The sequence below is a fragment of the Acomys russatus genome, chromosome 15, assembly GCF_903995435.1.
Source record: "Acomys russatus chromosome 15, mAcoRus1.1, whole genome shotgun sequence".
Classification (NCBI taxonomy): domain Eukaryota; kingdom Metazoa; phylum Chordata; class Mammalia; order Rodentia; family Muridae; genus Acomys; species Acomys russatus.
Genome location: NC_067151.1, coordinates 36,512,084 through 36,584,172, shown reverse-complemented (window position 1 = coordinate 36,584,172; position 72,089 = coordinate 36,512,084). Strand labels below are relative to the sequence as shown.

The 72,089-nt window shown below is 37.9% G+C and overlaps 1 protein-coding gene across 1 annotated transcript; it reads right to left on the bottom strand.

Annotated features, from left to right (window-relative positions):
• Positions 1–28,676: 28,676 nt before the first annotated feature.
• Sucnr1 (succinate receptor 1) lies at positions 28,677–32,849 on the bottom strand. The gene is made up of 2 exons (XM_051156905.1): positions 32,787–32,849; positions 28,677–29,644 (listed from the first exon to the last, which is right to left on the bottom strand). The coding sequence occupies exons 1-2, from the start codon at positions 32,847–32,849 to the stop codon at positions 28,709–28,711; spliced, it is 999 nt and encodes a 332-aa protein (XP_051012862.1). The 3' UTR covers positions 28,677–28,708.
• Positions 32,850–72,089: the final 39,240 nt, after the last annotated feature.

Sequence of the window (72,089 nt, the reverse complement as noted above, 5' to 3'; positions counted from 1 at the left end):
AGGCTGGAAACAGAGGCCAGTGTTTCGACACATTATCTGCTGAACTGACTGGGCTCTGTGCTTTTGAGTTGTCCTGTGAGTATAGAAACAAGTTTCAAAACCAACAGAACTTGTATGTGTCCAGTATCCTAGAGAAAGTGTGTACTCATCCTGTTAGTGCTGTCAGCTCCTGACTAGCAGATGACTCTGTAATTCATGCTCCCATGACATTGTTTTCATCTAGCCTGCAGGAAGAAATACAATCCTGGCCACCCGGAACCTGCAAGCACCTCAGCCCTAAGCCATTGACAGCACCTTTCTCCCCACTACAGGAAAGAAGCTAGCGTCTATATTAGAAATCAGAACCATTTCGTTCCATGAGCAAACAGGCTCCTGGCTGTAGAAATGTTTGGAGACTCCGCCAATGGAGCAGGATACAAAGTCCAAAGCATGGGTTTGCAGAGTGGGGCCTGTTATAGGGAACTGGGCACGAGGCCAACACAGTTCAAGTGAGGGCTTTGAATGTCACCCTTTCCATGAATTGGTACTGGTGACTCATCATTGTGATGATTAAATTTACCCATTAACTTGACTGGGTTTGGAGACACACCTATGGGTGTGGTGGGGTGGGGTGGGAGGGATCTCAGCACCCACCTGTCTTCACCTTCTGGTGCACCCTGACCAAACACCTCACATTTCCAATTCCAACTCCCTGGCACTGTGAGCTAACACAAACCCCTTCCTCCTTTAGATTTCTTTTTGTCAGGTATTTTTGTCACAGCCACAGGAGAGTTAACTCGTACAATAGTGTTAGAAGCCTGTGATTAAAATATCGGGACTCTTTTAGTTACATGGTTTTTAAAATTACCACCTACTAATCATTTAAATCACTCTAAAATATCCCATTACACCATCATAATCCAGTATCGCCAGGCAATAGGACATGCTCACACCAACCTCAGTGTGCAGAGATACCATGGTTTTAAAGTTAACCCCTACATGAGGCAAAGTGCTATTATGTTTCACACAGATCTCGCTGGGAATCATGAGAAGGAGACATAGCAGGGGTTCGTAAAGAGTGGTTCTCAGAGGATTGGCGGCACAAGTCTGCACAAGTCTGAATTCAGCAAGACCCATTGAGTCAATAAGAAACGTTGGACGTGTCTGGGAAAGCTGTGTGCTAACAGGGCTTTTAGAGCAGTCTAACACAGGCGGTGTTTGAGCAATAAAGGTCTTTAGATAGACATCTTGTGCCATTGCTTGGATGTGCTCCTAATCCTTATGTGCTGAGAAGTAACCCAAAACATAGGTACAGGGGGATCTTTCCAGGAGTGAGTGGGACATGAAAGTGCTGGCCTTCAAATGCATTAATGCCGCTAGTGTTGGAGTGGACTAGTTATCATTAGAGGAGGGTCTTGGTCAAAGGGGGCTCAGCAGCCCCCTTCCTGAGGCTGCTACACATGCTTTCTTGCCTTTTCACTTCCTTCTTTATGGCAATGCAAAAAACGGTCCTCATCAGATGTACACATGCCAGCCTTTGGCTTGCAGACCCTAGAACTGTAAAGTAAAACAAAACAAAACAATAGATTATACAAATGTATACACAATTTCAGGTCTTACATCCTGTGAACTAACCAGTCATGGCCCAGAGCAGCATGGGCTGTCTTCTGGTATGAGAACATCTGGATGCTTCTGTGAGCTTTGTGAAAAGAAGGCCAATGAGAGATAGCTATCCTGAGATGTCCTGAAACCAGGTCGTGTTGAGAAATCAATGTCCCAGGAGCAGAGTATGCAGGCATCTCCTGAATAGGTGGCCGAGGTGGGAGAACAGGGCAGGTAGATATAGACTCCACTGAGTCTTGGGGCATAGCAAGCATGAGAAAAACTGGTGAGGACCTCAGGCAACATGGTGGTCTAGCCATGTAGTGCAGCAAGTCCCTAACTTATAGACCAGCAAAGTGAGTGCTGAGCACCCCACGTGTCTCCTGTGAGGGAAAAGGGGCAGGGTAAGAACTGCATTTACAAAAGATCAAAGCTTAGGCCAGAATGTTTATGAGGAACTGTATTGAGAAGATGTTGTTAATTCACCACTAAAGCCCAGTCACTGGCTAGCTGACTTACCATTCTTGCCAAGTGGGACGGTTTGCTGGTGTGACAACCTCTGCACACTTCTCTGAGCAATCTTATTGACAAAATAGCACAAGAGGAAATATTTCAACTAACTGAACAAAGCCATCTAACAGGGCTCATAATTTTATTATTGAGAAAATCTTTTGGAACGAAAGGTCATTGTTTTAAATGTTCTTTATCACATAGCCTGCTGAGGATTTAAGGAAATACTTTTGCAGTCAGAGACATTGCAATGACTGGCAAAGAGCACTAGAGGGCAGTAAGAGCAAATAGTTTGCCTTTAGATTGCAGACACTTTCTTCTGTCTTCCTCAAGATTTGTATCCAGAGAGTTTTTCTCCTTTGCACATGAAATAACAAACAAAAACATTTAAAAATTAACGCGCATATTATCATTTTGTTTACTTCCATCAACAATACTTACATGACTCATAAAGAATGTGATTCTGGAACATTGCAAAATCAAATAAGCTCGACTTTATTGTCATTTAGTTCATGGAAGTGTGTTTCAAAATCCATTCACAAGTGTGGGCTTGCACAGGGAGAGACTGTGCGCATGCGAGTGATCACCCTGAGGAGTTTGAATAAATAAATAAAATTAGCTGTGATCATGACAGTGAACAAGGAGAATTCTTTTGGGCACATTTATAAGACGCTTTTATTTTGTTTCGATCATGGTCTTGAAAACCCACTGTGCTGTCATTTAGTTCCTACATTGAATAAAATTCCTCAAATTCTTTTTTTAAAAAAAGTATTTAAATGTAGGAGTGCTCTGTCTGCATGTGCACCTACATGCCAGGAGAGGGCATCAGATCCCTTTATTGTTACTAGCCACAGTGTCATTCCAGGGAACTGAACTCAGGACGTTTGAAAGAGCAGCCTGTGTTCTTAACTGCTGAGCCATCTCACCAGTTCAAAATTCCTCAAGTCCTAAAAAATAAAAGTTAAAATAATTAATGTTTATATCTCTCAGAAGACTCCATTTTGATGATTAAGATATTTTTTGTTCCCTTGTGAAAGTTTTGGCAATTTTTGAACAAGACACCTGCTTATAATTTTGAGTAAAGCCACACACACCCCACAGCTTGACCTGACTGCAGTTCTGCAGCAGGGCTATGCCTCTGCTCCAAATCACCGCTTATGGCCCCCATTTGCCTCTTTCTAGTCAGATTTCATCTTGGTTAGAGTCCCACGGATAAAGAGCACATGAGGGCCCAGGAAGTGACAGTGCATATGCATGAGGCCCTCTGATGGATCCCAGCAACCCTAAAATAAGATAAAAAAGTAAAATAAAGTAAAAAACAGAGCACTTATGTTTTGTAACCACACTTATTGCAAACATCCATGGAGTCCCAGGCCAGGCTTTGTCCTCTGCTCTACTAGACTTGATTCCCTAACAAGAGTCAGAGGAGGAGACTCAAGCTGCTCCTCCCCTCGAGGCCTTCTGGACTTGAGGGAAGTGCAACACCACACTTCTCCTTTCAGATGGCTCTTATCTCCCCTCCATCTCCTACTTAGCTCTCTTATATCCTCAAGCTGGTTGGGAGCATCAGTTTTGGACCTTCCTGTCTCTATTGTTTTATTTGCACGCCTTTAATCCCAGCACTCGGGAGGCAGAGGTAGGCAGATCGCTGTGAGTTCGAGGCCGACCTGGTCTACAAAGTGAGTCCAGGATGGCCAAGGCTACACAGAGAAACCCTGCCTCGAAAAACCAAAAAAAAAAAAAAAAAAAAAAAAAAAAAAAAACCCAAAGAACTGTGTTACTTTGTATGGAAAAAACCTTGTTTTATAATAGAAATGGGGACACATATAGCTCCATACAATGGCCAGCCACATTATTTATAATAACAAAAATATTACTCAAAGTTGCAGACTTGGAAAGTGGAGTGTTTATTCGAGAAGCATATTAAGTGACCCCAGTTCTATGAAAATATCAACCTCATCAACAAGAAAGATGAGTTTTATTCGGGGAGTATATTGAATACTTCCCTGGTGCAGAAACTGATAATAAGTTTTGCTAGTGGACAAGTTACTTGGATGATCCTACAACCTTGACAGAGCTCCAAGGTGGAAATAAGGGACTTAGGACAATATTAAAATGTAAGAGAAAGGATAAGCAGGCTACCAAGATGAGACTTGATAGACTGTGACCATATGGTGGAGGAGGTCCTCTTCTGTCTCAGACCTAGGGGAGCGGAATAGGGTGAACGAGGGAGGGAGGGAGGAATGGGAGGATTCAAGTGAGTGGATAACAATTAGATGTAATCTGAATAAATTAATTTTTTTAATGTAAGATTCATGGCTGAAGACAAGGCTCAGCTGTTAGAGTACTTACTCCTCTTAGAGATGACCTGGGTTCAGTGTCTAGCACCGACGTGGATGCTACCAGACATCTGTAACTCTGGTTTCAGACAAGTACCTGGATCATTTTTGGTGCACATACATTCATGGAGTATATATAGACATGCACATATATTAAGTGTAAATATTTTTAAAAGTGATTTAAATAATATGAGTTGCAGTGAAGTAGTTACAAATGCCATGGAGTCACTCAGAAACACAGAGTTGGCACTGGGGCAGTACATCTGAACTATGTAGATGTGACTTGGCTTTTGCAAGTTAAGAAGACATTGGGTGAAATGTGAACAAATAACTTCAAAAACAGAAAAAGAAAAAAGAACTTCAAACACAGGCAAAATCAATTTAGAGTGTACTGAACTAACGGAGGTACCAGGATAAGAGCTTGAACTAAGCAAAGGTCTTCTGAGGAGGAAAACTAAAGCATAAAAAGAGGACATAAATCAAAGAAAACAGTGGCCAGTTAGAAGGAAAAAAAAAAAAAAAAAGAATCTGAGAGACAGTTAAAGCAAAAATTAATTCCAAAATGCCTATCATGTGAAAATGATATTATTATAAATTACATTTTTGTTCATGTTAGTCCATTTTCATTAAACTATCATATAGTAAAACTGCACTTATAGAATTGAACATTTATTTTATATAATATTGTTCATGTTAGATGCAGGAACTTGTCTGCTATTTGCCAAATTACATTGCTTAAAATTCTGGGAATTTCCTGAGGTAAGTCTATTTTTTAAAAAAAACTCTGAACAGAATAATGGCATTAAATTCTAAGTGACTGCCTGTAAAGTAATTTAAATTATCCCATCAAGGATTTATTCCATACTATGTGAATTGCAGATGAGTATCCAAATGACATCTTTTGGAAAATGCTTGGAAGTTTCCAGTAAATTCACCTAATCAATTTCCTCAGAAGTATTACTTCTAGTTCTACATGCATACCAAGAAAAATGAGAATATGTGCCTCTAAAAGCAAAACATTTATGGTAGCTTTATTCATAAAAAAAAAACAACAACTTGTGACCCATGTGACCATCAGAGGGGCTGGACCCTGTGGCAGCCATTTAGCCACAAAAGTGTATTATATGGTACCTTCAGTATGAAGTTTAGGAACAAGAGGCAGACTGAATCTAGGTCACTCCTTGTAATCCCAGGATATAGCAGGTGAAGGCAAGAGGATAGCAGGTCAAGGCAATTCCATGTTAGGCTACATAGTGAGTTCCAAGCTAACTAAACTGGGCTATGAAACACTTTCTTAAACAGTTCTCTGTAGGCTCAGTTTTCTTAACAAATATATTTTATTACGAACTTATTAACCGAGAGTACCTCACTTATAACATGACTAACCTAAACAATAGGAAAAGAAGATTAAAGAATACAATAACGAAACCATAAGAATATCAGTTCCAAGGAATGATTCTCCTGGCGTAATCAGCAGGATTTCTTCTGCTGGAACCTGAAGTAACCAGAACCCGGAACCTCAACAGGAGCCCGGAACCCCAAAGCCTTCCCTCGAGCAGTTCTTTTTAGGAGTGTCTCAAAGTGGAGTGATGAACAGCCAAAACTATCCCAAGTCTCCAGAAGCCCCACCTCCAGTTTTGGGCTCATTTAAATATCTCCTCCCAGAGTCTGTTCATGGATCTTTTCAGCTGGCAACAATCAAGCTCCCGCTCGAAGTGGTTGGTCTTCTAGTGGATTAACCTCACATTTTCTTTCACAAGAGTGTTCCTCATCCCACACTTGGGATCATAAAATACAAGTTTATCTCTCCTTCAGTTCTCACCTCAAAAAACAATAGCCATGTAGCACTCATAGCTACCGTCTTAATTTTTCCATGGTATTGTGGTGACAACAACTTATCATATATGTGAACACACATGTGAACTCCCTTTAAATAGACAGAACATGGTCAGGTTGAAATGTCATAGTCATGTCAACTATAAGCAGGTAGGTGATAACCCTGAGAAGGTGGTCCAGAATTTGTCAGTGTTTTTAGCATGTTAAGGGAATGTCCCTTGATTAAAGGGCACGATGGCTGAAAAATTTTCTAGGCAGTGCTAATCTGGAAAATGATTTTTTTCTGGAAATTGTCATATTGTATGTAAGTGTCCTCTGTGTGCAGTGTCTTCTGACTGTTTCTGACATGTTTCCTCCCTAGACAGCTGACACTAACCCTCAGCATAGAGGGAAGGTTTTTCCAGTGATACCAGCTGTGGCCACAGTCTGTGCCTTAGGCATCAGGCCTGCAAACTATACATCATACATAACAGCTGATTTCTTTGGAGCTTTGGATAGATTCCTCAGACTTCTAAAGAAAGTGTTCTGGACTCTGGATCTCTCACTTCTGTTGTTCTGCTCTCATCTGCACCTCTCAACTCCTTTCCCAAGACTCTATTAAAAACAGTTCTTTTTCCTCTAGATTCACGGCTGTTTAATCTAGCCGCTGTTAAGAAAATACTGGTGAACGCCTAAAAATAGCAATCATTTATCTGCCACACTGGCACAGTGAGGCCACACCAACTTATCACCCTAAGGGGTTTTACTTCCACGCTTGTCCTAGAGCATCATGGATCTGAGGCTAACTTAGGCACAGTGAAGAGTTTGTCTTTTCCTGCAAGCCATTGTAGCAACAATGTTTAGCAACAAGTATAGATACCACATGCTCACAGGTATGAACTATGGTGCTGTCCTAGCCAGGTAACAACAGTGAAGATGCATGAAAAAGTGTTGTCGCCGCTCACTGTTAAAAAAGCCATCCATTTCCCCTACAGAAATAGAAGCAATCATCGATGGTCTCCCAACCAAAAAAGCCCAGAGCCAGATGGTTTCAGTGCAGAATTCTACCAGACCTTCAAGGGCGAGCTAATACCGATACTCTTCAAGCTACTCCAAAAGATAGAAATGGATGGAAAATTACCAAATTCATTCTATGAGGCCATAGTCTCAAATAATACCTAAACCTCACAAAGACTCAACAAAGAAAGAGAATTTCAGACCAATTTCTCTTATGAACATAGATGCAAAAATACTAAATAAAATACTTGCAAAACGAATACAGGAACACATCAAAGATATCATTCATCATGACCAAGTAGGCTTCATTCCAGGCATGCAGGGATGGTTTAATATATGGAAATCCATCAATATAATCCACCATATAAACAAACTGAAAATAAAAAACCACATGATCATCTCCTTGGATGCAGAGAAACATTTGATAAAATTCAACACCCATTCATGTTTAAAGTTTTAGAGAGATCGGGGATACAAGGCACTTTCCTCAACATAATAAAGGCTATATACAGCAAGCCAATAGCCAAAAGCAAAGGAAATGGTGAGATACTCAAGGAAATTCCTCTATAATCGGGAACAAGGCAAGGCTGCCCACTCTCTCTATATCTCTTCAATATAGTACTCGAAGTTCTAGCCAGAGCAATAAGACAACAAAAGGAGGTCAAGGGTATCCAAATGGGAAAGGAGGAAGTCAAATTATCCCTATTTGCAGATGATATGATAGTGTACATAAGTGACCCTCAAAACTCCACCAGAGAACTCCTAAAGCTGATAAACACCTTCAGCAAATTGGCTGGATACAAAATTAACTCAAAAAAGTCTGTAGCCTTCCTATACACAAATGACAAGCTTGCAGAGGAAGAAATTAGGAAAACTACACCCTTCACATTAGCCACAAGCAATATAAAATATCTAGGAGTTACCCTAACTAAGCAAGTGAAGGACTTGTATGAAAAAAATTTCAAAACTCTGAAGAAAGAGATTGAAGATGACCTGAGAAGATGGCATGATCTTCCTTGCTCATGGATCAGGAGAATTAACATAGTAAAAATGGCCATCCTACCAAAAGCAATCTACAGATTCAATGCAATCCCTATCAAAATACCTACACAATTTTTTAAAGACATTGAAAGTTCAATTCTGAACTTCATATGGAAAAACAAAAAACCCAGAATAGCTAAAACAATCTTGTACAATAAAAGGTGCTCCGGAGGAATCTCCATACCTGATCTCAAACTGTACTATAAAGCAATAGTAATTAAAACAGCATGGTACTGGCACAGCAACAGGCTGGTTGATCAGTGGAATCGAATCGAAGACCCAGATATGAATCCACACATGTATGGTCACTTGATTTTTCACAAAGAAGCCAAATCCATTCAATGGAAAAAGGATAGCATCTTCAACAAATGGTGCTGGTCTAACTGGAGGTCTATGTGTAAAAAAATGAAACTGGACCCATATTTGTCACCTTGCACAAAACTCAAATCCAAGTGGATTAAAGACCTCAACATAAAACCAGAGACACTAAGCCACTTAGAGGAAATAGTGGGGAAGAGCCTGGAACATATTGGCACAGGAGACAACTTCCTGAACAGAACACCAACGGCCCAGGCCTTAATGTCAACCATTAATAAATGGGATCTCATGAGGCTGAGAAGCTTCTGTAAGGCAGGAGACACTGTCAAGAGAACAAAGCGACAGCCTACAGACTGGGAAAAAATCTTCACCAACCCTACATCTGACAAAGGTGTAATATCCAAAATATATAAAGAACTCAAGAAATTAAACACCACCAAACCGAATAACCCAAATGAGAAATGGGGCTTGGAACTAAACAGAGAATTCTCAACAGAAGAGTATCAAATGGCTGAGAAACACTTAAAGAAATGCTCAACCTCCTTAGTCATCAGGGAAATGCAAATCAAAACAACTCTGAGATTCCATCTTACACCCATCAGAATGGCTAAGATCAAAAACTCAAGCGACACCACATGCTGGCGAGGATGTGGAGAGAGGAACACTCCTTCATTGGTGGTGGGAATGCAAACTAGTACAGCCACTTTGGAAATCTATCTGGTACTATCTCAGAAAACTGGGAATAGGGCTTCCTCAAGACCCAGCTATTCCACTCCTTGGAATATACCCAGAAGATGCTCCAGCACACAACAAGAAAATTTGCTCAACCATGTTCATAGCAGCCTTATTCATAATAGCCAGAACATGGAAACAGCCTAAGTGTCCCTCAGTAGAAGAGTGGATAAAGAAACTGTGGTACATATACACTATGGAATACTACTCAGCTATTAAAAACAAGGAATTCCTGAAATTTGTGGATAAATGGATTGAGGTAGAAATGATTATAATGAGTGAGTTAACCCAGAAGCAGAAAGACTCACTTTTATCTGCATACTAGCCCAAGGGGCATGTCCCACGAAAGCCTTCACTTACCAGGAAACTGGGACAGAGGGGAAGGCATCCTATTGGGACTCTAAATGAGAGACGCATGGGAGAATAGCAAAATAAAAGGATACAGAGGGTCCTAGAAATCTACAAGTAGAACAATATGATAGGCAGATTTGCGCCCAGGGGTCCGCTCAAACTAAGGCACCAGTCAAGGACAATACAGGAGGTAAACTTTAAACCCCTTCCCAGATCTAGCCAATGATCAGAATATTCTCCACAGTTGAGTGGAGAGTGTGATATGACTTTCTCACATACTATGGTGCCTCACATTTGACCATGTCCCCTGGAGGGGGAGACCTGGTGACACTCAGAGGAAGGACAGCAGGTAGCCAAGAAGAGACTTGATACCCTATGAGAATATATAGGGGGAGGTAATCCCCCTCAGGAACAGTCATAGGGGAGGGGAATAATGGGAAAAAGGGCGGGGAGGAATGGGAGGATACAAGGGATGGGATAAACATTGAGATGTAACAAGAATAAATTAATTAAAAAAAAAGAAAAAAAAAAGCCATCCATGTTCTGGCTATTATGAATAAGGCTGCTATGAACATGGTTGAGCAAATTTTCTTGTTGTGTGCTGGAGCATCTTCTGGGTATATTCCAAGGAGTGGAATAGCTGGGTCTTGAGGAAGCCCTATTCCCATTTTTCTGAGATAGCACCAGATAGATTTCCAAAATGGTTGTACTAGTTTGCATTCCCACCAGCAATGAAGGAGTGTTCCTCTCTCCCCACATCCTCGCCAGCAAGTGGTGTCACTTGAATTTTTAATCTTAGCCATTCTGATGGGTGTAAGATGGAATCTCAGTGTTGTTTTGATTTGCATTTCCCTGATGAACAGCCTAAGTGTCCATCAATAGAACAATGAATAAAGAAACAGTGGTACATATACACTATGAAATATTTCTCAGCTATTAAAAACAAGGAATTCCCGAAATTTGTGGATAAATGGATTGAGCTAGAAATGATCATAATGAGTGAGTTAACCCAGAAGCAGAAAGACTCAAATGGTATATATTCATTCATATCTGCATACTAGCCCAAGGAGCATGTCCCACGAAAGCCTTCACTTACCAGGAAACTGGGACAGAGGGGAGGACATCCTACTGGACTTTAAATGAGAGAAGCAAGGGAGAATAGCAAAGTAGAAGTATCCAGAGGGTCCTAGAAACCTATAAGTAGAACATTATGATAGGCAGGTTTGGGCCCAGGGGTCCTGCTCAAACTAAGGCACCAGCCAAGGACAATACAGGCGGTAAACTTTAAATCCCTACCCAGATCTAGCCAATGGTCAGAACATTCTCCACAGTTGAGTGGAGAGTGGAATATGACTTTCTCACATACTCTGATGCCTCACATTTGACCATGTCCCCTGGAGCGGGAGACCTGGTGGCACTTAGAGGAAGGACAGCAGGTAGCCAAGAAGAGACTTGATACCCTATGAGCATATACAGGGGGAGGTAATCCCCCTCAGGAACAGTCATAGGGGAGGGGAATAAGGGGAAAAGGGGAGGGAGGGAAGAATGGGAGGATAGAAGGGATGGGATAACCATTGAGATGTAACAAGAATAAATTAATAAAAAAATAAAAAATATTTAAAAAATGGAGGAGGGCTCAATGACACAGTGCTTTTTTATTTCATTTGAGTTTGTCTTTCTTAGCATACAAATATTTCTTTCAATGATGATTGCAGTTTTGTATTTCCTTGTTGGGAGAGATCAGAACAGGGCAGACTTAGAGAAGGGAGGAAACTGAGAAATGGATTGCTAGATTGGAGACCATAGAACTGAGATCAGAAAAAATTGTTCCAAATGAGAAAAGTCCACATGGTCTTGAGAAATTAGAATGGCAACCCACAGAGACACAAAATATCGAGTTAAAAATCCAGATTCTATTTACTGATGAATAGTCATAATTTCAATAGGCCTCTGCTCTGAATTCTGAAAAAGATAATTCTGAGATTATACGTTAGTTATGTAGTGTTACTGTCTTGGAAGTGTCTTTACAAACGGTCTGATGGTGCTACAGCATGGATATCCATTTGAATACAAGAGTTTTTTTGGACATTATGACATAGAAAATGATACACATATAACATATAACCTACAAGTCAAGCCATAATGGAGACTATGAAAGAGGTGTTCATAAGACAAAAAGGAGATAAGAAATATTCCAGGGATAAAATAAATGGTTCTTTATTGACTTTGAATTAAAAAAAAATCAATGAAACATGTAGCACAGCTGTTAAAAGGCACTGGTATTAGAAAGGGTTGCTGAATTTGATAAGCTTATAGAACTCCCAAGTCCAAAATGGAATACAGGAAGGAAGTTGTGTTTTTACAGCATGGCATGGTACTTTGTATTCAGATGTTAACGGCTTGCTCCCACCCGCCAGATTATAGAAAATATATAAAAACAATAGGGGAAAAGGTAGATTACTGAATTTGTTCTTAATGAAGTGATATCATTATATTTAAATAAGGGTGTTTTTGATACGTTGGTATAAATATTTGTATATTAACACACACACACACGTTTCTACTCTACTATGAGGTATTGCACTCATACAACTCATTTACAAATACAAGGTTTACTTCCAGTACTTTGTTTTTTTTTCAAGACAGGGTTTTTTTCTCTGTAGCCTTGGCTGTCCTAGACTCACTTTGTAGAACAGACTGGCCTTGAACTCACAACGTTCTGCCTGCCTCTGCCTCCTGAGTGCTGGGATTAAAGGTGTGCGCCACCGCGCTCTGCTACTTCTAGTACTTTTAAAGCTGATATTAGAAACTGTTTTGGGTAGTTTCAAAATACAAGTAATGATGAGTTAATTAGATACTAGTTTAGTTTATTACAGAAATAAACATCCTAGATTAAATAGATAGTTAATAGCAAGAACAAGCAATGTTTGTTCAGATTTAAGATATATATTATATATACATATATGTATAAATATGAATATTCACTATGTAAAAATAAATAGATAGATATGGTCTTCAAAAATCTCAGAGACCAAAGAATATGTCATTTAAATATGCTCTGTATTATTTTATGGGCTCTTTGACAAGAAGACAGGTCAACTCCTGGTAGCACTTAGCCATATCAAACAAGATATGAGCATCAGGAAACCTCTATGTGGAGTTGCTTCTATGTGGCAAGTAAGGCACCGGACAAAGAAAATGCCTCTGTTCAACCACAAACAGAATGCTGACTAAAAATGGACAAGACTTGGATGCAGGTTGAGTCAACTGCCTAGCTCTGCCAAGACAGGCTAAGTCCTTCATAGTTTCTGCCTCACAAATATGTCTTGGATACACTGGGCCAAAAAGCTGAAGATGATGCTCCCACGTTATAAAGAGATTTTGGGTGACTGTTCAGGCAAAGAGCTGTCTCTATCATATTTATTTTTATTTTGGAAGCTGCTTACTTGTATTTCCTGCTTACTCAGGTAATAAATATATTTCTTCTCAAGTCTCTGATGGGGTTGAAAATAAGAATTATAGTTTTACAATTAAACTTAATTGTTTAGAAGTTAAAATATTTTAAGGTCTAGAAAGATTATTTTAGGTTAACACATGCAATATATGATAGAGTATAATTTAGGTACAAAACTGTACACTCACCAAGATCAGATAGATAGCATTTTCTTCAAGGTTGTCAAATACATATAGACTAGACATTATATATTCAAGTCTTACGTATTAGTTTTTATAATTATTTCATAATTTTTCTTGCTGTATATAGATTTTTAAATGGCCTTTTTAACTAGACAGATAGCCTTGTCTCTTGCTTCATATTCAGATGTTAGTTGCTTGCCTTCCCCCTGGCCCTCCGAGATTCTCACTGTTCTAAGAGCAGTCCCTTGCATATACCTTGCCTCCAAAATTATCCCTGATTGGTTAAATAAAGATGCCTACGCACGTGGGCAGGGAAGAAATGAGCTAGGCATGGCCAAGGTGTGTGGGCTTGGAGGCAGAAGATGATCACAAGAGGAGGAGAAGAAAAGATGGAGAGTGGGAGAGAAGGAGAGAGAGAGAGAGAGAGAGAGAGGGCGCCACCAAGGGATAGGTAAAGAAGATTCATGTGGGCCAGGAGGAGTGAACTCTGAGGTTGGGGATGGAAAGAAGTGGCTCAGATGGAAAACATGTGTATGTATGTATATTATTTTTAATGGGAAGTAGCCCAGATAAGAATGATCAGCACCAGTGACGTGGGATCTGGAGCTGGGAGGTAACAATGTTGTTTCTGCTTCACGAAAAATCTGTCATACACTGGGACAAAGGGAGAGGTATAAGAGAAGTGATAACCACCAAACTCCATCACAGTAAATAACAGAATGTAATTAACGCCCTTAGATAGGTATGTGCTGTCTGTTCTGGTCAACTGTGCTCATGGAAACAGCCACAGCCACCTATGCATAGGTGCTGAGAAATTGAACGAAAACATTAGAGCACCCTTAACTAAGGTTCAGTCAAGAAGTTTTCTTATGAAAGCAAACTCTAGAGAAAAAGGGTAATGCAGAGCTCTCTACCAAAGGTGTGAGGCTTTCAATATTTGCCTTGTCTTTGCTGTATTTTTTTTTTTTAGAAACTAAGTATACTTGATTTAAGCATGTACCTGCTGTACACTTTAGTTAGTGTTCGTACAGGTATGACTTCTAGGTCATAGGACAAAGAGTTAAGGTCAGATGCTCCAGAGTCTTGGTCCAGGCTTGCCCTTCGGTTTTAGGCTCAGCCCAGAGCTGAGGCTGGGACAATCTCATCTTTGAGCCTAAGAGTAGAATTATGCCTAATTCTTTATTAATCCTGTCCTAGAGACATGGTTGTGCACAGGCCTTGCCCTGACACTAGGGTGATATTTAGTCTGGGACTAGGGCAAAGGCTAAATGAGCTGAAACTGGGGCTTGGCCTCGAGAGCTGGGCTCAGGCTGAATCTCAGCCTGTGAGTTTCCATAGCTGTTTCAAGGGGCTGCTTCACAATGGAGCCTTGAACTTCATCAAATCGAGATAACCTAGCGAAACCATTCTGTACTTAACTGTTGCTTGTGTGTGTGTGTGTGTGTGTGTGTGTGTGTGTGTGCGCGTGTGTGTATTCAGATGTGTTTGAGTATGTATGCCTGTGTGTGCATGCATGTGTGTGAGCATCAGTGTGTGTGTGTGTGTGTGTGTGTGTGTGTGTGTGTGTGTGTCTCAAGATACATTTGAAATTTTTAGGCAATTTCTTCTTCTCATTTAAAACTTATGCAATGGTCTGTGCCAGTCTGTTGTTCTTGAAAGAATGCAAATGGATTTTTAACATTGAAGTGAGACATTTGCAAGGAAGGAAAATCTGTTGCTAAACACCCATAAAATTCAGATATTATTTGTATTTCAATTTTAATAACATTACCTGTGATATCACTTCATCTTTAGTAGAACAGATGATAAAAACATTATATATTTACATTTTATATTCCTTATCATATTATTTTTGATTATTTGTCCCTTATATACTAGAATACTTTAATTTTTCATTAATTTTGTGTTTTTTATGGAGACAAAGATCTCACTCTGTAAGCATGGCTTGCTTAGAAATCACATTGCATATACTCATATCAGGTTGGCTTTAAACTCATGTCTATCCTCCTGCCTCCGGCTTCTTCTGTTGGTATTGCAGGCATGGGTTACCCGCTAAACTTCAGATGAAACATTTTTGATCACTGGAACTCTAGCATGCATATAGAAATAACATGTACAGTGGCCCTGTGTAAACATGTCTAGGAAGTCCAGGGGCATGAGAAAATCATCAGCCATGGCCTTGAAGAGTTAATCACTGTAAAATTCTAGAAAGACATTGTTAAAAATATATTATTGCTCAGGTAACTTCAAAAGCTTTATTTTATTTTAAAGTATGTGTGCTTATGTATGTGTGTATGTACACGCACTCAAGTGTGAATATGTGTGCAGGTGCCAAAGGAGGACAGAGTCCTAAGATGCCATGGAGCGCGAGTTACAGACGATTGTGAGCTGCCTGACAGGGATGCTGGGCACCAAAATCATGTTTTCTGCAAGGGCATCACATGTTCTTAATCACTGAGCCATATCTCTAGCTCTTCATGGAACTTTTTGCTTAAATGCTAATAGGAAACTTTACTGAAGCTATTCCTTAGTGCTGTATTTAGCCGGGGTGGCAGTTATAATAGCATTCTATGCTGCTGGTCTCTGGGACTGTGCATTCTGCAAGAAGTTACAGAAACTTGACCTCTGAAATTTCTCATGAAAGAACTGAGGATTCTATTTTCTGCTCTCTTTACCGTCACTATACACAACTTGTGGATAATAAGCCATAAAATTATCTGGACTAGGGTGTGTGTATAACAAGCAAAGTACTAAAGAATAATCCAGGGAGAAATGGCTGAAGAAATTTAAGCAATGCGAGCATTACGAAGAAACAGTAGAAAATAATTGTGTGGTCAGGGTTAGACTGACACACACAGAGAACTGTCTGAAAGTAAATTGGCATTTTGATAATGAAACCAGAAACTAAATACTTTCTACAATCTCCTACCATCTCTGCTTTCCATTTCGACTTCTATAGTGTAGATAACTCTTTCTAAAAGCTATGTCATGTTGTAGAATCCCCAGGAGAGAGATGCAGCAGGGTAGAGAGTGAGCCTTCCAACCAGATATGTTAATACCTCTGGGGCTGCAGGCATCACCTCCTACATCTTCCTTCATTAACTGTGCAGACCTAGATGGAACCCTTGAGCTCAAAGGGGCCTTTACCTGCTAATACTTAAAATGACGACAGTAATACTGAACTTTGAAGGTTTCTTAGAAGTATGCAATGATTCTACTCTGTTAGAACCACTGAAATTTGCTGTAGTAAGCACCTTTGCTTACTAGCTGATACTGTCCTTGGATGATATTAAATGTTACAAATGGACCCTGGATGGAGCAATGACAGTTTGAAAAGAAGTGAGGAAATTGTGTGTGTGTGTGTGTGTGTGTGTGTGTGTGTGTGTGTGTGTGTGTGTGTGTTGCTTATGGTATATGCACTTGTAGATGCACACATGAACATGTGGCTGTGCATGTAGAAACAAGGAGTAGAGACTGAATGTCTTCCCCTGTCACGCTCTGCCTTTTATTTTTCGAGGCACTGGACCTGAAGCTTATGGATTTGGTGAGACTGGCTGGCCAGGGAACTTCAGGGATCTGCCTGTCTATGCACCCCTCTCCCCAAGCCATGCTGGAGTTTTAGGAGCACACCTTTGTGTTCAGTTTTTACTGTGTTTTTACATAGGTCCTAGGGATCCAAAATCAGGTCCTCATGCGTGTTCTGCAGGCCTATTGCCAAATAATGTCAGTTATAGAATCTCCGAACAGAAAATAACCTATATCAGAAAGTTAGCTAAGTAAGCATAGGTCCACAAGTGTATGTGTGTTTTCTCCGACCCATCTGAGAAAACTTCTACCTCATAGCAATACGAATTCAATCTAATTTCTTCTTATTGGGTAGGTCTTTAAAATAATCAAAACTAGCACCACCCACTATAGCAAATTGTCTGTAATAATCTGTGAAGCTTACAGGGAACAGAAATGTACTGGTCACTGTTTGGAGGCCGAAAACTTACAAATGAAGAGAGTGGCAGATTTTAGGTCGGCTACAGGGTGCCTCCTGTTTCACGGATAGCCATTTTCTCAATGCCCTAACATGATAAAAGAAAGTTTTACAATGAAGCTTAGTTGTTTAGGGGTTAAGATGCTTTTAGGTGTAGATAGATGTTTTAAGTTGATGATGACAAGATGTGATGGAGATGGATTTACGTTCAGAATTTTACACGCACCAAGATAGGAAAGATGTTTTCTTCAAGGCTATCACATAGAAATAGCCAAAACACTAAGAATGTAACATTTATATAATTACTGATTGTGTCATAGTTCTTCTTACTATAAGTAGTTTATTGTATATATGTGTAATAATATAAATGTATATGTAAAAAATAAAAAATGTTTAATTAATACAAAAGTATAATCCCAAACAAAAGAAAAGAGAAAGCTCTCTGGTTACTCTTCTATAAAGGTAATAATTCCTTTCATGAGGATTCCACCTTCAAGACTGTAGCTCCTTCAAGACTTTCATATCCTAATACACTCGCTAGGTGATTTGTTAATAACTAAGATTTATTTTTGTAGCATACAAACTTTAGAATGCCGTAGTCTAAAGCAATAGTGTATGTTCTAGATTTCTTCCTGTTTGTCTAGCAAACCCTATGGCCAAAGGCATCTTCTGGGAGGAGAGGATTTACTTGGATTTTACTCATTGAAGGAAGTGAGGGCAAGAACTTAAGCAGAAACTCCATGGAGAAACCATAAAAGAACACTGTTTCCTGGCTCACTTGTGGACCCATGCTTACTTAGCTAACTTTCTGATATAGCTCTGGACCATCTGCTCAGTGAATGGTACTACCCATAGTAAGCTGGGCTACCCCACAACTATAAACCATCAAGACAACGCACCAAAGACAACCCACCAGGCAAACCTGATCTGGGAAATTCCTCAGTTGAGACTCTTCTTAGGTGACTCCAGGGTGTGTCAGGTTGACCTTTAAAACAGTGTGTGGTTAAAAGTGTCCGTTGTTTGGAATTAGCATGAACAGATGCTCAGATTCTGTGTTTAAATTAGACAGTTTATTAAGATAGCTAAGACACGTTACTCTTCACCTGGATATGGCAACTGTAATGTCTAATTCACATATTCCTTTGGCACTAACTTTGAAAATCTATTTACACTACCAGTCCCAGCAATAGTGACTACATGACAACTGACTATTGTTTGTATCCCCTTTGCTCAACTTTTTCAGTATAAATACATGTTTTTATGAACCATTATTTCAAGATATGCTCTCATTTTAGATTTTATGAGGATTTCCAATATTTTGGGGGGCATATGAAAGCAAATATAATTAATAAATGGATTTTACAGAAATCTCTTTTTATTTTATTCATAGTTGTCTCAGTAAGGATTACTATCACTATGATAAAACACCATGAACAAAAGCCAGTTGGGAAGCAAAGGGTTTGTTAAATTGTTTTACATTTTCACATCACTGTTCATTACTGAAGGAAGTCAGGGCAGGAACTCAAACAGGCAGGAACCTGGAGACAGGAGCTAATGCAGAAGCAATGGAGGAGTGCTATTGATTTGCTTGCTCCATGCTTTCTTGTAGAACTTGGGACCACCACCTGAGGGATAGCACCACCTGTGGCTGGGTCCTATCCCATCAATGACTAATCAAGAAAATCTCTACAGGCTTGCCCACAGTCTGATATTTGGAGGCATTTTTCCCAATGGAAGCTTCCTCTTCTCAGATGACTTTTGCCTGTATCAAGTTGACATAAAACTTTCCAGTACAATAGTGCTAATTACATTAACTTTGTCATATAGCATCTTCTTTAATTAACTCTGAGGCAAAATGCAGAATAATGTGACTGTGTTCAAACATGCCCCATGAGTTTGCCAGTTCCTTCAGACAGCACGTTCCTTTCTCATCACAGCATTTGTCTAGCACACATGGCAGACTTAATCAAGTAGCACAGTTGAGTGCTGGTAGTTTGAGCACTAACACTCTAATGCTCTCAGCCTTCCTAATGCTAGGATCCTTTAATACAATTCTTCATGTGGTGGTGATGCCGAAACATAAAATTGTTTTACTTTTGCTTCATAACTATAATTTTGCTATTGATATGACCATTATGTAAATATCTGTGTTTTACAGTGGTCTTAGGTGATCCTTGTGAAAAAGTCATTTGATTCCCAAAAGCGTCATGACCCACAAGTTGAGAACCACTGCTATAAGGTATTTTCATGGCTATGTTTAATACATAAATGACACCAAAGACTATGAAATGGTAAGATGCACTGCAAAGCTTCTGCCAAGTTCCTGGATGAGTGAGTGATTCTAAACCAGAGTTTATACATTCTACTAGACTTCTACTTCCAAAGAAATTCTTATCCTTCAGATACATTTTTGTACCAAATGGTACGATTTTTGTGATGTAGTTTAAAGGATTATAGGTGAGATTACAGAAGAAAATGAAGTCTCAGGATTATAAAAGTGGTTCAGTAGTTAAGAGCACGGGGTGCTCTTCTAGAGGGCCCATGTTCAATTCCTAGCACCCACATGGCAACTAACAACAGACAATGAATCCAGTTCTAAGGGATCTGATGCCCTCTTCTGGCCTCCATGAGCACTGCATGCACATGAAACAGACCTGCAGGCAAATCACTGATCAAGTTGTCTATGAACTAACAGATTTTGGGCCTCTATCAAAGCAATATTGGAGGTTTACTTTATTATTATTTAATATAGCATATTGAACCTAGATTCGTGTGACTGCTAAAACTATTGTTTTACTATTAGTATTATCTTACTATTATTTTGCCCTTATATTATTAACAAAACTTAGAACTTTTTAGGCTATTGGAAAACTAATACAGATTTATGTCAGGTGCAAATCCTGAAGGTTAGACAAAATCCAGCAATCTTCAAGAACCTGTGACGCTGAGTCCCACCTAACAAAGGAGTCGAATTCTTATCATTGTCAGAAAGGACAACTCTGTGTGCTGTCTGTGGTGCCTTTAGCATACTAAAGCACAGGCAGGTCTCCTCCATATTACATGTACCTGTTACACATTTCAGAGTTCATACTGGCATCCTGGCTTTTCTCACGCTGCCCTAAACGTCTCCAGCTCATGAGCTTCTTTCTCCTCAGCTCCACACTTCTTATACCCTTGATATTTCAGCTATGCTCCCCCCTTTGTCTTCCTCTTAGTCTTCTTTCTACGCCCTCCTTTGGCCCTTACTGTTGGTCCTCTCTTTGCCTTTCTAACTCTCTCACTCTCTCTCCTATCATGGTTGAGTCTAGTCTTATGGCTATGTTCAATCTAGCACTTTCTCTTTCTGCTCTGCACTCTTCCACGTGGTTCTTGTTGTACTCTGTTTCACATCTACAACAAAAACCTCCTGCTTAACCATATCTTGGAGCAGTCATGTTGCCAGTTTATATATCTGATGCCTAAACCGTCAGTTATACACTTTCCATGGTCCTTTATCACGTATACTCCATAAAATTCTAAGTAAATATTTGCTTAATTTTCTGGTGTGCACTTGTGATTAAACATTTCGATGCCATCTTGGTAAATGAAGATTGCTCAGAAATGAGACGATCTCTTGGCATAGTTTTTGAGTTGTGAAAGCCAGATGAAATTTCAAATGTCAAAAAAAAAAAAAAAAAAAAAAAAAAAAAAAAAAAAAGCTTGTTTTGAGAAACTGTTGAGTAAAACATGCTACCAAAAGAAGCGAATGTTCTCCGATGAGGTCATTTCAGTTCAAAAGCCAACTTGCAATCCCTTCCTTCTCAAACTCAACATCATCCAATCGCTGTCACATTTAAAAACCCTTTCATTATGCCCTCAAGATAAATCACTTCGTGTTTCTGTTTGGTGATATGGAACTACAAGTAGCATTTCGCTGTTCATTTTACATAGCTAAAATGTAATATGCTAGCCACCAGCTTTAATGCTTTTTATAGCTTAATTTTTATGAGACTTTAATATGGAACTACAGTATTTATATGGTTTCTTTTTTTAATTTTATTTTAATAATTTATTCATGTTACATCTTATTGGTTATCCCATCCCTTGTATCCTCCCGTTCCTCCCTCCCTCCCATTTTCCCCTTACTCCCCTCACCTATGACTGTGACTGAGGGGGACTTCCTCCCCCTGTATATGCTCATAGGGTATCAAGTCTCTTCTTGGTAGCCTGCTATCCTTCCTCTGAGTGCCACCAGGCCTCCCATTTATATGGTTTCTATGCTTCCAACTACCCCCTTCAACTCCTCCAGCATTCCCTCTCTAGCTCAAGTTCACTATTTTTTAAAATATTATTGTCACACACATTACATATGCCCACACATACATGTATATATTGGTGTGTGTGTGTAACCTACAGAGTCCATTTAGTGTTGATTTTAACTGTATATATTTAGGCCTGACCTCTTGGTAGGAATTGTGTCATCTATCATGGTCCTCATTCCTGGAGAAGACCGATTCTCCCTATCTCAAAAGCCATTGCTTGCCTGAAGCGCTTCATCTAGTAGCAGACATTCTAAAGTTTCCTTATCTGTATTGGCATGTTGACTGGTGTGGTGGGGTCATTACTCAAGTCTTGTTTAGTCAACCATATTGCTGAGAAAAGTCACAGCACATGCAAAAGTCATTGTGTGAGAAAGAGCCAAAGAAACTGAAGAGTGTGCTGGAGGCTGCTGTCACTGGGTAAGGACAACAAAGAAAGGTGTGACAGTCAGAAGCAAGGGCAAGATGATGTACAATAAAATAATTAACCATTCATTAAGTTTTATTGTCTTTCTTGCTTGAATATTCAAAAACAAACAAAACAAACAAACTTTCTAAAATGTGTTGGGGCTTGGTCTGGTGCTATGTATTCTAATGCTAATTACTCCCCCAAGATCTGGTTGCTTCCCAGATGGGCACATTCTCACACACAACTAGTCTTCTTCTTTTTTTTAAAATATATTTTATTAATTTATTCATATTACATCTCAATTACAACTGGCCTTCTTGTGTAAACCTTACTTCGCCAATTTAAAGTGATAGGTTAATAAAAAAAAATGCTGAAGCTTGAGATTTAGCAGAAGAAAGGGAGGTGGAGTTTGGGGTTCACAGGCTGTTTTCAAGGGACCACGAGGCAAGAGAGGAGAAGGAGGAGGAAGCGAGCAGGATCAGAAGGGGGTGAGGTTGGCGGGGGGGGGGTTGGGAGAAGGACCAGCACCGTGGGTTCTAATGGGAAAGGAGCGCTCAGCCAGTGTGAGTGGTGGATATGGACAACATTAGCAAGTTTTTATGGAATTATGGATGAGAGGTAGTCCAAATAGAAATTAGAATAGATGCCATGGTACAGGGGCTTGGGAGGTAACAGATAGCTTAGAAGGCATTATCTGCCATGCCCAAGGTAAAGGCTATTAAAAAAATACAACAGGTGTCTGGTCTTTATTGATTAATAGTGTGTTAGACAACACCACTGTAAAAATTATAGCCTAACAACAAGCATTTATTAGTCTACACTTTTAAATTAGCCACAACAAAAAGTTCTGATCTAAAAATTCTGGAAGGCTCCAACCATATGTCCTGCAGAGCAATCTGCTCAGCCTCAGCTGTGACGACTTTCATCTCCCAGAGACACCACTGATGATATCTGAAACTCCACAGGTGGAAGCGTTCCTTTATCATATTTGTTCCATCTTTTTCTAGCACAGACTGTATACCCCAGCTCCACTCTGGCCGTGACAGATCCTAGTAGCATTTTCATTATCACCAAATTCACAGTGAGCCAAAATTACGTCTCCTTTTCTATGTGATTGTACTCACCTTGGTATTTTTCCTCCATTTAGACTTCAGTATGCATGTCTGTTTATGTGTGTAACACCCTGAGATAGTCACAAGAAAGTGTTGGTTATTTGTAGACAAATACACTACAGAATATTTGGCACACACTAGGTATCTCAAAAGATATTTATTAAAACGTAGGTCCATTACAGGACTGGCAAGTTGTTATAACATTCTACCCATCTATAAAGACATGACTCTTATGCTTTCTTTGAATGAATTTAGAATCCATATCAGGAGTTTATTTTATCTTATCAATCCCCAGTTTAGAGACCTTATTGAACAAGTGTGACACAGGAACAAAATGACAATGTGACGAATACAGGGAGACTGTCAGCTCCACTAGTTGGTGAACACGAGAGAGCTAAAAAAATGCCAATGAGTTTCCTCATTTTTTTGTTGTGCCTTCTCAGAAACTCGAAAACTCTGCCCAAGTGTTAATACAAGGCCACAAAAGCATGTGAAAACATGTGCCTCACTTGGTCTCTTACATATGCTTTGTTTTTTCTTTGCTTCAGATCCATCTGTATGCATTCACTTGGAATTACTGAATCCAAGAGTTCTGACTAATTCCCTAACCTCTGGACACATCATCCATTTCATTTTGCACCTCAGGGTCTCACAGGCACCACCACCATTAACAGTGGGTGTTATATACATTATCTGTGTTTCAAAATAAACTGATATTTTTAGGTTAAGTGTGGGAAAATATTAGTTTTTGCCTTCACTACTTGAAGGTTTGGTATTATGTGTGCTGGCAGTTTACAAAGTTATTCTGCTTGCATTTCAGTGCTTTGCACTATCTGAAATAAATAACTCCTGTGGATTCAGGCTATATTTATCTTTCTTCAAATAATTCAGATGTTCTCAGGCCAGAAGAACAGTCCACGTGACTATCATTATGTCTTTCCTCTGCACTGCCTGCATTCTCTGTGTAAGACTGTTTCCCTGGAATGAAATACAACTGAATTTGCCTGCGTGACTGTGTTTTGACAGTGATGACATTCTGTTTACTCTTCAGAGAAATTTTTCTACATGCAAACCACATTCTACTTTCCCCAATAGTGGACACAGTAAGTGGTAAGTGTAGCAATAATTCCGTAAGTATCTGTTGGCCTTACACAACTTACACAACTCTCTGACAAAATGTTTATCATCCAGGTTGTCACATCACTTGAACACCACAGGAAGCTTGCACAGCATGTGGGAGGCAGCCACAGCTTCAGCGATGGCTTATCAAGCCTAAGGACCAGTTCCCTCATCCTTCCCCGCTCTAACCATCATTTCACAGCTGGCCACAGTGAACCGGAGTGAAGGCTTTTATACACATACCTTTGTACATTTAGCTTCAATGCAAATTTCTATGGAAACTTACAATATTAACATTCTGCATTAGCTTCAAACTCTAATCTCAAAAATTAAACCTTAAATGAAAAAAATCTATATTTTTCAGGAACAAAACAACTGGAAAAAAACAAACAAACAAACAAACAAAAAAACCTCTCCTTAAATCAGTCCTTTCGTATTCAGCTATGACCGTGAGTTTTTAAAATAAAAATGTCACGGACAGTTCGTATTCAAATAAAATGCTAGAACAGGATTACAGAGTACTTTGGAGTCAAACAGATCTAAGATTCAAACTTAACTCTGACCCTGTTTCTGACAACATCTTTATGAAATCTCTTAAGGCTGTTTCATCAAGAGCACATTGGGGAGAGGAATGTGACAGGCATTCTGTAACCAAGCTAGAAGCTATGCACAGAATATCCCTTGCCTTATTTCTCCATGAGGATGCTGCAAATGCATCACTGTAGCAATATGCTTTACTTATTGGCCCATGTAGGGTGGCGAATGTGACATGAAAGGTGATGTGAAATAATTTACCAAATTTAGAAACCAAGTAAAACCACTATTTTTTTTTCCTAGCTAGATTTAATAGCCCAGCAAATTTTGTAAATTAAACATAGAGTTACTGTCAATAGAAAGGAAACAAAAAACAAGTCTTCTAATTATTTGTATTATTAGTGTAGGGAAGAATATGGCTGTGACTTGTGGATTTTGCTGGAAACCCCTATAGAACAGAGCCTTATGAGCCACACAGTAGGGCTGCATTTCTAAAGACCTAAGCTTTACCCAGTTGGTAATTATTTAGGGGAAAAGGCTTCCATTTAGATGGAGTACATATTCACAAGCTTATTGGATCTTGAGAAAAATGTCATTCCTGGCCTCTATCCTCTATGACAAAGTTCAAAACTATTAAAAAAAATTCATATCCTGCCTGTGCAAATGAACTGACTGTGATAAGGCCCTATGCTTGACCCATCCTCACATGGTCTGGTGAGTCTTCTTCCTTAAAACCATGGCAGCAGATTTCATGGAGGTTAATTATATGATAATCTCCAAAGTCAACACCATCACATATAATCTAAAATTGACACATGGATATGGTTCTCTCCTTGCCATTATGGTAGAGTGACTATTTATCAGGTCATCATCTCTGAAGTTCAGCCATATGACCCCGAGCAGCCACTAAACTCGACAATTGGGTTGCTGTAGGTATTACCCCACTGACTTTCATGAGGGTTTGTCAAGTTAAAATATACAAAATGACAGACCCCGGCACACTTTAAAAATTCTGCCTGAGTACACTGCCATCATTTGGGTTACGTATTTAGCAGGGAATTTGGTGCTTGAATTCTGACCAATAATCTTTCTATCCCTTTAAGGCTCTGAAAAAGACGTTTCTAATAGAAATCTACAATAAACAAAAAGAATAGAACACCTGGCTTGTTACTAATAAACACGGATTAGAAAGTGGACTTGACCCTAAGGGCAAAGCAAGGTGTCTATACTACTTTGCACCTGTGAGTCTAGTCCGAGCCATTGCAACCGGGAAACCCCAGCATCGATTGCTCCCAGATCTCTACATTGGAATAGGACAAAGGGAAGACTGTCACAGGACAGAAAGAAGGTCTGAAGAAAAACTCATTTGCTTTTATGCCTGTACACATGTTTCCTGGTTGTTCATGTACTTAACAGTACTTAAACAGCTCAGACTCCTCACTGAGTGACTGAATGAATATATCTCCTGATGACGCTGTTTGACAGGAGACAGGCTGAAAAGGGAACATGCTGCACTCCTTCCCAGTGTGAGTGTACATGATTGGACTTAAGCTGGACTCCTCCTTCCTGTGTTTTGTCTGTACTCCTGTCTCAGCTGGTTTTCTTATCTTCCTATGACAATGAGTAGGGTAATATTTTAAATGTTTCTCATAAAAGAACAAGAATCTGAGAAACAAAGGAATTTGAGATATCTACGGATTTCAGAAAATAATACCTCCTATTTCTTGAAAAAAAATCCCTCGGTGAGATGATTAGGGTAGATAAGTAGGTTTGATATCAATAATAAGGAAAAGTAATTTAGGAGAGCAAAATTACTTTTTCTGAGTAGGCCTGTGCTGAGGAAATGGGAAGTTACCAGGAGGCAAGATGCTTGTCTGCAGTAGTGGGTGTGTGCGTGAGTGTGTATGCGTGAGTGTGTCTATGTGTGTGTATGTGTGTGTGTGCACACGTGCGTGTCTGTATGTGTGCATATGTGTGTGTGCATGCACATGTGTGTACATGTGTGTATCTTTGTCTGTGTGTGCATGTGTGTGTGTATATGTGTGTGTGTCTAATTCATGACCTCATGCAAGCTTCATGACCTCATGCAAGCTAAACACACATTCTTTTAAGTCGGGTGGGGGGGGGGTAAAAACAGCTGTTTGTTTTTACTGAAAGTAATTGCAGAAACTTATTTACAAACTTCCATAAGGGAAAATGCAGACAACTTGCTAGACACATAATCTAGAAATGAAAGATGGGCAAGATAAAGTATGACCACGAGTTTTTTTTTTTTTTTCATAACTGTTACTGGGAATTCAAGCTTGTATGCAATATAGAGTTACATTACCTTGTAAAGCTTATTTTCTTCTGGGGGAAATGATTCTGCTAATGGTTTACTGAGTAAAATTTATTATATATATATATATTATTTTTTTAATCAAAAAAGTGTGTGCAAAATCTGACATGTTTCAAAAGTGAGGGCACAAGCAAAGGGGAGAATGAACCTAAGTAGAGACAAAATACTTAGACATAAAAGGACCCGACATTTCTGATCTTTTCAAGATAATTCTTAGTCTTTTAGCAAGAGGGGCAGGGCCATCTTCAGGAAAACTACACAAAGAACATGGAATTAATAGTCCCTTGACAGTTGTTTGTTAGTTTATGGTATTAGAATTATTTTAAAGATTGATTTATTTTATATGTGTTTGCCTGCTTGTTTGTATGTGCACCATGTGCGCCCAGGTGCTGAAGGAGTCCAGACTGGGGCATCTGATTCCCTGGTTCCGGAGTGACAGGGAGTTTATGGAGTTACAGGGAGCTACTCAGTATGAGGTGAGAGTTGGACCTAAACCACTGTAAGAGCATCAGGTACTCTTAACTGTTAATCTCCAGCCCCAATAATGTGTTTTAAAGCTCACTGTTTGGAGGAGATGGAAATGGAGGGGACTGTTACTATATTTTCATGAACTGTGCATCAGATTAGGATGACAAATTTCCAGGCAGCACAAGCAGCATAGAAATGGTGAACTCATTTGAGTGTGCTTTATTTTGTTATTAGTTTCTAACACATTTCAGGTTCTGGACTATCTGGAACCCACTGTTGATATATATATCATATATATATATATATATATATATATATATATATATATATATAATTGTTGAGTAAAATTATTGTGGAATTTAATTACAGCCAAACTTCCTGACAGTCAAATTAGAATATACCATTTCCTTTGCTTAATATTGACTATCCTACTAATCCTACTAAATTAAATGAAGATTCTATTTGCTATACCTCATTTAATGGAAAGGGGCTGATCCATAACAATTCATGATCAGTACAGCATAATCATATTTCTTTATTTAGACATTGCTGCTACTTAATTTTTTTCAAGAACATTACTTTTAAGAATAACAGTTAATGGTATACATTGAGTTCTATTCATTTTTCACATAACATTTTAATGTTGCAAGAATAAACATGAAAGATTATATTTCAGAAAGATGTTTTTCAACCTGGCCAAAGATGAAATGCATGCATCACAATGAACTCACTAGCTTTTATTTCTTTTACACTGATAGTAGAGGTCTTAAAATTTCCAAGGTTTTGGATATTACATGTCCAAACATTGACAGCATTAGTTCACTTTAGTTCAATTCTTAGAAAAAGATTTCAATGCTTTCTCATGTTTCCTCCCATTCTCTGGGTACAACTTGAAATGAGGACACATAGTTGCTCTTCTGCCTCATGTGAAGCTATTTAAACAGAATAGCTGGGTATCAAGACCCAGCTTGTACTCAAGCACTGGGGCATGGCGTGGGGCAGGGCCCCTAAAGCCTGGAGATAGTGGTCTACTTGGTGAAAACTCAGTTGCCCAGCAGTGTTTGCCAAGCGCCCCCTATTGCCTGAGTAAAGACCTGCATCTAGCAGCTCACGTCCTGAAGGACGTTAGGGACTTGAAGTAGTGTCTGAACTTACTACTCAGCATCTCTCTGAAGTGGTCTCCCATGAGGAAGTAGAAGATTGGGTTAATGGCACTGTTCAGAAAGGCCAGAGGCCTGGTCAGGATGTACAAGGATTCAATTGCACATCCGTGTGACCAGTTGCCGATGCGTGAGGCAATCCTCACATTGCGCATGACGTGATAGGGTGTGAAGAGTACAGAGAAGATCGCCACCGCCAGGACCACCAGGAGCAGAGGCTTGTCCAGTGGCAGGGCAGTCCCCTGCTGCCTGCTCCTCCTCTTTAGGAAGACTACCATCTTGTAGTAGAAGCAGCACATCACAGAGAGAGGAATGAGGAAGCCTAGCAAAGTCAGGAATAGACTGTAAATGAGACTTTTGCTAGCCTCTCCAGAACTTGCGTAGTCGGCACAGATGGTATCCTCTTCTGTGTCAGTTTTTATGAAAATGAGCATAGGTAGAATTTCTAAGGTCACAAAGACCCAGACAGCCAAAGAGATTAAAATGGCGAACTCCTTCTTTTGCAGAATGTGTTTTCGGAAAGGGAACTTCATGAGCAGGTACCGATCGATGCTGATGAAAGTGAGGAAGAGGATGCTGGTGTAGAGGTTAGCGTGAAGCACGTATCGGTTGCTTATGCAGAGAACATTTCCATAGGGCCATTTCTGCGTCGCGTACGAACTTATCAGCATGGGAAGGGTGCACAGGAAAGCAAGGTCGGAGATGGAAAGGTTAAAGAGATAGATGTTGCTACTGTTCCAGTTCTTCAGGCAGAACAGGTAGCCAAACACCACTGTGACATTCCCAAACATTCCAAAAATGAACTCGATTCCATAAAATGTGGTAAGATAGTACTTTTTCAAGTTATCCTGTATGTTTGTCAAATTTCCACAAGGTGATTTATCCTGTGCCCAAAGCAGAAAGGAAATACAAGATCAACTATTACATTGTGAATAAGGACAAATGGTAGAACAGTCACTGAAAACCTAAAAGTTGCCTGTGGAGAGTTGGTAAAGAATGCACATATTAGTCATGTATGGTAGTGCATGCCTTTAATACCAGGGCTGGGGAAGCAGAGGCAAGCAGATCTCTGTGTGTTCCAGTACAAGGTGGTCTACATAGAGAGTTTCAGACAAGCCAGGGACGTATACATATATATGTATATGTGTATATATATATATGTATATGTGTGTATGAGTCCCAAAAATGTACATGTTTCATATATATTATTACATTTTATGCAAACACACATTACATATGCGGGTAATATAGTATTTCAGCAAGACATCATTGAATATTTACTTGTCACTCTGTTGTGACAGCAAGATTAAAGCAGTGTGACTAATGTGAGCTCATGAATGGTTTCCTGAGAAGAATCAGGAAAAAAAAAATATACAGGATGCTATAGCACATCTATGTGAATAACAGTGAGTAATAATCAAAATCTTAGAAGTGAACTAAAATTTTGTTCTTTGAACTCCATACCTGCAGCTGCTCATATAAACAATGTTCATATACACAACACACACACTAAACAAATAAACAAATAAATAAAGGGATGCAAGATTGTTTGGGGATGGTGTATGTGTGGCTAGCTGTCTAGGAAATAAGGAGAGAATCATATCTCTACCTGAACAACAGTTGTTTTCAGACACAGGAATAACATGCCCAGAGCTCAGTGTGGAGACAAAAAGAGGGCTTCATACAGAGCAAGCAGGCAAGAGAACGTGTAAAGTAAGCAATGGCAAGACTCTAATTCACCTTTGTATCTTCGAGGCCAGCTGTAGATCCCTACAAGTTCTGCTGAGTTACACTCTCTTGAATGCTGTTCTAGGAAAGGGAGTAGGGTTGTTGAGTGCAGCTATCTTTTTGAATACCTTTTATTTGGTTATATATAGTCAATGAATTTTTTTTATTATATTAAATGTGCAGCATATAACTCCACTTTAAAAATAATGTCTTAAAGCTTAGAACAAGATGCTGAAACCCTTTCTAGTAATTATGATCATCACCACATATTGAAAGCTACGAGTGTAGCCAGATACTGTGTTCATCATTTTCTAAGGGCATGATTCATTTAAATACTAATAAAAGTAGGAAGTAGGGGCAAGTAGTAGAATCATTGACAAAGGATTTGACCGAAGTGTAGAGACTTCAGTATCTTGCTGTTTTACTCCATTGTAGATGCTATAGCAATATACCCTATAGTGGGTATGTAGGAAATAATAAAACAATTTTTGTTCCTTACAGTTAGGGATGTCCAAGACCAAAGTGCTCACAGATTCTGTGTTTGGTGAGGACTTATGGTCTTCTCTCAGCAACAACATAAGGACATGGCAGCTACCTTCACTTCCTTTTACAAGGGCACTGTCTGATTCGTGAGGCCAACTTGCACAGACGTTCTGCAATTCCATAAAACCAGTCCCACCATAAGACTTGTGAGGTCATAATACTTAGCCCTCATGGATGTCATATACCGCACTGATCTAGTTTCATTTCTACTGCTGTGAAAATGCCCTGATGAAAAGTAACTTAGGGAGAGTTTTCCGTAGTTCACAGGCCCAGGTTGTAGTTCATCAGGTCATTAAAGACACAATAGTGGGAGCTTGAGATAGCTCTCCACATCACGTCTACAGGCAAGAGCAGGGGGAAATGAGTGTATTCGTGCTCACTTGCTTGCTTGTATTCAGCTTGATTTTCACAACTCAGGAATGTGCCTAGGAAACACCGACCACCAGAGGCCGGATTTCCAACATCACTTAATTAAGACAGTCTCCCACAAATACGCCCACAGACCGGCTTAATGTAGACAGTCTCTCATTGATACTCTACTCCCAGGTGATTCTGGGTCAAGTCACATTGACCTTTAAAAGTATCCATCACACCAAGTCAGAAAAAACTGTAGTAAGACCCTCTGAATACCAATCTAGACTCTAAGTGCTGTGATAATTGATAGCATTCTCTGGCAATAAGGCTACATTGTGGTTAGACAGAATATTTCAAGGACTGGAGCAACCTGAAAATTGCTTGAATTTTTTTTAAAATATTAGATTTTTAATTAGTTCTAATAGAGAAAACAAGATTGAAAACAAAAATATTCTAAAAATTTCCTCATGAGAAAAGGTTCATAGTATTAGTGACAGTCAAATAATTATTTCACTATAAGTAAAAATACCCTGACCTATTTTCATGTGAAGCATTTAGAAGAGATTTCTATGAGAATGGTATGTAGAAAATAAATGTCATGTATATTCAGGTTTTATTGAAATTGATTGCTGGTATTTAGACAGTGTTTTATTTATGAAAACACAGCATAAACATGTAGATGCCTTCAGTATTTTATTGTTACATTTCTGAGATGTGCGTGCATGTGTATGTGTATAAGTGCATTTGTGTTCACACATGTGTGTGTGAGGTGGCTGGAGGTCAGCAGATTTCCTCACTCTCTGCTTGATTCTTTGAGGCAGGCTTTCTCAACTGGGAGCTCACTCATTGGCTACAATAATTGTTCAGAAAGCACCAAGAATCCTCATGTCTCTGCCTCTCCAGCCTTGGGATTTCTTAGGCCCACCCTTCTTTTTAACTTGGACACAGGGCATCCACCATAGGCCTTCAAGCTACATGTTAAACACTTGACTGTCTGAGTCAGCTCCCACAAGCACATCTGGAGAACTGAGCCTTATGTTTTCACCGTCAATTCTGTTGTGGAGAATAGTAGAATATATTACATTTCTCAACTTCATATTTCTTTCTCTTTTCAGTCTTCTTTGTGGATACTCCATCCTACTCACCCCAAATAATCAGACTTTGCCTCTTAGCTCAGCAAGATGGAGATGTTTCATTGGCTCATTCCAGAGCCACCCAATCTCAGGTCCATCTTTTTTCTGACTTCTTTAGACAGAGGACTTGCTGAAGTCATATCCCCATTGTTATAGTTTTCATTTCTGTATCCACTTGTATCTCATCTACCAACATTTAAACATACTTGTCTATCAATCTTAAAATTTAGTCCCAGATTTAAATACTTCTGCTGGCATCCCAAGTTGCCTTCCTCTTCAGGCGTGGTTTCTGGAGAAATGTCTCACTATGTGCTTTGACATCTGGACCCATTTTTTCTCTGCCCCACCCTAATCTGTTTTGGGGCTCTAAAATCTTCTAACATCCACCATACCCCACAATTCAGGGCTTAGTTTTCACCAGTTGATTTAGTAGCCTACAGAAAAATTGTTAGCAATACACTCTACATTTGCCTTTTGTGCCAAGGCAAAATCCTGGCTTTCTTTTCCTCTGGTCTCTGCTCTCTGAATCTTTTATGGCTCAAGAGTGAGATTATACTTTTCTGGTTCAATTCTGATGTCCCCTCTGTGTATTCATTCTGGGTGATCCAATCTGTGTTCAAAGTTTAATGACTATTTTTCTACAAACAACTCCCACATTTGTAACCCATGCCAGATCTGTCTTATAAATTCCATTATTACTGTGGATTGGTTTCTTACAGGCATCTCTCACTTAAAATATCCTAACTTGTTCGCAAATCTAGAAGCACCATTTATCCCCACACTTACCTTAGAAATCCTTACAGCCAGCTACAATTTAACCTCCATCAAAACCAAACTATCAAGCCTTGCTGGTGTTAATTTCTGTGCGTTTCTCAAATCTGTCACCATTGCTCACTATGTATATTTACAAATGTCTGCAGAAGAGAACAGTTATATGCATCATCATATGCTACTGCTGTGTCTTCATGCGTTCTGTGTTCTTTTTGTGTATTTGCTCATTTCACTTTTTCCACAAATAGACAATCTTGAAATATCTACAGCTCAAAATCAACTCATGTTGCTACCCTATGTTAAAATCCTCCTGAGGGCTAAAGTTCAATTGTTCAATGCCCCACCCCCACCCGCCAGCATCCACACCCCACTCCAGCCTCCCTGCTTTGCTCTACCTCATCATCTCTCCTGTCCTCTGACTGCAAAGACCAGTCACATCACGCTAGCCCCATCGGCATCTCTTCACTTCTGCTTTACTGCTTATGAATGCTAGCCTTCACCACATATTTTGTGTACTATCTATATTTCTTTCAGCTCCCAGTTCAAAGATGGTTTCTCCAAGTTGGTCTACTGTCTCCCAAATTTAAATAATCTCTGTGTCCTCAGTGTATGCTTTCCTCATGCATTAAATTTAGTCTTACCAATTTTTACAAATGTGTTTTGTTCAGTGTTATCTTCTACATCTTCACAGTGGCTTACAGACAGTATGTGGTCTAGTGTTGTCTGCTGATTAGAGAGTGTTGGACACCTGGCTGTTTATAAGGTAATTTCATAAGGTTTTTGTGCAAGGCTAAAGAAATAGTAAATCCACAAAACGAGATCTACTAATCTATTTTACCATAAAATCTTACCCTGTGCATCATAGAATTTATTAAATCAGTCTCTGTGGTAGTAAGACCTGTTGTTATAAATACGTTTGCATAAATCAAACTTTAATGTGTAATTTCTAGAATTGGTTTAAGGATTTAAAACATTTTATTGGAGTTAAATATGAAATCACTAAACATATAAACATTCAAAAAGATATATACCAAAGTATTAATGGTTCTAGCCTTAGCAGTATGAATCCAGATGACTTTTATTGTATCATTTTTCCTTTGCTTATCTGTCTGTTCTGTCTGTCTGTCTGTCTGTGCTTATTTAACTTTTAAAAATAAGCCAAAGGATACACATAATTAATAACACAAAACTTTTAAATTCCCAGAAATTTTTAAAAAATGGGCCTAGTGCATCAGTCCAGCCAGATAAGTACAGTTTTCGTTCCTCATCGAAGAAGTTCCTTTATTTTCATTTTTCCTAGATGAAAACATTAACATAGATCCACATCTGGTCAAACATAGGGAATAAGTGAATATGGGATGCCCATCCCCGTTAGTACTTCTACATCCTCTAAGCTAATGTCCGGAGAACACTGTGAAATGGAAGCAGAATGAGTTAAGAAGAAGAGAAAGAGGTGCCTACTGTGATCAGAGTGTCTGTAGATAGGGCACCGAAGTTGCAACCATAAAATCTCAACAAAATGGCTGCCTAAACCATACCCACATAATCACAACACCTGTTGAGGTGCCAGTGTGAATGGGAGACATTTCAGAATGGCCCCCCTCTAGATGAAGAGTTAGAGGCTGTCAAAAGAGGGGAAAATTAGTTTTCTTTAGGGACAATGCCCCTGATAGGTTATCAAATCCTAAGTTATCACTTCTAACCATGTGTATGCACAAGCAACACTAAATGGACTTAATGGTGGGTTACATATTCAGACACATGCACATCTATCTCTGTATGTACATATGTATGTATGTATGTATGTATGTATTTAATTTTGTGTCTCTCTCTTTCTCTGTGTGTTCATGCCTGAAGCTAAAAATTATAGAAGAATTGGAGGAATGGAAGAACACCAGAGAAGTTGGAAGGAAGAAAGGCAAAGGAGAAAATGATGTAAATATAATAATTAATTGTGAAATTAAAAAAAAAGTTTAAAAAAGGAGGAGCTTGGACTTTTACAAGTTGACATGCCTGGCTCATTAGACAGTGGACTTTTCTCACTGTTCGGCTGGATCTGCTGTAGCTTTAAATGAGCCTGGAAGCCTTTCCTCCTTGACTTTAGAACACTGCAATCTTTCCCCCCTTTCTCCACTTGCCAGCTATTATGTAATTTAGCCTCTTTGTCTAGGCTTTAGTTCTGGAGTCCTTCAAGACGCAGTTTGTGATCTTGATGTCATTTGGGAAACACTGAAGCGTTGGTACACAAATTAAATGAAAATGAAGACAATAGAAAGTTGTCTTGAGATAAACTCATTTGTTTCATTCTGAATTTCCTCTTCCTCTTTCTCTGACAACATCAGAAACCACTTAAGCTGAGGAAGTGCCAGGGCTTTATGTAATTTGTGTGGATCACAAAATGGAGTGGAAAATGTATCCAGGAAGCCGTGTGCACCTGGAAGCCAGGCTGCAGTGGCTACCAATCAGCAAGTCAGGGCCCAGGTGGAAGTGATGACGAATTCTGTTTTCCAGTGGTCCAGAGAGTCTGAGACTGGTGGCTTAGTAAAAAACAAAGAATACCAGGGCCAGATTAAGGAAAATGAATGGCTAACTTAATTCATTAATTCTTTTCATTAAACCCCACATTGGTCTTGGTTCTTATACAGTGACTCTTGCTTTAAAAACAAACAAACAGACACCCATTACTACAATAAAACACTTTAAAACTGTATATATTTCAGGATTGATTGTGTGATATTGGATAAAATAGTAGAGGAGCTCTTCCCCGGGAAAGACTATTTCTCTCACTCTCAGCACTCCTTACTTGCCTACTGTTCTTTGTTTAGGGTCGAAACCCCATGGGCCTTTGCCTATCTATTTTAGCAAGTCTGTTGTTATTGTCCTTACTCAGCTCATTTTTGGCAATAGTGTTGGTGACATTTTATGGATGCAGCTTCTGACATTACTAGGAGACAGTTTCATAGGAAATTCCTTAATCTTACAATCTATCTTACTGACCTCTCTTCCACAATGTTCCTTGAGCCTTAGGTGTGGAAGTTGTCTTGTAAATAATGTTATAACAACTGAGAGGGTTTTATTTGGGTATATATATATATATATCTGTCTGTATACATATATATGTATATATATATATTAATATATGTTCATATATACATGTAACAACAATTAATGCAAAAAAAGGCAATGGATTTGAAAGATAGCAAGGAGTTAAATAGGAGGGCTTAGAGGGACTAAAAGAAAGGGGAAATAATGTAATTATAATATAATCTCAAAAGTACAAGAAATGATTTTAAAAGTGTGTAGATAAAATACATATTAATTGTATAATAAACTGTGAATACAAATAACAAAAATCAGGGAAAATGTTTAAGCCAATTTGTCCTATAATTTTTATACTTTAATATTACTGAAATTGTGTTTGTTAAAATGAGATTCTGATTTTCATGATATTTTATAATTTATTCCTTTAATACATTTGTTTCAATTTTCATTCCTTTTCACAATCATAAACTACCAGGTTGTGATGTTGTAGAGATAGGTTATCAAATATTATAGGCTGATTCAACCTCACAAGGACACATCATTTAAGGATATGTATACACGAGTGTCTTTTTGTTATGACATAATTATACAAATTATGGAAGTAAGGTGTGTTCCTGTAAGCAAAACTCCCAATTCAAGGGGACATTTCCTATGAAATATTACTAGCCTCTCCTGAACTTTCCAGGAGCAATCCTGTTCATATGCAATGGGCGTGCTGACAAACATGTTGTAACTTATTGGAGTGAACAATTAACTGAGCATTTTCTTAAAAAACCAAACAAACAAACAACACATTGATAACTGAAGTTTAAATCATTAGTTCCTAGCCCACAAAGTCCATTAGAATTAATAAGTCACATGCAATCTGAACACACTTGAGAAAAATTTTAGTACTCATTTTTAATTTGAAAAGATGGAAAATTCATTATAAAATAAGTTTTCCTAAATGTAAAAAATAATGTACATTCTTTACCACAAATTTTAAAAGTTCACATTAATAGAAATCCCCTGTAATCTAATAAAAACTCTTTTCCTATATACTTGACCATTACAGAACCTAGCAGAAATTAAAATGTTAACTGCCACTGGAAAGTTACATAGTAACAATATTTCAACAAGTTACTTTCTTTATTTAGCAATTTAAATGAAAATGTATTTTTATGTGTAAACTATAAGCTTTTGGTACTCTTTAATTACTTCACTTTTATATATTCCACAAATTACACCAAAACATTAAAAATTATAGTATGTTTCAAGTTACAGTTTTCATTAATATGGTAGAGAACAGCATATACAGTTTGGAAGGTTCTGGTAAGCAAAATAGCAATAGCTTCTGTAATTTATCAGTTTCTTTAGTAAATCTTATTCTTAAATCATCTAGTTTTGCTAAACATAAATGAAAATTTGAATTTTAGAATGATTTAACGTTTACCTTACTATATTTTTCTTAAATTTACATGGTAAGTTGTTTTTCATGATACTAGTTATTGTCCCTTTCTGTAAATAATTTTATTTATTCAAATCATTCAAATTATTTTTTTCTGAGGTATTATCCTATATAGTAGGCCTTTTAAAGCAAATAAATAAATTAAGTTTTTGGCAACTAAATCACTCCACTTAAAGCCATAGGAAGTAGAGTTGAAGGTCAGCTACGACCATCCTTTTGCTGCCTCACATCTACTTTAGGACAGTGCCCTGGGCATCACTTAGCTCACAGGACACTTTCCAAGGAAGCCCTCAGCGCAGCCTAGCCTTTTGTGTGTCTGGGAGGCACAAGCTGAAGAGTCCCTTACCATTCTGCTGACAGCCTCTCTCTCGACAGAAACTGCGCCAGGAGCAGGAGACAGCTTCTGACCCAGTGCTGGCTTGCTAGACGTGGCCAGTGCAGTCTGATTTGCATATCATGCAGCCAAGATTAATAATTCAAAAGGCATGGGTAATTTATTCAGATAAATCTCCACGTCGTGCAGAGGAACTCTTGAAGAGTGAAGACACGCAACAGATGACTCATTTTACAGAAAATACTTTTAACAATGGCTTTTGAGAAATGAAATTATTATTTGCTATACCAAAATAGCAAAAAAAGCATTCTTTTTTCCCCGTGTGTATGCACACACTTAGATAATAAGGAATAACAAACATTTTCTGTTTTGATATATAGTTGAATCCACTTTTTCCTTGTCTTTCTACATTTTTCGGTGACTTCTATATTAAGCAAACAATAACTGAACTACTTTGTAGAAATCCTGATGGAACTATAAAGCGAATCCAGTCTGAACATGAGCTGTCTCAGTGTGTTGCTGAAAGGCTGTTAGAACTTTAGATAGTACCCATTTTATTTTCTGAGACTAAATTCTGGAGACATTAAAAAAAAAAAAAAAAAAAAACCAGAATGATGTCAGATGGCTAGGGATTAAGCAGAGAGGCACTAGCTTAAATGAGGATTGTAAGAGATAGCAGTCAGTCCTCTGAAGAGCACCCTGAAGGGCAGAGCAACCATTTCAGACAGGAAAGACATCTGGCCCTTTCTCAGGGCTGCGTCAATTTTATACTCAAGCAAACACCCGGTTTCCTTGGCCTGAAGCATAGGGACCACACTGAGGATGTGGATGGTAAGGGCTGAGAAACAATCACAGGCATTTTCTACTTGCAGGGGAAAGAGGCTAGAGATTCCTTTTTCTTTCTTTCTTTTTTCTAGTACAGTTTTCAGAAAAAACAAAACGAAAAAACAAACAAACAAAAAACCCCACAGAGTAGACAGTCAGGCCAGTTCATTTCAGACATTTTAAAAAATATAGTTTATTAATTTATTTGTATTACATCTCAGTTGTTATCCCATCCCTTGTATCCTCCCATTCCTCCCTCCCTCCCATTTTCACCTTACTCCCCTCCCATATGACTGTGAATAAGGGGGACCTCCTCCCCTGCATACGCTCATAGGGTATCAAGTCTCTTCTTGGTAGCCTGCTATCCTTCCTCTGAGTGCCACCAGGCCTCCTTATGCAGGGGATGTGGTCAAATATGGGGCACCAGACATTTTATACATGGATTCCTCCAAGTTAAAAGGGCTCGGGAGAGTTGTTGTTGTTTTTTTTTTTTTTAAATATGTTTTGGCCACCACTGTGAGGTGGCAAGGTGAATCCCTCTTTGTGGGTACCTGGAGTTCCCCAGAACTTACTGTTTCTTTGCTCTACTTCCTGACGATCAAAAATGTGGTCTGTACTTCTCTTTTCTCACAGGACGGCAACCTGATAGCTTGGGTTTCCTGCCCAGTGCCCCATTGCCTTGGGATCCCTCCACTGACACCAGGCAGACATAAGAGACTGGGTACTGCTGTTCTCTCCAAGCCATGCCACCTTATTCAGGGTTACAAAGCACATGTTACCAAGAACCTGTCTAGCCATGCAAGTGTCACTGTCACAGTGCTGGGCCACCTCACAGACCCAGCATATAGACTCTGCACTCTTGATTCAACATAGTGTGGTCATATTCTTTTTTTTTTTTTTTTTTGGTTTTTTGAGACAGGGTTTCTCTGTGTAGCCTTGGCTGTCCTAGACTTGCTTTGGAGACCAGGCTGGCCTTGAACTCTCAGTGATCAGCCTGCCTCTGCCTCCTGAGTTCTGGGATTAAAGGCATGTGCCACCACGCCCTGCTGTGGTCACATTCTTATTATAAATTTTTATTAATTTTATAACATGGGGCCAAATATTTCTCTTCTACTGGGTCTGCAAATTATGTTGTCATTTTCACGTAGGACAGCACACATCTCTCAGGAAATGACTTCTGTTCAGCATATAATATTTCAGTGGGCAAAGCTTTTACATTTTGCTTCATTTCTTTATAAAAACAATGCCATATATTGAAGCTAGCCACAGATTCATTTTTTCCATTTTTTTTAAATCTGTAAGCTGTAGACATGTATGACAATCCCAAGAAACACATATATTTATAAATATGTATATTATAAAAGTATGTATATTATACAAGTATGTATATTACATATAAGTATGTATATTATTCTGCAGACTGGGAGTTAGCTCAGCCCTGTTGACTACTACTGTATAGGATACTTGCTTGCTAAAGATTAATTATTACAGAAAAATTTCAATAAATCACGTTTTCTTCTGCATGATAACTTTGACTTAATGCTGTTGGTTTGGGCACAGGAACACTAACTGTAATAGCCTTCCAAAAACAAGCAAGGTAAAAAGATCAATAACTCCCTATATTGAATTTGCATTTCACTAGCTGTGTGATCTGTGAAGCAAACTTGCCTAAGCGGATTTCTGTGCTAAGAATGGGCAGTGACTCTATTTCATAAAGCTTCTAGTGTTCACAGTACAAAGGAAAATAATATTTGAAAGTCCAATAAGCAGGACATGCAAGAGAAGTTCATGGAAAATCAGATTCAGTCAGTAGGAAATTTAGGAGAAAAACAGACAGAGGGAAGAGAAACAAAATACCATTTCAAACCAACAAGTGATTCCCAATGTCTAGTGTGATATTTAGGGCACTTATTCTATGTACCAATTCCTTAGTATTCACAAGAATGTGGTACAGAGGAAACTATCAATGCCCTAATTTTCAGCTGAAGAAGCTAAGGCCCAACAAAACTTATGTGCATTGCCCACATCACACAGCTGATGAAGGACTGAGCCAGAACTTTGGGTCTCTCTTTTCTCTTCAACCCAACTTGGTTTTATTCTGCTTCTCAAAGAAAAGGAAAAGACTGCTAGGTCAAAATGTAAATTAGCACTAGTGAATAATTTTTGTGTAAGTATGGCAATTTTATGTTATTTTCTCTAATAAAATGAATTTAGAATAATATTAAAGTTAGAGAGTTACAATTGTTTACAAGATTTATTGTTTACCAAATTTAATAATTAGAGTTTCCATGCAAAAAAAAAAATAGAACATTTTACATAAACAAGAGTAAAAGATAAAATACTGAAGTGTTTATAGGAAGGCCCAATTAGCAAGGCCTCTGGGCATGCTTACAAGATACATTCTTTCTTTATAAAAATAGTCTGTGTGGGAAGGCAGCTGGCCTAAGGGTCACACTCATTTTCACTAGATCACAAGCCAAGAAAGAAGAGGACAATTATTATTCATACCAAAAGATCTTCCTAAATCCTTAAGTGGAAATATTTATAACAACACCAAAAGTTGGAATCAAACTAAGAATATGAAGAACTCCAAGATGGTTCTTTTAGCAGTGATGCTTGTGGCGCTCAGGAGATACAGTAGAGGATGCTGTGGGCTGCGACGTTGATACTCTTCCAGCTTCTAGACACCTACTAGCTCTATTGCTCTATTAGCTGAAATGTACCAAGTAATACAGTTTATTCATAATTCAGTCTGAGCCAAATAATCTATTTCTACTATAAATTTAAAAAAACAGACAAATATTTGTTGTTTAAGAGTTACATTCCAGAGGGTCCTAGAAACCTACACAAAGAACATTATGACGGGTGGATCTGGGACCAGGGGTCCTGCTCAAACTATGGCACCAGCCAAGGACAATACGTGCAGTAAACTTCGAACCCCTACCCAGATCTAGCCGATGGACAGGACATTCTCCACAGTTGAGTGGAGAGTGGGGACTGACTTTCACATGAACTCTGGTGCCCCATATTTGACCGCGTCCCCTGGATGGGGAAGCCTGGTGGCACTCAGACAAAGGATAGCAGGCTACCAAGAAGAGACTTGATATCCTATGAGCATATACAGGGGGAAGAGGTCCCCCTCAGTCACAGTCATAGGAGGAGAGTAAGGGGAAAATGGGAGCGAGAGAGGGAGGAATAGGAGGACACAAGGGATGGAATAACAATTGAGATGTAATATGAATAAATTAATAAAATATATTTAAAAAATTAACATTGAAACAGAAAAAAAGAATAAAAGAGTTATACTCGCTTGGCGTGGTGGCATACATCTTCCATGTTAGCATTTAGGCGGTAGAGACAGGAGGATCTCTATGAGTTCAAGGCTATCTTGTTCTATGCATTGAGCTCAAGGCCACTCAGAGAGCCCCTGTCTCAAAAAATTAAGTTATATTCATAGTGCAAATTTTCATATTTTATAACTCACTTTATTGAACTGTTTTAATTATTTTTGCAATTTTCATTACATATTACATACAATATATATTTATATTATTACACATAAATACAATAAATTACCTACATCAAGAAGAATCATGAAACAAGAAATATATAAATGTTACATTCGTAGTGTTTTGGCTATTTGTATTTGGCAGCCTTGAAGAAAACATCTTTCCTATCTTGCTGCATCTAAAATTCTGAATGTAAATCAATCTGTCATATCTCTTCATTATCAATGTAAAACATCTCTCTAGACCTAAAAACATCTTAACTCCTAAACAACTAAGCTTAATTGCAAAACTAAACTATCTAGTCTTCAACCCCACCAGAGACTTGGGAAGGAATAAAATTAATTGCCTTAGTATAGAAGGAGTGCAGATTGGCAGCTTTCAAAATGAGAAGATGACAGAAACAGTTTGCTGCCTGAGCAGTCATCCAAAACTCTCTATAACATTGGAACATCATCTTCTGCCTTCTGGCCCAATATATCTGACAGACATATTTGTGAGGCAGGAACTATTGGGGACTTGCTTACCCTGTTTTGGTAGTTAGGCCATTGACTCTGCCTGAATCCAAGCTTTCCCATTTTTACATAGAATTCTGTCTGTAGCAGAAACAAGGACATTTTGCCCAGTGGCTTGTTTGCCACATTTAAAGCCATTTCCACAAGGAGTTTCTTTGATGCTTATCATATTCTTTGAGGTAGGCTGGGTGTTGCCAGAAGTTAACCTGTGTCATTGTAAATAAATCTGTAAATTAATAAAAACATCTTTAAATGTCATATTCTGTGGTGTAAAGGATAAATATGATTCTACAGAAAGATAAGGTAAAATAGTTATATAAGGTCTTAAAAAAACATATTTAACTCTTTTAATGCAGGTTCTCATGTAGCCCATGTTGGTCTCTACTGCCTATGTATGGGGCCAAGACTAGCCTTGAATCCTTTATTCTCGGTCCTCTATGTCACAGGGTTACTGCCTCTACCTCTCTCTGAACTATGGGAGTGTTGAATCTAGGGCCTCATATTTACGAGGTAAAGCCTTTGTCCTTCTGTATTCTTCATCTTACTTTTTCACTTTTTTTTTTGTTTGTTTGTTTCTGAAAGAGGGTATTACTAAGTTGTGTGGATTGGCCTTGAATTTACAATTATGCCATTTCAACCTCTTAAGCAGTTGGAATTATTGGCTTGTATCAGAAGGTCCAGATCCAATAATTACTTTTTGTTTAATTAAGTGTACTATTTATAAAAGTTATATTTGGTAGTAGTTGAACGATTCTTAGTTCATCAGGTATTAATGCTTAGAAACACAGAAAACCCACCTTTTTCTTTCCTGTTTATATTCATATTTCAACAGGTAAGTGATAATAAGAGATTTGATTAGGACCTTCATCTACACAAATAACATTTTTTTGCTTCACTGATGGAAATCAAGATTTGTGAAATCCAAACATTTGTGTGAAGCCTGAAATCAAGTCACATGTTCAGAAAGTGATCAAAGTGTGGTGTTGAGTAAAAAATGAGTTGTCTCCTGACTTTGAAAAGTTACTTCATTTGTTAATTGACTATTCAATTACTTGGTCTTTTTTATTTGTTTTTACTATATATTGTATATATTCTTCATTGTGATTATGTTCCTGATTGAAAAAAAAAAAGGAACAGACTAGAAATACCTCTCTTTTATATTCTCACAACTCAGATGCTAATATTTCATCATCTATCTCAAACTCCACCTTCTTATCAATAATTAACTCAAAGATAAATCTTGTTCACACATAATAGGCAATTCATAGGAAATAAGTTTCCACATATATAAAAACCCTAATTTCAAGGACTTTTTCCTATTGAGAACATCATTAAGCTCTGGGATGACTTTGACCACTGATTTGGCAGCACCAGTGGATGTAGGGATGGTGTTCTGGGCAGCCCATGGCCATCATGCCACAGATTTCCAAAGGGGTCATCCACAGTCTTCTGGGTAGCAGTGTAAGAATAGACTGTGGTGATGAGACCTTCCATAATGGGAAACTTGTCACAGATGACCTTGGCCAGGGAGTCTGAGAAGTGGTTCACACCCATCACAGACATGGGGGCATCGGCAGATGGGGCAGAGATAATGATGCTTTTGTCCCCACTCTTCAAGTGGACCCCAGCCTTCTCCATAGTGATGAAGACCCTGGTAGACTCCACAACATTCTCAGTGCCAGCATCACCCCATTTGATGTCAGCAGAATTTTGCTCCTGGAAGACAGTGATGGCCTTCCTGTTGATGACAAGCTTCCTATTCTCAGCTTTGACTGTGCCATCAAACTTGTCATGAGTAGAGTCATACTGAAACATCTAGACAATGTAGTTGAGGGCAGCGCTAATTGATGGCAACCATCTCCATTTTGCCAGATGAGCAGGCAGCTCTGGTAAGCAGGTGCCCAATACACCAAATCTGTTCACTCTGACTTTCACCATCATCAGTTTTCGTTTTTTAAAACGTTTAGTTTCTGAAATAATAGCTTTCATGTATACAGCTGTTTGAAATACAGTGGTTTTTCTGTGTGTATTCTGCATATCCTTGATCAGGTAGTCGTATCCATCCCGCATTTCTCTTACCTTTCCCCTGTTTACTTTAGCATATCTATTGTTACTTGTTCAGTTCATGCTTAGGCAGTCATTTGGTGACACTTTATTGGTTTCACATCTGGCATTTCTAGAAGATACAATCACACAGCAAACTTTGGTTTTCAGGCCCTTACAGTCTTCCTGCCCCGCTCTTGCGAAGAGATCTCTGAGGCTTGGGTAGAGGAGCTGTGTTGCAGATGCATCAGTTAGGGATGGTGTGCTATTTGCTGTGTTGCAGATGCATCAGTTAGGGATGGTGTGCTATTTGCTGTGTTGCAGATGCATCAGTTAGGGATGGTGTGCTATTTGCTGTGTTGCAGATGCATCAGTTAGGGATGGTGTGCTATTTGCTGTGTTGCAGATGCATCAGTTAGGGATGGTGTGCTATTTGCTGTGTTGCAGATGCATCAGTTAGGGATGGTGTGCTATTTTAAAGAACTGGTATTCTTCACCTGCAAGGAAAAAACTAAACCCGTCCTTAAGAATTCTCTGGACGTTTTTTTTTTAAGATATGCTTTTATGAAAATAGGGAATAAATGCTTTAGGGGTTTCATTTTTCTCAAAGTCAAGTTCAAACTTGTCATGTAATAACAGATGCTAAGAGCATGAATCACATGCCGTTCTACCCCTTTCTGTCCTTACAAAAAAACATCTTAGGTAGCCTTCAGTTTTTAAAAATTCACTTTATATCCTGGTCAGAGCCCCATCTCTCCTCACCTCTGGGTCCCACACTCTCTCCCTCTTCATCCACCCCCTTCCCCTTTCCTCAGAAAAAGGGAGCCCCTTCCCATCCACCCCAGCTCTTCAAGTCTTATCAGTGCTGAGTGTGTCCTCTTCACCTGTTGCCTGGCAGGGGGCAGTCCCACCATGGGGAAGTCATAGAAAAGCTGGCAACAGAGTACATATCTGAGATAGCCTTTACTCCCCTTCCAGAGGATCCACATGAAGCCAGAGCTGCCATTAGCTACATCTTTGTAGGGAGCCTAAATCCAATTTTAAAACATCAGAATTTTCAGGTTTTTTATAATGCAGCAAGGCATTTCAAATTAGCTGGTTTTAATTTTTCTAAAGCCATATCTACATGTGTACTCACAAAGGTCACTGACAGTTCTTATATACCAGAGGTCAAGCTTGATGTGGGAATCTCATGAGTATAGAGCCTTCCAAATTCTGGGACAGAGTTTATCACATAGACTTAATTATAAAGTATCCTTTTGGACTTGCATATTTCCTCTGAGATTTAAAATCCCAGAGATATAATGTTACAGGCCAAAATTGCAACGCTTGAGAATATTCACAATAAAGATAATTTTTAATGAGCAATAATATATTGGGGCAACTTTAAACATGGTTTGCAATAATAAAATTCACATCATTAAAATCATTAAGCACTAGCTGAAATTTTATACAAATGATTTAAATGTATATGATTTTTCTGAATTTTTATTTCAGTTTTTGAAGTGTTTATTTGCTTATGCTTCACAGTTGTTGTGCCTCCATGTCCTGTGGAATTTGCCTCTTTAACCCATTTTATCTTTAAATTCCCACAGCTTACAATTCAATGATGTTCTCATTCAAAAGACAGCAATGTTGCTACGAAAATCTGAAATCTAAGTAAGACAATCAGTATATTACTTAATCAAATGTGTGAACCAAAGATGTATATACTAAAGTGTTTTATTTGACCAGCAAAGTCCTTAAAAATGATTGTGAGTAATGCTGATTTTTTAAAATAAATGATAGCATATTATCCACTGCCTCCCACAAGTTGAACACTAGAAACACATTGGCATCCATATATATTTGTTAAATGATAAATCAGTTAGTTATTTACTAATAAGCCAGTTATCTTGGGTAGGATTAAGCATGTTTGAAAATGTCCCTATATTGAAACATGTTATTTAATTTTATATTTGAAGCTTTCAGGTATCACCATGGAACACCTAAGGATGTATACTTTTCAAGATTTCTTTACATCCTCCAATTTTTATTTAGGATGAATTGGCACATGGATAAACATTTTTATCTAGAAAAGTGTACTCATGGGGTAGTTCATCACCATATGCACTGCTTTTTATAATCATAGCTATGTCATCTTCATTAAATCATCTTGCATACCAAACAGTCTTGGAAACAGAATTTGCATCAAATCCAATCTGCCTTTGCTAGTTTTATATCAACTTGAAGTAAATTAGTGCCAATGAAATAAGTAAAACAATACAGTAATAAGTAGGTCTGTAGTGATGGCAATAAAACAGTTAAAATTCCCTGTAAAAGGAAAAGGGGGAAGACAGGCCTCAAGAACCTCATATGAGTTTCTACATCGCACCTATCTGTCCTACATCTGCCTCTGACCTTGTGGGTCTCTTATGATATCTATTGATGCTGCAACCAAACACTAGAACACTATCAGACTGGGGAGGAAAGGGTGTATTTGGCTTATACTTCCACTTAATAGTACATCATTAAAGGGAGCCAGCACAGGAACTCAAACAGGGCTGGAAACTGGAGGAAAGAGCTGATGCAGAGGCCACAAAAGGGTGCTGCTTACTAGCTTGCTCTTCCTGGCTTACTCTGCCAATTTTCTTATAGAAGAACCTAGGACCACCTAGCCATGGGTAGAGCCATTTGCAATGGGCTGGATACTCCCCATCAATCAGTAATTAAGAAAATTCTTTATAGCTAGATATTATGGAGGCATTTTCTCAATTGAGGTTTCCTCCTTTTGTGTCAAGTTGACACAAAACTATCCAGTATTGGGTCCAAGAGTATACAGAATGTGGTGGAAAGTTAATGGAGCATTAGATTTCTTTAGTGATGTAATCTTCTTGATCTGTCACTCATACTAGGGTGCAACTGTTCAGTGATGTAAACTTCTTACACTGCCAGTTGTGTTACAGTGGGACTCTTCAGTGTTGTGCTTGCCATTGAATCATTCGTGTTAGTATGAATGTCTTAATAGAAATGAAAATATTCCAATAGGAATTACTCATGAAATGACAGCCAATGAAACTAACGCAGTTTGTAGATTTCCTGTTATTTGATAAATTATGACGTTGTGCGACTATACGCATACATGTGTTCATGCCATGCATGCTCACAGCAGGCTCAAAGTTCAGAAGGCTGTAGTTCATCTCAGCATGCAAAGCATGGTGGCAGGAGCAGTATAGTCTACAGCACTGACCATGGAGTAAAGAAAGAGAAAAGTTGATGTTTACTTGGCTATCTCCTTTTCACTATTTGTTAAGGCCAAGATCCTAGCTACATTCAGTGTGGGCTTTATATAATCAGTTAAGACCCCACTCACACACATAATCAAATGCATACCTCATTAAATTACCTAGGTGCTTCTTTTTCTTTTCATATAAATGTATATACATATATATGTGTGACTATATAAAACATATATGTAAATATATAAAAATAAAGTCAGATATATGAATATATTTCATAATATATATCATTTACAACAACTTTTAAATTAAATAAAATTTTATTGTATTCTTTCCTTCTCCTTTCTGTCCAGATTTACTTCTTCTCCTCCATACCCACCCACATTTGCATTCCTTCTTAAAACAACAACAGCAACAACAACAACAGAACCTAGAAAACAAAATACATCATGAAAAAAAAAATCCTACAAAAATAAAACATAACAACAACCCAAACTGGTTAAATCCATCATTTTTGGGTCGACTATTCCTGAGCATGAAGCCTATCCTGGACTTCTAGAGCATATTCTGATGTAGAATTGTATTAGACCCATTCCTTATAGTTTAAAGTACTGCTCAGTGATAAGAGATTAAATACGAATTAAACTGAGTATGTACTTAAATCATCCTAAAAAAAAAAAAAAAAACCCACTAAACTAGAATACATAATATAAATGCAGAGGAGTGGTCCAGCTCCATGCAGGCCCTGCCCTGTGCATGCTGGTTCAGTTTCTGTGAATTCATATGAACTTTGGTCATATTGACTTAGAGGGCCTTTTTTACTTGGTGTTCTCCATTCCCTCTGGCTCATACCTTCTTTCTGCCTCCTCTTCCACAGGGTTCCCTGAGCTCTGAGTGGAGGGATTTCAAGGAGACATCTCTAACAATGAGTGTTCCAAGGTCTCAGTCTGCATAAAGTCTGGCTGTAGGTCTTTATATTTATTTCCATCTGCTGCAGGAGGAAGTTTCTTTAATGGTGGTTGGACAAAGCTCTGGTCTATGAGCATCATAGAGTATCATTAGGAGTCGTATTATTACTACATTTTTTCTTATCTTTTTAAGTTTTTGACCAGTTTTATTTGGATTTGGTCTAGGACCCTGGACTATCTAGTCTCAGGTTTTTGGTAACCTAAGCAATACCAGGTATGTGTTATATTTTATGTAGCATGCCTTAAGTCAGATGGGCTATTAGCTAGTTGTTCCCATAAGCTTTATGTTGCCAGTGCCCTAGAATATCTTGCAGATAGTATACTATTTTACATAAAGCATTTGTTCATGGCTTGGTGCTTATGTTTCTCTTTTGATAGTGAGAAGACTGCTTTCCTGTAACAAAGTCACTGGAGCATAGGAGTGAAGGCTTTGTGTAGGCACCACCAGGCAATCTCAGAACTCAATGAGTTGTACAGATGCTGTCTTTAATAATGGAGCCTTGCTGTCAGTTTATGAAGAACAATCTATAGCCTTGGCAATAGAGCCTGTTTCTTTTTTCATTCCCGTGGGGACCCTTTGGCCTTAGTTAGATGCAATCCAAACCCAGGATTTGATGCTTTGTTTGACAACAGGAGATGGCCAATTGAGTCTCTGTTTTCTCCATTATTTGGCAATATTGTTTGGATAGCTTTCATATATGTATACATTTTAGGAGGTTTCTACTATATTAAGTTTCCCCAAGTGCCCTTTGACTTTTACCTATATTTCCCATAGTCTCTCCTACTACCATGTCTTTTATTTCCATTCCTACTTGATCCTCCCATTCCACATCCTCCATAACCATCCATAAATATCTATTCTATTTTCTTTCCTAATGAGATCTGTTCCCTCTAGTTCTTTACTTCATACCTACTCTCTGTCAGTCTATGGGTTGTAACTTGATAATCACTGACTTCCCAGCTAATATCTACTTATAAGAGATTATACACCATGCTCATCTTTCTGAGGATGGGATACCTCACTTGAGATGATGATAGTGATTTTTTTCTACCTTTCCATCCATTTGTATGCAAATTTCATGATATCATTTTTATTAAGGGTCAAATAATATTTCATTGTGTAAATTCAATATTCTTTGTGAATATTCTTTATTAATTCTTTTGTTGAGGGGCATTTAGGTTTTTCTTTCAATGTCTGGCTATTATGAACAGAGCAGTATGCATGTTTTTTTGTAGTAGGAATCAACAACCTTTGGGTACATGTCCGAAAATGGTACAGCTGGACCTCGAAGTAGATATATCTATCTGCTGTCTTTCTGAAAAACCACCATGTTGATTTCCAGAGTGGCTGTATGAGTTTTCACTCCCATCAGTAATGTATGAGTGTTGCTTTTAGTCCACATTCTTGCGGGCATGAGCTGTCACTTGTTTTGTTGATCTTATGCAATCTCAATGTAGTTTTTATTTGCTTTTCTTTGATAGCTAAAGATGTTGATTGTACATTTTTTTTACATTTTTAGATTTTTTTATTAATTTATTCATATTACATCTCGATTGTTAGCCCTTCCCTTGTTTCCTCCCATTCTTCCCTCCCTCCCATTTCTCCCCTTCTCCCCTCCCCTATGTCTGTGACTGAGGGAGACCTCCTCCCCCTATATATGCTCTCAGAATATCAAGTCTCTTCTTGGTAACTAGCTATCCTTCCTCTGAGTGCCACCAGGTCTCCCCATATGGGGGACATGGTCAGAAAAGGGGCACCAGAGTTCGTGTGAGAGTCAGATCTCACTCTCCACTCAACGGTGGAGAGTATCATGTTCATCGGCTAGGTCTTGGTAGGGGTTAGAAGCTTACTGCCTATGTTCTCCTTGGCTGGTGCCTTAGTTTGAGGACCCCAGGATCCAGATCTGCCTGTCATAAAGTTCTTCTTGTAGGTTTCCAGGACCCTGTGGGTCCTACTATTTCCTCTTTCTTCCATGCTACTCTTATTTTTAATTGGGTCATTTTTCTTGATAGTTTCTTGAGTTCTTTATATATTTTGAATATTATTCCTCTATGAGATGAGTAATTAGTAAAAATCTTTTCCCATTTTGTAGGCTACAGTTTTGTCCAAATGACAGTGTCCTTTGTCATGCAGAAGCTTTTTAGCTCCATGAGGTCCCATTTATTAATTTTATATCTAATGCCATGTTAACGGTGTTCTGTTCAGAAAGTTGTCTCCTGTGTCAATGAGTTCAAGTTTTTTTCCACTTTCTCCTCTATGAGTTTAAGTGTATATGGTTTTATAGTGAAGTCTTTGATCCATTTTGAATTGAATTCTGTGCAGGGTGATAAGTATAGATGTATCTGGATTCTTCTACATGCAGGAGCCCAGTTTGATCAGTACCATTTGTTAAAAATGCCGCCTTTTTTCCAGTGTGTATTCCCAGCCTCTTTACTAAACATCAGATGTCCATAAGTATGTGAATTTATGTTAGGGTCTTCAATTCTACTCCATTGATGGATGAATCTGTTTTAGTGACACTACCATACTGTACTTATTACTACAACTTTGTAATACAGCTTAAAATTGGGCATGGTGACACCTCTGTTATTTTATTATTCGGGATATTTTAGGTATCCTAGGCTTTTTGTGTTTTCATATGTAGTCTAAAATAGTCCTTTCAAACTCTTTGAGGAATCAATCATGTTGGAATTTTGATAGAGATTGTATCAAATCTGAATGCTGCTTTTGGTAGGATGGCCATTTTTGATACATTAATCCTACCAATCCATGAAAATGAGAGGTCTTTTCATCTTCTGATATCTTCTTCAATTTCTTTCTTGAGTCACTTGAAGTTTTTATTGTACAAATCCTTCATTAGGTTGGTTATAGATACCCCAAGATATTTTATATTATTTGAGTCAATTTTAAAACAAGTTGGTTCACTGATTTCCTTATTAGTTGATTTATCATTTGCATATAGGAAGGGTGAATAAATTTTATATCCTGCTACTTTGCTGAATGTGTTTATCAGATGTAGGAGTTTCCTGGTGGAATTTTTCAGGTCATTTATGTATATTTTATATCAACTACAAATAAAGATACTTTGACTTCTTACCTTCCAAGTTATATCCCTTTGATCTACTTCAGTTATATTGCCCTTTCTAAGACTATATTCAGTTCTATATTGAATAGATATAGACAGTGTAGACAACCATGTCTTGTTCCTGATTTTAGTGGAATTTCTTTGAGTATCTCTCCAAGTTTATGTTTGTTATAGGCTTGTTTTAAGCTGCCTTTATTATGTTTAGGCATGTCCCTTGTATCCTTAATCTCTCCAGTACTTTTCTCTTGAAGGGGTGTTAGATTTTCTTCAAAAGTCTTTTCTGTATCTAATGAGAGAATATCATGCAGGTTTTGTCTTTCAGTTTGTTTATAAAGTGGATGACATCTGTTGATGTATGTTTGTTGCATCATCTTTGCACCTCTAGAATGAAGTCTTCTTGATCATGATAAGTGATCTTTTTGATGCATTCTTGAATTTGGTTTGCAAGTATTTTATTGAGCATTTTTGAATCTATGTTCATTAGGGAAATTAGCCTGCAATTCTCTTTATTTGTTGGGTACTTACATTTCATTGTTTTTTGTTGTTGTTTGTTTCAAATTTATTGATTTAGGTCTTGAGTTTTATTATGTCTCGCCATCTGCTCCTCTGGGGTATATTTGCGTTTTTTGTTGTTGGTGTTCTTGAGATTTGAGGTGTGCTCTTAAGTTGATAGTATAAAATCTCTCCAAGTTTTTTTTTTTTTTAATGTAGGCACTTAGCACTATGAAGTTGCCTTTTAGAATTGCCTTTATTATGTATTGCTTTCATTGGGTATAATACGTATTCATCTTATTGCATTTCTAGAAAGCCTTTTATTTATTTCTTAATTTATGACTTGAACCATTTTTCCTTCACTAGAGAGTTGTTCATTTTCCATTAGTTTGCAACCTTTCTAATGTTTCTGCTGTTGATATTCAGCTTTAATCTGTGTTGGTCAGATAGGATGAAGGGTTTTATTTTGATTTTTTTTTCATATCTTATGAGAATTATTTTGTGTCTGAGCATGTTCAGTTTTGGAAAAAGTTTTATGAGGTGCTGAGATGAAGGTCTATTCTTTTATGTTTTGGTATAATGTGTAAATATATGTTGGTCCATGTGATTTATATCTTGTTTGCCCCAGCATTTTTATCTTTAATTTCTGTTTGGATGACCTATCTATTGCTGAGATAGTGAACTCAAATTCTTCTACTATCAGCTTATGTTGGTCAATATATGATTTAAATTGTTGAAGTGTTTTACAAAAATATGTGCCTTTGTTTTGGGGGCATAGATGTTAAGAATTGCAAAGTTCTCTTGGTGGATTTTTCCTTTGATTAATATGTGGTAACCTTTCCTATCTCTTCTGAATAGTTTTGATTTTAAATCCCTTTTGTCTCATATTAAAATGGCTATACCAGCTTGTTTCTTAGCTCAGTTTTCTTGGCATATGTTTTTGCAACCCCTTTACCTTTAGGTGGTGTTTATTCTTGATGTCAAGGCATGTAGTTTTTTTTTTTCCCCTCCTCCTCCTTTTCCTCCTCCTCCTCCTTTCTTCTTCTTTTGGAGGGGCATCCAGCAGAAGGATAAATCCTGTTTTTAAATCCTTTCTGTTTATGTATTTATTTCAATTGGGGAATTAAGACTCTTGATATTGAGAGATATAAATGACCAGTGATTGTTTTTTCCTTTTATTTTCTTCTTTTTGTTGACTGTGTGTGTGTGTGTGTATGTGTGTGTGTGTGTGTGTGTGTGTGTGTGTGTGTGTGTGTGTGTGTGTGTTTCCCTTCTTTTGACTTTGCTGATCAGAGATTATTTATTCCCTGCATTTTCTTGTATGATGTCAGCTCCTTCATGGTAAAGTTTACCTTCTAGTACCTTCTGTAGGGCTAAATTTGTAGATTGATATTGCTTAAATTTGGTTTTTATCATGTCTTATATTCTTCATCTATGGCAATTAAAAGTTTTGCTAGTAATAGTATTTTAGGATGGCATTGGTGGTCTCTTAGACTCTGCAGCACATGTGTCCAGGCCCTTTTAGCTTTTAGAGTCTCCACTGAGAAGTCGGCATGCCTGTCTTTACATGTTCATTGTTCTTTTTCCCTTGCAGGGTTTTTTTTTTTTTAATTCTTCTCTCATATAATACACCATGACTGCAGCTTCTCTACCTTCCACCCCTCTCAGTTCTGCTGCCCTACTGTCCTTCTCACTCAAATATATTCCTCCTCCTTTTCCCCTGAGAAAAGAGCAGGCCCCCACAGGAACAGAATAAACAATAGAACATAACAGGATACAAGACTAGGCGCAAACCCTGAAGGCTTGGTATAGCAGCCCAGTTGCAAGAAAAGGGTCCTGAGAGCAGAAAAGAGTCAGAGACACCACCACTCCCACGGTTAGGGGGCTTGCAAATTCACCCAGCTAACAACCATAATATATATGCAGAGTGCCTAGAACAGTTCCAAGTGGGCTCCATGATTTGTACTTCAGTCTTCAAGCCCCTATGAGACCTGCTTAGTTGATTCTGTGAGCTGTATTCTCCTGGTGTCCTGGACTCCTCTGCCTCCTACAGTTCTTCCTCCACTACTTCCATAGTGTTCCCTGAGCTCTAAGAAGAGATACATTGGAGATCTTTCCTCAATTTGGGCTCTTTCTCCATCTATTGTTTGGCTGCAGGTCTCTGACTTTTCTCCAATTAGCTGCAAGAAGAAGCCCCTTTGATGACAATTGGCCTAACACCAACATATGAGTATATAATATCATTAGGAATCATTTTTATTGACTTCTTTTCTTTATTTTTCCCTTCTTCTGGCCTAGGCTTCTGTACTATGTAGCCTCTGGCTCCTGGTCATCCAGGCAGTGTAAGGCATAGGCTCCTTCCCAACAGTGGGCCTCAAATTATACCAGTCATTGTTTGGCCATTCTCACAAGTTCTGAGCCACCCTTTTGGTACCATGTGTTGTAGGAAGGATAGATTTTTTGTTTGAAGGTTTTGTGGCTCAGTTAGTGTCCCGATTCCACCACTTGAAGACTTGCCTGGCTACAAAAGAAGATTGGTTGATGTTCAGTATGTTCCATGACTCGGATAATGCTCCTTTCTAAAGTAACCCTGGTATAATCCTGGGAGCTTCAACTACAGTAGATTTCCATATCTTCCCCCAAATGGCCTCCAGCTTCAGTTGTCTTCCCCAATACTCTCTCATTCCATCTTTTCCCACTACTCAACCCCTCCTGTTGCCATTCCCACATGTACTCAGAACATCTGCATCATGTATTATATTTTCCCTTCCCAAGGAGATCCATGTATATTCTTTAAAGCCATCCTTGTTACTTAGACTTACTGCTTCTGTGGGTTGTATCAATGTAGCATTTACTTAACAGCTAATATCCTCTTATAAGTGAGTATATATCATGATTGTCTTTCTGGGTCTGGGCTACTTGCCTCAGGATGCTTTTTTTTTTTCAAGTTTCGTCCATTTGACTGCAAATTTTATGACTTAGAAAAAGAAAGCTGATTACCTCTCCATTGTATAAATATACCACATTTTGAAAAATCCATTATTTGACATAGAAACATCTGAGTAGTTCTCATTTTAGGTCTATTATGAGTAAAGCATCTAGAAGCATAGTTGAGCATGTGTCTTTGTGGTAGAATGAAGCATCCCTTGGGTACATGCCCAAGAGTGGTATAGCTGAATCTTGACGTAAATCTATTCCCAGTTTTCTGAATGACCACCATACTGATTTCCATTGTGGTTGTATTAAATATTCATTCTTTGTTCTGTACATTTATTGTTTTGATTATGTGCTGATAGGACTTTCTTTTCTAATCCAGTTTTTCTGTTTTATATGCCTCTTGTATTTTGTTAGGTGTCTCCTTTTGTTAGGGGGATTTTCCTCAGGATTTTGTTGAAATATTTTCTGTTCCTTTGACCTGGGTTTCTTCTCCCTCCCTTATTACTATTATTCCTAGATTTGGTCTTATCTTAGGTTCCCCAATCTCTTATATATTTTGTGCCAGTAGTTTTTTATTGACTTTTTTTTATCCAATACATCCATTCTTCTTTCATGTCTACAATGCCTGTGAGGTTTTCCTAAACTTTTCACTTCTGGTTTTTCCTTTATTGATTATATTTATTCATTATATTTACATTTTTAGAACTTGAACAGTTTTATTCATATCCTTCCATTGTTTGTGTTTTCATAGAGTTCTTTAAATATTTTTTCCCTCTCTATAGACCTCTATCATATTAATAAAGGCTGTTTTAAGACCCTTTATTTCTGATTTAAATATATTGGAATTCTCAGAGCCTGCTGTGTTAGGGTTTCTGGGATCTAGTGTAGTCATATCATCTTGGATGCTATTGATTGTGTTTTTATGATGGCATCTAGGTGCCTGGAATTGCGATGATTGTAGTTCTAGGTGCTGATATCTGGTCTTATCTTTGTTGGTTTTGTGTTTTGTTACTTGGTTTCTGTATCCTTTCAGGTTCTTAGAAGAGTGTGGTGGCTGTTTGTTGGCTGCAGAAAAAATCTTCTGGGTTCTTGGTAGGCATTGACAACTGAGGCTTTCAGGTCAAACGTGGCTCTGGTTGTTGGAAGCTGATGTGTAAGAACTGGGAAGTGCTGGGGTAGCAATGGGGCTTCTCAAGAGGAATAAAGGCAGAGAAGGTCTTCTAGAGAGCTGACGATGAGACTGTTGGAGTGGACTTGGAGTAAAGGAGGGGTTGGTAAGGATATGCAATTAGATTACCTGTTTCCCTGGCAGGAGTGGCCTGTAGGTTTCCAGGGAGTGACTGCTGGAGTTGGAGACTGTAATAAGCAAAGAGTGGGGGTGAAGACAAAAGCTGAGGTGTAGGGTATAATCTGGAGATATGGACAGGTGGGGAGGAGAGGCTGCAGCAAGTGAATGTTGTACAGCCAGACATGAGACTGAAATTTTATTTAGGGGAGAAGAAGTGAAGGTCTGCAGTTGGGCTATCTGCTTCCCTGGCAGGACTGCCCCTACATGTTTCTTAATGCAATCAAACTGAAAATCATAATTAATTATCACATACACAGTAATTTTATTCAGCCATAAAGAAGAATGAAATTATGATATTTACAGGAAAGTGTACATAACTGTAGATCATCATTTTAAAAAGAAGAACCCAGTCTCACAAAGACAAGTACCATATTTTCTCTCATATATGGAACTTAAAACATACACACACGTGCGCGTGCACACACACACACACACACACACACACTATGGAGGCAGAAGCAGGCAGATCTCTGTGTGTTCGAGGCCAGCCTGGTCTATAAAGCGAGTCCAGGACAGGCAGGACTACAAATTTCGCAGATATTGAATTATGAATCGAAGCTAAGTTTGAACTCCTTTCTAGTTTAGTTGGTAGATTATTCCACAGTAATCCAAGTGTAGCACACACTTCACAGTTCAATCATCTTTCTTCTGCTTCTGTCTCTGTGTGATTTTTGTCTGAACATTGCAGCCTTCTCTGTATATTCATTTTGTAATTGATAGACCAACAACCTATGTTTGGAGCAGTTGTCCTTATCAGTGTTCTCTTTACTTCATTGATCTGTAACTTCATCTTGGTACCAGCTTTATTATTCTGATGTTTTCCAAAAGAATCTTTTTTCCTATTAAGTATATTTCATTAATGTTGTTAACATTCTATGCTTGGCACCATGAAAGTCATAAAAACTTGTGACTTTTGTCTTTTGCTTTCTCTCAAAGTTTGTGACATCCCTTCTTCATGTCTTGAGACAGAGCACTAGAGATAGCCATTACCCTGTTGCAAATCTCAGCATCACATGGATTTCCTGGAGTGTGACAGCTTTCCTTCACCAACATTGTAGCAGCTTCATTCAATGCATACATTTTGAGTCTCATATTACTTGGCTCATTTTATTCTTTGAATGGTTAAAGTTGATGAGAGCTCAAAATGTGGAGAAATAAAATTTTGTTTCTCTTTTACCATATGTTGTTTTCTGGTGGTAACTGAACTTACCAAGTGAAAACAATGTTGTGAAATAAACACCAAAAGATGAAAACTAATTTGCGAAAGATTTCTTAACTTTGAAGAAGTAGGCTATCAAAATATCTTTGAGGACCACAAAGTCCCAGAAATATGTATTGAGAAACACTTTCTTAGAGCTCAAAGTATCTGCAACGTCACATGAAAGACTTAAAAGGTACTCATCCAAACCATTCCTTACCCAAGCATGATTCCTTAGAACACCATAATTATAGAAAGCAAATTATGTGGGCACTTCGGAGTGGGAGTTATAGTCACAAAAGATATCAGCATATATTACCAAAGTAACTGAATAGGTCTTTTATTATTATTTTATAGATGAAATAACTGTGTTTGTACAATTGATGGAAACTTGTAGGGGATAATGAAAGCTTTATAGGCAGAAGCTTTTCATAAAATAAAATGGTGTTTGGGTGTTTGCATGGCTACTGGGTGTACCCACATGTGCACATAGTATAGTTTGCATCCCTTGCTTTTGGATTTTGACACAACATACTAATGCTTAGTCCTTTGCATATATGTTATGACTTTATGTTTTTATGGGACTCCAACTGTGGGAATGGGTATGTTTCTCCCTCTGGCCTACCTTTTGGACTCTTTTCTTTCTTTTGGGTTGCCTTGTTCAGGCTTTATATGGGAACTTTTGCCTCATCTTATTTTATCTTTTTTTGTCTCTTGGAGGCCTGCTTTTTTCTGAAGAGAAAACAGTGGAGGAGTGGATCTGGGGGAAAGAGAAGGGGACAGAGCTTAGAAAAGTGGAGAGAGGGGAAACTCTGGTTGAGACATATTGTATGACAGAAGATTCTATTTCTATAAAAAATTTTAAAAGGGAATTGCCATACTGACTTTTCTGACACTACTTGGGGCTGATGCAAAACTCTACTCTCAGCTTACAAGGAATAAGAGACACTTTATTATGGAGCCATTATGGGTAGCTATGGCTTGAAAACATGGATCCAGGCTATCTGAAATTTCATGTTCCAACATAGAAACCGTTTCATAGCAACACAACAAAGGAAACCATAAATCAATACACTTTCAGAGCATGTTCTGATAGCAGGAGGAAACTTCTAGTATGGGTCTCAAATGCTAACTGATGGCCCTCTTTGCTTTTGGGTTTGTAGAAACTACTGATCCATTAGCACATTTCACCTGTTTCATATTGAAAGCACAGGTTGTTAGATGAGTGACTATAAGTAGCCTAAAGATATTTTCAGATAATTTGGCTCTGTATCTGCAACAATCCAACTTCCTATAATCACAGTGGTCGTAATCAGTTAATTTTATTGTATAATTTTATTGTATATTGTGTAATATAAAATTGTATAATTTTAACATAGCTGTTAATATTTTTCTAAAATTTTCTGTTCATGTTGGGAGAATGACGTCCTAATTATTTATAATGTTTGTGCTCATTTTATTTATCTTATTTAAGAATTCACTTACCTACCTGAGTTCAGAAAGCTAAACATCTGTGATGCCCCTTAAAAGGAAAAATTAACAGCATATGCTTTTAAAAAAATGAATATTAAGTTTACTGTAGTCATATTATTTAGCAGTATATCTGTGATAGTACAGATGATACGGTACAGAATTCAGTAAAATCCACATCACCTGGTAATTGCTTGCCCAACTAAAATAAATTGTCATCATCTTTGAACCTGTTCATGGACGTATTTATTCCAAGATCCTTCACATACCAAAATATGCTTTAACTCGTGAGAGAAGAATATGTGCTAGAGAAGATACAATGAAATAAATAAGAAAAACAAAGTCGAAGTAATATTGACTAATGATATTGTAGCCTAGAGACTGCCTGTTTAAACAGTCAAAATTTAGAAATCAAAAGACACTAGCTATATTTAGCTATTAGTTACCAAAACATGTCATGAGACATTTATCACTGCATTTTCTATAACCCATAAGCGTGAACATTTACAAGTGAAGCTAGCCAGGAACTGACACCATCTGCTGGAGTCCAAATCTGCTTTGCAATATCAATTACAACAGGCCACGGTGGCTGTATAATTTGCCTCTTACTCCCTGGGATAAAAATAACTCAGTTGGCTTTTTCTGTTCAGAAAATCATAAATGCTTTCTAAAGTCATCCATGGTACATTAAACAAATGCAAAAGGCCACCTGCAAAAGGCCACCTGCCAGGTTGCATCATGTGGCATCTCTTGCAATTGTTTCAGAATTGTGATGGCTATAAATTTACTAAAGAGAAAGTCTCAACTCTATAAAATATAAATAGGGTTGAGGCCCTGTGGTCTTTCTCTCCTCTATGTTAGTATATATATCCCTTGTTCAGCTCATGTCTAGGCAGCGATGTTGGTGAGACTTTATGGATGTAGCTTCTGACATTACTAGAGCTACAAGCAACTAAGGACTGCTGATGGTAGGAGGATTAGTCTCCTCAAGGGAACAGTATACCAAATTGTTGTCCACTTCCTAATGATCAGCATTGGTCACATTATACAGATTGAGCAGGGTAAATTTTGGAATACACACACACACACACACACACACACACACAATTTATGGGAAAATAAGTGGCCCTGAATTTGAAAGACAAAAAGGAAGGTATATGAAAAGCCTTGGAAAGAGGAAAGTGTAATTGTATTTTTCAAAAAGTAAAATACATAATATAGAGAAAAGAGGAAGACAAAAGCTACAGTCTATTTAATATTCTTTTAAGGATGTAAAAAGCATTTAAAAATAGAGAAAGTTATATTGGTTTTCAAAGAAAATCGAAACAGCCCTGAATGCTTAAAAAGTAAAATTTAGATCTTCAATCAGAAATCATTTTGAGATATTTATAATTCGAATTATTTTTATTAACTGATAAAGTGTAAATATTTTTCTTTAAACTCATATTGAAACACACAAAATGTGGAATTATTGAGTATGTCTTCTATGACTGTTCTATGACTCTTTTTTTTTTAGCTTAAACTGGGCCGCAGCCTTTGGGGACCACAAGGGGGCAGAAGAGATGAAATAATTCTCTAAATCATGCTATTATCATAAAATGTCTTAAAAACAATTTTATTTACTTTCTAGGAATACTAAACTTGCTCAAGACATTAGTAAAAGTTTTGACTATGATTAGTTAACAATGCACAATGTAAAAAGAACACCCAGATGTGCTGTTTTCTAATATATTAAGGCAGAGTACCTGACTGTGTATAGCTTATTTCACAAAAAGGAGACGACTCTGTCTTTAGAAATAAACAACTACAATAGCGATTATACCACCAACACTGCAACCAAAATATAAAAATAAAATAAATGAAATCCTCTACCAAAGTAACTCAGAAGGCTGACTAAAGGTAGACTCTGTACCAGACTTTATGGGCTATAGAAACCTCACTGGATATCTGTGCTTATAGTGACTTGGACTAGGCAAGTTTTAGTTTTTTTTCCACCCCCTCTCCCAAAGAAACATTTACTTGACTAAGAACTGTAAGACTATTGAATTCTCACAAGTGGCTTACTACTCCTTGTAATAACTTAAAAAAAAAAAACAATTTAAAAAAATAAACATGAGTCACAGTTTTCTAAGGCAGGCAGGCAGGCAGGCACATGCCTGCCTCTCAGTGAGTCTGTGGCAAACTTCTGAACAGAGGCAGTCCAAAAACTTGGCCTGGGTTCAGCGAACAAGCTTTCGCGGATCATCCGGACACGGAGAACTCTACTTTCTGCAGAATTCAAACTCCAACAAATTTAGATCTAACAAACCCTCTTTTTCTTTTTGTCAACTTTAAATAGTCTGTGATGAGGGTGGGGCCGGGTAAGACACAGTAAATGTATACAATAATCCTTCAAAAAAGGCCACGGAATTGTGGGTATTATAGTGAGTCCAGGTGGTATTCTAACGCCAATGCCAATTACTTAGAAACCTCAAGCTCTATAAGAAACATGCACCAAGGAGCATCAATTGTGTTACTTGCTGACCCAAGGGCTTGGCATTCACAGGGTAAACATTTCTGACTGCTGTGATCTCCACCCTGTGGGGATGCTTTGAATTGCCCCCTTAGGTCCTCACCTGTCCCACAGGCTTGCCTTCCCTGGAAGGAGCTTGGAATCTGCTTTAGGAAATACCCATGGATTCTTTATTAAGTATTACCTCAGAGGGAGGGGGAACCAGAGCGTGCAGGTGAGCTACTTGTGTGTTTTGTGTTAAGCCCAATCTGTCCTGTTTAAAACTCCCTAGGGCAGCGATAATATCATCAGAGGCCTGCCAAAACTCAGCATCTGAAAACCAGTAAGTCCCTCCAGCAGCAGCAGGTCAGGTTTTGAATTCTGACAAACTGATAGGACGGAAAAGAAGTGAAACCAATCTACTAGTGACTCTTCACATAGAACGACTAAGAAGACACATGTTTTATATCATAAAACAAACCCCATCTCTGTCCCCTACTGGGAGTTTTCTTCTCTTTTTTCATTAAGAGGAACTTCACAGTAGCATTCAGCCTTCCTATGAAACGTTCAAAATCTTATAAAGCATGTGCACTTCCTTTTACTTTTCTGGAAGCTAAAAACCTCAGAGTTCAAGAGGCAAGGAAAAAAAAATAACACATTAAAAACATTCTAGAAAATCTACTGCAGAAAATGGTTTTTGGCAAAATAGCAGATGTCCAAGTTAAAAACAGATGGACCAGTTTGTTGTTTTGTGCCCTATAATTTTTTTAAATTATAAATGTATATAAATTCATCTGGTTGCTTTTGCTGTGTTTTTTCGTGTTTGTCAGTGTTTATGTTCTTTATAATAAAGGCTTTATAATCTCTATTATAAAGATCTAGAATATAAGTTAGGACATTATAATTAACCAGATCCAGTGTGTCTGATAAAGTTTTAAAACATTTAAAAGTTAAAAAAATGTTTTTCATATCCTTGTTATGAACCTTAGTCACACTTCTGAGTGGGGGCAGCAGAAGTGCAAGTCTCTAGTACTCCAGCATCTTGGTGGCTAATTTCTTAGTGCTGTCCAAGACTTTCAAAGATGTGCCCATGAGGATCTCCTCAAAACACCTGCACAATGTATTTTTTGACTTTTCTCATAAGTAAGATCTAAAATTGAAAACAGCAACAATAAAACTTCTGTTAGATCTAAAAGGCACTTCTCCACCAAAGTCTGGTTGTGATAACACAGAGACAAGGCTAGAGAGGCAACAGAGGACCCCACACAAATGTGCAGCTCAGGTTTGGCTTGGGGGTTGGCTGTGGTGCGGGTAGGCTAACCTCATCGAAATTCACCAGACTTAACCAGCATACAGGATGCATAATTAGGCTAAATCTGGAATTTGAATATGGCACGAATGGGCTAGGGTCTAACAGTCTCAGCAGGCTGGGCTGATGAATAGAATATGTGACTAGGGACAAGAAGAGTAAACATTCTGGATTGATATGAAAGCTATACATCAAGGCCAATCCTGTGGATTGCTAATAATGCATAGGGACCTTACCATTCTAAGGCTGATGTGTAGAATGTGCAGCCATTGCTAAGCCCGGATGTCAAATATGGCACAGACACGCTAGGGTGAAGCCGACTTCTATGTTTGTTTGCTTGCACTTCCCTTGGGATTTGACTCCCACTCCCTTTCCATTTGTTGAGGTTTTCTTCATGTTCTTTTTAAACTGCCCAGATCCTTTGATTAGGTTCATGATTGTTCTTTTAAAACTCTGTGTCCTGGGGTCCATCCAGGTAATTATCCATATAGAACATATCTACAGGACTCAATTGAGGGTAGTGTCATATCGTTTTACCCTTTCATACTGAATTTGTGCACTTTTTTTTTATCATGCGTCTGATATGACATACTAGCCAGCCTTTGTTAAGTGAAGGTTTGGTTCTGTTTTGGCCGTTGCCCAAGCTTGGTTGATTTCCGATAACGTATGAAGCATGGGTAGGTCAGTCCTTCAGATGTTCAGTGTTGAGTTCTGATTAGAGTGATGGGTGTAACTCCAGTTCAATGGTAACCAAGAAAGGGCCTGGATGTGAGACTCCTGCCTGGGTTGGCCTGAGAACGTGTCACAGTTTCCCTAAAGAAAATCTTTCTTAGTAAAGGTATATAGCAATCAGCTAATTAAAAAATTAATATCATAAAAGTTGTTAAGGCAGCTCTATCTCTCTTGTTCCCAGAGGGTCTAGGATTCAAAGGTCTATATTATGGTTGCATATAAAATGCCTTCCACAGACTTGCATTTTGAAAGCTTATGCTTAGAAGTGGGAACTTGAGAGGGGATTGCATCATAAGGGCTCTAACTTTATCAATAAATTAATCCATAGCTTAATGGGCAATTCAGAGACACAACCTAGTTTGAACACACAGGTCACCAGGGGATGCTGTCAAAGAGTTTATTTTGTCACAGCACCCTTTTCTTCTCTCTGCTTTTCAGACCTTTATTTGCAAGTTTATTCTTTTATAAAGTGAAGGTATAGTATACAGCCAGATTCTGCATTTTCATGAGACAATTTGTAAGTTAATTTATTTCCCATTCTTCATGGTATATTTTTTTTAGCATTTCCATTTAATCTTAAAACAACCACAACAATCTTTCTGATAGGTAACTAAAGAACAACAAAAGTCCTTTTTGTGTAAAGGGTGTTTCATTTTTAGTTTTATGACTAGCAAATCTAAAATTCCTGCTGAATTCACTCTCTGAATTATATGATGACATGTTGTGTACTTCAGTTGTTGTTCCAGAATTAGATAGTTGCCTAAAAATTAAACTCTCTTTAAACCCTTAAAAAAAAAAAAAAAAAGAAAAGAAAAGAAAAAGAAAATCTTTCACCTTGGTGGGAAGCTCACTACTACACCAGGTGTTAAAGGGGAGGTCAAATTTGTATTTTAAGATAGGGTATTTACAGGGAGATTAAACAACAGAATCTCTTAAGGGTAAATAAAACATTCCATCCTGTAGAGACATTCACTATGCTCAGGAACTTGATGGCTCAGTAAGTCCCTGAAACTGACCAGATTCATTAGATTTCTTCCTCCCAAACATGTTTATGCAATAAGGAGTGTTGAGAGTCACTCTCACACAAGCTGAGTTGTCTGAATGAAGTTGGGACCAGTAGATCAGGTTGGAAGAGACAAAGATAAGATGAGCTTCCTGGAACATGGAAAGAATGTTTTTGCATGATGGGGTGCCTGCAGATCGCAGAGTGATCTGTATGTTTTCAGCTTTCATCAGCTGTTGTCTATGCTGGGGTAGACTTTAATGGTGCCTTCAAGTCATTTCTCCTCCCGTAAGTACCCTCTCACCCACGTTCCTGTAAGTAGATCTAAAAACTCATTGGCTCCCCAAGTTGTTTTTCAGTGTCTCTATATGTTGGCCTGTCTTGGGTTCCCTATCTGGAATGATAGGGACATTTGTTTACATATTCCCAGGAATAGTGTCAAATAAGACACAGCTAGAACTGGAACTACAAAGTTTTCTTTCTTTCTTTCTTTCTTTCTTGTTTGCTTGCTTTTTCTTTTTTCTTTTTTCAGTTTTTTGAGAAACGGTTTCTCTGTGTAGCCTTGTGTTGGATGTCCTGGACTTGCTTTGTAGACCAGGCTGACCTCACACTCACAGAGGTCTGGCTGCTCTGCCTCCCTGAGTGCCGGGATTGTAGACGTGTGCCACTATGCCTAGCTGCGAGGAAGTTTTCATTAGTGACCAGGGTTACTCATAGATCCCAAGCTGCATGGCTTGATCTAGGTTTTTTGGGAGTGTGAGGTCATCAGGAGTAGATGGGAGTCTGGGTCATGCACTGGGCTTGGCTGGTTGGCATAGCCTAAGCTAAGTCTGGGGCAATATATACATTCAAGAAATGAAGTAATTTTTTCACTAGGAAAAAAAAAAAAAAAAAAAAAAAACGTAAGATCACCTGAGAGTAGTGGGTAGACAGCCAGAGCCGGCCACAGCTCACCTGAATAACCACAATTGTCCAGTTCCTGTGGTCTTTTACAAGTTAATTGTGACACAACATGCTTCAATTAGTGCATTTTAATGTCTGAATACAGTTTAATACAACTAACACTATTTAAGAAAAACACATGTCTTAGCTCTACCTTTCCTGAAAATTTCAAGATTTTCTTCCAGTATTAATTTTCTATAGAACACAATATGATGTTTTTACTGTTTTTTTTGTTTATATTATCTAATATATTGGTTACTAATATAAATTGTTTGAGAATCGACATGTCTAGAATTTTTGCATATCCACTCTTTTAGATGTCTGTATTAAAGAATAGTTAAAATTAGGTGGAACTTTGCTCAGTGTAGAGCAGTTGTTTAGTGCATGCAAGTTGTTTAGATTCATCTATAGAACACACACACACACACACATACACACACACAGAGAGAGAGAGACAGAGAGAGAGAGAGAGAGAGAGAGAGAGAGAGAGAGAGAGAGAGAGAGAGAGGAGAGAGAGGAGAGGAGAGGAGAGGAGAGAGAGAGAGAGAGAGAGAGAAGAGAGAACCAGCAAACTTCAACATAAAATTTCCAACTCAGTAGAATAATTTAAATTAAATTACTAAATACTCAGAGCTGACAAATTTTCAAACTGACAAAATGTTTTACTGATTTTGATGCTGTGTAAATCTACATGAGGTTTCAAGGTTCTCCAACAGAGGAGGTACATATAATATGCCCCCAGGTCCACAATAAGAAGCAAGGGCCACTTTCTGCTCTGCAGTATGTTGGTAATACAACAAATACGTTTTGAAACATCAGTGTCCAACTTTCAGTTTGTTTAAGTCTCTATCATAAAGTACTGTACAATTTCCTCAGTACACCATTCATTGCTCACTTTGCATTTCCATAGGGAGAACAGGAAAATTATACTTTATAGATATACAAGGAAGAACTTTGCAAAGGAAATGGTGCTTATCTGGAATCTCTAAAAGATACAACAGCTTTATTACGTTGCTAGGCAGTTAGTAAACAGAATACACACACATTTAAAAGATAATTTATATTTGCATATAGAACTGCCATTCTAGAGCAACGCTATTCACCTTTAATATTGCTTGAGATTTTCTTTTTTTAACAAATGAGCATATCCATTGGGAAAAGTTTAACTCTCTCTTTTGTACTTCAGAAACTTTTTTATTTCAGTCATAATGTATATAGAGTATTATTAGTATAATATTGAAAGAAAATAATGACACATTTTAATTTTTATTCAATCTTAAAAGAAAGCTTCAAATTTTTAATACTTTGCATAGTTTCATTTGATTATCTTCATAGACGTTTTTTATCAAGTCTGGAAAATATTGGGAATATTTAATATAATTTCGTTTTGAATTTGATCACTATTTACAGTAACCAAGAAAGTTAGTTTTGGGTTTTCGAATTTTAATATGATTTTAGAATTTATTTACTTTCATGTTCAAATCAAATTTGAATTTCTAAGGTATGTACTAGTTGGCCAACATATACTTCCAGTTTTCTAAAAATTACAAGTTGATTAACTTAATTTTTGTTACATCTCTTTTGGTACTTATATTTACATTGTTAATTTCTAGTTTTCTTCACTTATTATTTTTGATTTGGCCATATTGATGTGATATATTGGATCAAAATGATACGTATGATTCAGGGTTTGCTTTGGTTTTGTGTTCTACAGTTGTATTTTTTAATGTTAATCCCCATTGTATGATATTACTATAACTGATCATACTTTCTTTTTGTTACTTGGGTCTATATTTATTTTATTGTCCTCATACATTTTTATTTAAATTCTTTCTCTTGAGGTAGAGAGATGACTCAGCAATTAAGAGCACTTACTGGTTTTTCAGAGGACCTGAGTTCAGTTCCTAATATCCATGTTGGGTAACCTACAGCCCCATGTAATTCTAGATTGAGAGGTTTGAAGGACCTAAGTAGGTACCTACCCTTGTGTATACATCCATACACAGAAATACTATATATAATAATTAAAAATGAAAATGTTAAAAAATAAAGATGAATAAAATTGTTTCTTTTATATGCAACCTATAATTTTGTCTTGGTTTCCTCTATAAGCACAATTTCAAAGACACTAGTTTTCTTGTTTTAATTTGTTTTTTTTTTTTACTTTTTTATTTATTTACAGTTTTTAATGATTATTTTTTACATATTCATTTATATTATTACACACATATACAGTAAACTACATACATCAAGAAGAGCCACAAAACAATCAGGAATTATATTCATGTTACATTCATAATGTTTTGGCTGCTTGTATTTGGAAACCTTGAAGAAAACATTTTCCTATCTCAGTGAGTCTAAAATTCTGAATATAATTCAATATCTATCATATCTCATCTCTATCAACTTAAAACATCTATCTAGATCTAAAAAAAAAAAAAAGTAAGTCCTAAATAACTAAGCTAATTGTGAAACTAAACTATTTGGTTTTCAACTCCATCATAGACTTGAGAAGGAGTAAAATTAATTACCCTAGTAAACAGGAAGTGCAGCTTAGCAGCTTCCAAACTAAAAAAAAAATGGCAGAGACAGTTTTCTGCCTCAATAATCACCCATAACTCTCTAAACTATCAGAGCATCATCTTCACCTTTCTGCCCCAGTATATCTGACAGACATTTTTGTGAACCAAGAACTATTTAGGACAGGCTTTCCCTGTCTTGGCAGAGTTTGGCCATTGGCTCTGCCTGCATCCAATCTTCCCAAGTTTTATGCAGAATTCTGTCAGTGCTTGAAATGAGGACATTTTGCCTAGTGGCTTGTTTGCCACATTTGAAGCCATCTCCATAAGGAGGTTCATTGGCACTCATCATCATCTTTGACATAGGCTGTGTGCTGCCAGGAGTTACCTTGTCTCATTGCAAATGTATCTTTGTAATAATAAAAACATCTTTAAATGTCATATTCTCTATGTCTTTGAGGTTTTTGAAGACATTAAGTATTTTACCTTTTCTCTCTATAGAATCACACCTATTTGTTACATCTAGCATGTATATTCTTGTGACTATAGACTAGTAATTGAATTGACCATGATTTGATTGGTTGACAATTAACTTGTCTAACTTCCTTATCCTAGACAGCCTGCACTATCTTTTTCAAAGTATTGGAGGGAAAGATTGTATTATAATGAGTTTTATGGGTACTGTACCTCATATTAGAGTAGAAATATATATAATGTGTGTCGAGAATAATCTTAAAATTGAGTTCTATACTAATGTATCAAAATTAAACTTATTTTGTACCAACATACAAATTTCTTGTAATGAATTTGTGGATTAAATGAATTAAAAATAACCTTGAGCACAATTAAGGCCTTAAGTTGAGGAGTCGACTCAGTTATCTACTTTTTGTCCTATCATCTTTATATATTTCTATATTTCCCCTTCTTTCTTTCAGCCCCTATCTCCGAACCTAAGAAAGAAAGCAACCAAAAACCTACCCAACCCCACCTAAAGGAAATGGGGTGTCATTCTCTTAGGGTTTCTTCTGGCTGATTTGGTACAAATAATACCTTTGTAGTAGCCAAAATAAAATTGAGGAAAATGGTTAAACAAGGTAGGAATATTATTTGTGGTCCAGTTGAGCACTCCAAGGCTTAATAAAAGTCCTGTATGTGACAGTCTGAAATGCTGGACCAATTGGGAACAAACATTTTCTTCAAAGCTGTCTTGGGATCTGTCCTTTTATGGTGGAGAACAGCACTTGGTGCTGGAACATGAAAGACGTAGTGTGTCAGCCTCCAGCATGCTGAAAGGAATAAATCCTGTCAGGTCTGATTCAGCTTCAATGTTCAGTTCTTTTGTTCTGAAAACATGTCATTTCTTACAAGCAGTATACCATCCTAAAATTGTAAGTGTATGGGATGTGCAAGGTGCACATAGTGATTAAAGCTAGTTCTCTGCTCTTTTCATGAGCAGAAGAAAGACATCTGTAAATCTTCATTCGTGCCATATGAAGAATGCCATCTAGTCCTAAGTCGCATGTATTTTGTAACCAATAAGAAACATTGAGCCAGGCATGGTGGTACACACCTTTAATCCCAGCACTTGGGAGGCAGAGGCAGGCAGATCACTGTGAGTTCGAGGCCAGCCTGGTTTACAAAGTGAGTCCAGGACAGTTAAAAGGCTACACAGAGAAATCTTGTCTCAAAAAACAAAAACAAAAACAAAGCAAAGAACCAAAAACAACAACAACAAAAAAGAAAGAAAGGAAGAAAGAAAGAAAGAAAACATTGACTATGCATATACATTTATGTCTCAGCCTGTCTCAGTACTAGTCCCATGTAGTGGGGTTAGGAATATAAGTCACCTGCTTGTTCTGCAGTTTTAATTTTTTTTACATGTTGATTGTAGTCCCCTCCTTCATCACCTCCCCATCCCACCCTCCCTCCCCCATCCCCTCTCCCCCATCCCCTAGGCCACAGAAAGAAGGGCCCTCCTCCCCTAAAATCTGATTTCAGCTCATCAAGTCTACTACCTGTATCTCTTCCTCTGTGGTCTGGAAAAGACCACCCAGCCAGGAGGAAGTGATCCACATTGAGAGACCAGAGTCCACATCAGAAGTAGTCACTGCTCTTTATACTGTGGGACCCACAAGGAGACTGTGCTGCCTATGTACTACAAATGTTTGATTTCTTTTGCTATTTTTCTTGAGGAACGGTCTTACTGTGCTCATCCACGATTATCTGAGTCTGCCTCTCAAGTGTTTGCATCACAGGTTTGTGTCATTATGTCTAAAAAAAATTGTCTTTGAATAAAAACGTTTGGACCATTTATATTTAATCTAATTCTTTTTAGAGGTTAAAAGCCATCATCTTGTTATAAATTTCCATTTTTATTAATGTTTTCCCTTAACTTATTTGAAAAAAATCCCTAAGGATTTATATCTATATTTTATATTAATATTCACTCTTTTATTTAGAATAATTGTTTAATTTTTAAAATCACATTCTATCTCTAAGTAGCTTTATAATTCTTCACATATTATGCAACATCTATATGAGAGACTGTTTCCGTCTCCCACCTTCAATTTTTATTTTAAAACTGCTGTAGATATTTATTCTATTTATTCCATATGTAATAGAATAAATATAATATATTTATTCCATATGTAATATATTATAACTTAATAGAATATAAAGGTGAAGAGTTTTTATGTTGTCTATCTCTACTTATTCACTCATTTGTATAGACGTAAACTACTATTTATTGTGATATCTCTTCCATCTAATAACACTTTTCTGTGAGTGTTTAGGTGTAGATGGGCTATCCATGTCATTCTCACAAGGCTTAGGAAATGGATGAAAGGAAGAATACAAGAGCTGGAAAATGGGAGGAATCCTGTGACATGCTGTCTTCTGAAAATGCTATCCATGGTTGTTGCACACATAGAAGCATAGCATCTTTGGTTACTCCCACAAGACTTGCACAAGATCAATCCCCTCATAATTTTAGCATAGGTTCAAGAGCCTATCCTTGAGAAGCTAAAGAAAATTAATGGCTGCTTGTGGTAGAAGAGACACTTTACTTTGCGTGATAGATACAGGATTTATAGGCTCTCCACTTCCAGTAGATAATATTCTACCCACTCTCTACCAGTATGCACACAGGCAGGACTAATCAATTTTAACTGCTATTTACAAAAAATATATTTGGGAGGAAAATGTGTTTGAGGGTGCCCAGAGAGGGAAAGGAAGGAGTAATGGGGCAGATAGTGTATACAGGTATGAAAATTTCAAAGAACAACAACAAAAGATTAAGAAAGAGGAGGAGAAGGAGGAAGTAAGGAAAGAAGGAAGGGAAAAAAGAAATAAAGAAAGAAAAGAGGGGAGAGAGAG

Coding starts and splice junctions, on each gene's coding strand:
- Sucnr1 (XM_051156905.1), bottom strand. CDS start 32,849: ATGGGTCCAGATGTCAAAGCACATAGTGAGACATTTCTCCAGAAACCA. Junction 29,645..32,786: donor AACCACGCCTGAAGAGGAAG/GCAACTTGGGAT, acceptor CTTTGGGCACAG/GATAAATCACCTTGTGGAAA.